The 58,007-nt window shown below is 33.9% G+C and overlaps 5 protein-coding genes and 3 non-coding genes across 12 annotated transcripts; 5 read left to right on the top strand and 3 right to left on the bottom strand.

The window, feature by feature from the left end:
* Nucleotides 1-8,862: 8,862 nt before the first annotated feature.
* LOC107852265 (xyloglucan-specific galacturonosyltransferase 1-like) lies at nt 8,863-10,800 on the bottom strand. The gene has a single exon (XM_016697329.2). It carries the CDS (start codon nt 10,783-10,785, stop codon nt 8,881-8,883), a length of 1,905 nt encoding a protein of 634 aa, XP_016552815.1. The 5' UTR covers nt 10,786-10,800; the 3' UTR covers nt 8,863-8,880.
* Nucleotides 10,801-11,596: 796 nt separating this feature from the next.
* Nucleotides 11,597-11,667, top strand: TRNAG-GCC. Its single transcript has one exon. It is a non-coding gene; the product is annotated as a tRNA-Gly (tRNA).
* Nucleotides 11,668-11,672: 5 nt separating this feature from the next.
* LOC124892534 lies at nt 11,673-11,759 on the top strand. The gene has a single exon (XR_007050306.1). It is a non-coding gene; the product is annotated as a small nucleolar RNA snoR114 (small nucleolar RNA).
* Nucleotides 11,760-12,831: 1,072 nt separating this feature from the next.
* On the top strand, nt 12,832-12,902 carry TRNAG-GCC. Its single transcript has one exon. It is a non-coding gene; the product is annotated as a tRNA-Gly (tRNA).
* A 402-nt stretch (nt 12,903-13,304) lies between these two features.
* On the bottom strand, nt 13,305-17,572 carry LOC107864830 (phosphopantothenoylcysteine decarboxylase). Of its 2 annotated transcripts, none has more exons than XM_016711251.2 (3): nt 17,420-17,572; nt 14,536-14,883; nt 13,305-13,808 (listed from the first exon to the last, which is right to left on the bottom strand). In XM_016711251.2, the coding sequence occupies exons 2-3, from the start codon at nt 14,869-14,871 to the stop codon at nt 13,515-13,517; spliced, it is 630 nt and encodes a 209-aa protein (XP_016566737.1). In that variant the 5' UTR covers nt 14,872-14,883; nt 17,420-17,572; the 3' UTR covers nt 13,305-13,514. The 2 variants fall into 2 exon arrangements, with proteins under 2 accessions (XP_016566737.1, XP_016566740.1); XM_016711254.2 differs by having other exon boundaries at nt 14,536-14,878; nt 17,420-17,539.
* A 1,491-nt stretch (nt 17,573-19,063) lies between these two features.
* On the top strand, nt 19,064-25,754 carry LOC107864817 (glutathione S-transferase T1). Of its 4 annotated transcripts, none has more exons than XM_016711241.2 (7): nt 19,064-19,302; nt 22,309-22,382; nt 22,490-22,550; nt 22,905-22,955; nt 23,975-24,054; nt 24,512-24,717; nt 25,336-25,754. In XM_016711241.2, the coding sequence occupies exons 1-7, from the start codon at nt 19,238-19,240 to the stop codon at nt 25,546-25,548; spliced, it is 750 nt and encodes a 249-aa protein (XP_016566727.1). In that variant the 5' UTR covers nt 19,064-19,237; the 3' UTR covers nt 25,549-25,754. The 4 variants fall into 4 exon arrangements, with proteins under 4 accessions (XP_016566727.1, XP_047270738.1, XP_016566731.1 ...); XM_047414782.1 differs by having other exon boundaries at nt 19,077-19,302; nt 24,882-25,754; XM_016711245.2 differs by lacking the exon at nt 19,064-19,302 and adding an exon at nt 19,321-19,467.
* A 4,182-nt stretch (nt 25,755-29,936) lies between these two features.
* On the top strand, nt 29,937-34,815 carry LOC107864808 (glutathione S-transferase T1). The gene is made up of 7 exons (XM_016711234.2): nt 29,937-30,167; nt 31,485-31,558; nt 31,676-31,736; nt 32,423-32,476; nt 33,117-33,196; nt 33,695-33,900; nt 34,287-34,815. The coding sequence occupies exons 1-7, from the start codon at nt 30,103-30,105 to the stop codon at nt 34,497-34,499; spliced, it is 753 nt and encodes a 250-aa protein (XP_016566720.2). The 5' UTR covers nt 29,937-30,102; the 3' UTR covers nt 34,500-34,815.
* Nucleotides 34,816-36,937: 2,122 nt separating this feature from the next.
* On the bottom strand, nt 36,938-39,082 carry LOC107864842 (trihelix transcription factor GTL1). Its single transcript, XM_016711258.2, has 2 exons — nt 38,080-39,082; nt 36,938-37,813 (listed from the first exon to the last, which is right to left on the bottom strand). The coding sequence occupies exons 1-2, from the start codon at nt 38,619-38,621 to the stop codon at nt 37,072-37,074; spliced, it is 1,284 nt and encodes a 427-aa protein (XP_016566744.2). The 5' UTR covers nt 38,622-39,082; the 3' UTR covers nt 36,938-37,071.
* Between the last annotated feature and the right edge of the window lie 18,925 nt (nt 39,083-58,007).

Below are 58,007 nucleotides of genomic sequence, written 5' to 3'. Positions count from 1 at the left end.
TAATGTTATATTTTTATTGTGAAACGGCTTATGTAAACCTCATAATAGTAACATACTCAGTATAATGCTATATAAAAAAAAAAATTTAAGGAAAAAAGGATTAATGCAGAATTTATCTTTATCTTTGTGGGGTATTAGAGAGGTTGTTTCGAATAGATTTTTGGCTCAAATTTTTATATTTGTAGCTTAGAGAAGTTATTTTCGATAGATCTTCAATTTGAAGAAGTGTACAAACAGGATTGAAATAAAAATAACGACAATAAACTAACAAAATAAATAAAATGATTGAAACAACAAATAATTGTAAAAAAATAAAGAATAAAGATACTATACAAATGGTGGATAGTACTAAATAAGGAGAACACGTCAACTACCGACTAACTTTCTACGCTAAAAGACTTTTAAAAAAAAAAAGAAAATTATGATGTTTAGTTTAGTGGGGAATCAAATCATTAATTTTGAGACTGGCATCCTATATACGTGTTAGTAGAATTATTTTAAAAAGAGATTTCTGCTTTTCATCATATAATTTGATTTATTTCTCATATAATATCCTGCTTTTTTATGTTATTATTATATCCAATAAAATATTTCTCCTGTTAAATCTTTGAATATATTAATGGCAAAGTGTAACTATCAAAATCTTTATATTTACTTTTTGGCATACGTATCTTTAAGTCTTGCATATATAAATGAAAGTCTATAATTTAAGTGAGTTTGAATCTAAATTTTTTATTTTATTTGACTTTGATACAAAATAACGCGTATTAAGTGTAAATGCACAATATATTTTAAAGTATAGAGTCTAAAAAACGAATATTAAGGTCAATAATATTAGGTTATTGGGTTTCTTTTCCATCTTTTTCAAGCCCACTTTATTCAATTTTTTTCTTTTACTGATACAAATTCCCTTCAATTATTTTACTTAAATAGTACCAACATTTAAGATTGTTTTATTATATATTATTTTAATACAAATTCATCGTCATTATTTCCAACATAAATTTTCTCATTTTTATCTTCAAGAAAAAATTCCTCAAATCTTTCTTTCCAAAGAGGATAGCGCATGCGAATCGAACCATATATCTATATATAACGTAAGAGACTTCTAATAATAACAACATATCCAATAACATACGAGACTTCTGACTATAATATACCACTAAATTATAAGCCATGTGAATTTTGCTTGACTTTTGATTTTATTTATGACTGTCACCAAGCTATTTGGTTTGCGGTATTAAAGTAAATAATCTCGGGATAAAACTTTTTATCACACGTTTGGTTGTAAATATTTGGAATAATTATCCACCCAATTGGTGGGATAACAATCCCAAGACTATTTCTCTTTGGTATTAAATTATACAATGACTAAAATACCCTCAAAATTTATGATTTCATTTCACACATCTATATATATACTAGAGGTGCATGGCCCGTGTCAGCACGAGTCCAACACTATAAATATTTTTTAGCACTAAAATTTGATATTGATGAGATACAAACATAAATGTACATTGATTTAATTAAATATTTTTAATTCTGATATATAAATAACTTATAATAATTAATTAGGGGTAATATAGTAAAAAATATTATTAATGCTAATGCATAAATGACTTATAATAATTAATTAGGGGTAATATAATAAATCACGGAGTAATTAGGGGTAATATAGGCAGATGTCATCTATTTTTTTAATTAAATATTATTAATTTTTTAATACATAAATGACTTATAATAATTAATTAGGGAGGATATAGTAAAATCACGGTTAAAGAAGCTGAAACAAACGTCAGAAATATCTATTTTTTAAATTAAATATTATTAATTTTAATATATAAATGACTTATAATAATTAATTAGGGGTAATATAGTAAAAAAAATATTATTAATTTTAATATATAAATGACTTATAATAATTAATTAGGGGTAATATAGTAAAAAAAAATATTATTAATTTTAATATATAAACGACTTATAATAATTAATTAGGGGTAATATAGTAAATTATGGAGCAATTAGGGGTAATATAGGCAGACATGTCATCTATTTTTTAATTAAATATTATTAAATTTTTAATAGATAAATGACTTATAATAATTAATTAGGGATGATATAGTAAAATCACGGTTAAAACAGTTGAAACAAACGTCATAAATATCTATATTTTAATTAAATATTATTTATTCTAATATATAAATGACTTATAATAATTAATTAGGGATAATATATAAATCATGGAGAAATTAAGGGTAATATACTAAATGACGAAGCAGTGGTCGAAACCAAATGACTTATAATAATTAATTAGGGATAATATAGTAAAAAAGTATTATTAATTCTAATATATAAATAAATTATAATAATTAACTAGGGGTAATATAGTAAATTACGAAGCAACTAGGGGTAATATAGGCAGACATGTCATCTATTTTTAATTAAATGTTATTAATTTTTTAATACATAAATGACTTATAATAATTAATTAGGGATGATATAGTAAAATCACGATTAAAGAAGCTGAAACAAACGTCATAAATTTCTAGTTTTTAATTAAATATATTAATTCTAATATATAAATGACTTATAATAATTAGTTAGGGGTAATATAGTAAATCACGGATCAATTAGGGATAATATAGTAAATGATGAAGCACTGGTCGAAACCAGTGCAGGTAGACATGTCATCTATTTTTTAAATTAAATATTATTAATTTTTTTAATACATAAATAACTTATAATGATTAATGAGGGATGATATAGTAAAATCACGGTTAAAGCAGCTGAAACAAACGTCATAAATATCTATTTTTTAATTAAATATTATTAATTCTAATATATAAATGATTGATAATAATTAATTAGGGATAACATAATAAACAAATATTATTAATTCTAATATATAAATGACTTATAATAATTAATTAGGGATAATATAGTAAATCACGGAGCAATTAGCGGTAATATAGTAAATGATAGGGGGTAATATAGTAATTTAATTTTTGAATAAATATTATTAATTTTTTAATACATAAATGACTTATAATAATTAATTAGGGATGATACAGTAAAATCACGATTAAAGCAGCTGAAACGAACGTTATAAATATCTATTTTTTTTAATTAAATATTATTAATTTTCTATAAATGACTTATAATAATCAATTAGGGGTAATATAATAAAAAAATATTATTAATTCTACTATATAAATGACTTGTAATAATTAATTAGGAATAATATAATAAATCACGAAATAATTAGGGTGTAATATTGTAAATAATGGGGGTAAAAAAGTAAATTCACGAAGAGGTGGTCGAAACCACCTCTTCTATATAATAGAAAAGAAATACTAGTATTTTAATTATGAATTTTAATAAAAGTTAAATACTTAATAATTTTGACATAAATTTTATATTTACATTAAAAACTTATTAATAATATATAATAATTTATCAAAAATTTAAATCTAAATTCAAAATTCTTATTCCATCATTATCTCCAATTATCCGCTTTTATTGACCCGCCTTACATAAAGTATTTCTTTTAATTCACCCATATATATATATTTTATTTATGAATATATTATAGGTTAAATTTATTTGAATAATTATTCTCTAAAAAATAATAAAAATATCAACCCCATTGTTGAATTACATATTTTAAATTAAATAGTTTTTTAATCACTTGAAAATTGATTATTATGGTATATATCAATTAAAATAAATTTTAATATATTATATGAGTGATATGTGTTTAAATGAAATAAAATAAACAATAAATCCTCTTTTACTTTAAGAAACTTAAGTTGAAAGTTTTTATTTCAAACTAAATAAGATGTAGTAAGATTTTTTTTAAACACATACGACATAATCATGGAAAGGCACACGCAAAAAAATTAAAGCTAATAAAATGAAAATTTTATTTTTAAAAATAAATATTTAAAGTTTGAAAAGAAATTATATAAAAAAGAGTTAAATAAGATGGAGGGTATTTTTGTAATCACTTAATTTATTTTTAGAAATTATACCATGCATATTATTTTGAATACAACAAACCAAAAACTCAATAAAAAATAATCTCAGCATAACTAATCCCAACCAAACCACATTATTAATCAGAGGAAATTACTTTGAGCAAGGATCTTTGATAATGTGATGTTAAAATATTATGAATGAACAGAATTTAATACCACCATACCTCTAAACTTATTTATAAATTACAAAGGTATAATACGATCTATATATTAATTCCAAACAATAGATATTTTTAGTCAATAAACTTACACCACTACCGCCATGATCAATAAGTACAGTGTAATTTCATAAGTGGAGTTTGAATCGAGTAAGATGTACACAGTCTTACCCGTACCTTTCTCGAGGTAGAAAGATTATTTTCGAAGATTAACGTTTAAGAATCCTCCTTTTTTTAGTCGAGCTTGAAATAAAAAAATGTAAACAAACTCACACAAATAACGTTTCATAAACCGATATCATAACCCGGACCCTAATAACATATTGCCCATTTAATTCCTTTTTTTTTTTTTTTTTTACATAAAATCCTTTTTTATTCTTCTTCTTCTCTGAATTAAATTGCTTTGATGTCGTAAATATTCGAATAGCGTTCATTCTTAGACTAAAAATAACTACATTTCTAGAAACCTAAGTATGTTCATTATTAATCCAAGAATTAAATTAAGTGCACGTGTTGGACCTTTTATATATGACTTTGAAAAAATTGTCTTTGGATCATCAATTATGTCATCATGAGTGAGTATTTGTATATAATATATAATATATAATATTGTGCCAACCAAAAATAAAATACAGCCACAGACGAAAAAGATGGATAGTAAAATAATGTACACTATATATGAAGAGCCGCCTAAATATTATTTTTGTTTTTCCAAAGAAGAATAAGCCATTAAAAAATTAAATACTTAAAAACCAAGCAAAGCTAGGGCATAACTTGATAAACCAAAAATAATAATATATAATCAGTGTAATCGCATAAGTAAAAATTAGAGCAATGATATGTACATAAATTTTACTCCTATTTAGAATAGTAGAGATGTTATTACGTGTTCCAAGAGCCCTTCGGCTTAAAAAATAGAATAAATCGAGTTTGAAGGAAAATACAATAATGAAGAAACCATATTGAAAATGATGTAGGAAAGAACAATATAACAACTTCACATAATAAGATAACCAATAAAATTGGTATCGATCAAATGCCCAACAAAAATGTTTGTTTCGGGAAAAATAATAAAAGTTAAATAATGATAAGATAAGTAGGATATTGAACAATTAATAAATAAATCTTTAACCTCTGTCAGTTCTTTTATTTCAAGTAGTATTAAAAATCGATCGTCGAGTTATATAATTTATTGTCGATTTGGATATTCAAATAATTCTAACACCAGTATATTTCTCTCTCTATTGAAAATGATGTAGGAAAGAACAATATAACAACTTCACATAATACGATAACCAATAAAATTGATATCGATCAAATGCCAACAAAAATGCTTGTTTTTGGGAAAACAATAAAAGTTAAATAACGATAAGTAGGATATCGAATAATTAATAAATAAATCTTTAAGCTCCGTCAATTCTTTTATTTCAAGTAGTATTAAAAATCGATCATCTAGATATATAATTTATCGTCGATTTCTGTATTCAAGCAACCCTAACACCAATACATTTCTCTCTAGTGGGAACAATTTTTTTTATTTTTATTTTTTGTATGTGCAATTATTTTGGATCAAATATCTAGACGATTCCTTAAATTTTTTTTGTTTTTTTTTTCATTTAAATACCTAAATCAAGAGTTATATCTACTAAACACCTAAATCTAAGTTAAAGTATGCTAATTAAAACATTAATATAAAGACGTTGACATGCCATAAAACATGTCATTTCTCTTTTTATTATTTCATAAAAACCATCATTTTTTTGTCATTCTCCATTTTTTTCACGAGATTAAAGGTTGAAATGTTTTTTCTTTTTTTTTTTTTCCAAATGAAAAGTCCATTAATTGGCCAAACACTAAATGAAAGGGTACATAGCTTTTTTTACTTTTTAGAGTTGGGGGTTCAATGCCTATATTAGTAAATTACCATACCCTATACACTTGAGGGGTGAAATTAAACTAGCAACTCACCACCCTATTATAATTGAAAGACATATAGTTGAAAAAGTGGAAAGTGGAGTTTGTGACTTTTTGTATACATTAGGGAAAAACGTTCGAAACATTTTAAACTTCGCTGAAATTTACTGTAATATGCCTCAATTTTGCGGGGGTCGAATGACCTTCTTCGATTATTTATTATCGTATTTTTATGATATATATTTATCCAGCTGGATCACTGCGTGAATATACGCATATTGAGTGTGTACGAATCTGAAGTGGTCCAACTGAACAAATATATGTCATAAAAATACGGTGATAAATAATCGAGGGGTTATAGAATCCCCACAAAGTTGAGACGTGTTACAACAAATTTCGCCTAACTCTTTTCCCTATACATTAGGCACTTTTTTCCCTTTCTAGTTTCTATGGCAATGGTTTTTACACATTATGTAAAAATTACTTGCAAGATTATTTGGTCAAATCAACAATGACACATTAGTCTCTACCGTTAAACATCACAATATTATTATTATCATCATAATTACGTATCACCTTAACAATTTTTCTTTACAGCGGTGTTCGATCAACTTGCGTAAATTTTAACTATTCTATTAGATATTTGCTACTTTTATCATCATAGGACCATTGAAATTTTGACTGAAAAAGAATTACTTAGTATATCTTTATCTGATAAAATTTGAGTTTGAAATGCCATGATTCTCATTCCACTTAATTGACGGGTATTATAAATTCTCCTTTTTTTGATATATTATTTTATTGCTTGCAGCAATTATTGCGAAGGGGGATTAATGTTGTAATAGTTAATTGATTAGCACAATCACTGAGTAGAAAGTACTTGAAATATTGAAACTCATAATTACATATAAAAATAAAAAATTCTTTTGAAAAAGCACTTGCAATAAAAATTGTAACTTGTGCTTTTTTCTTAATACTGTTTAAAACAAGATGCGCAGAAAAGTGCAAGTAATTGATTATGAAAATACAGTATAAACTATAAAATAGTACTACCATTTGTCATTAATATTTATGAAGATAAACAATCTGTTTTAATAAAATTAAATACTCAATTTGAGAAAAGAGGAGATCATGACATTATGGACAAACCATTTGTTGTATTGCTTTAGACATTTAAGGTTGGGATAATTATGATCATTGATTTGTTCATAAGAAATCAAGGATTTAATGGGGCCTTATAAGTACTACACAAATTATAGCTTTTTGATTTTTCTTTTCGAAGGATCAAATAAAAAAAGAGAACAATTGATATACTAGTTGAGGTTGTTCGATAAACATTTGGTAACAACTCAGATAGAAAACTTGTACATCTATAATTTAGGTAGAATGAAAAATGAAAAATGAAATAAGGTGAAAATTTTGAAACTTGAATTGAATGACTGCAAAATAAGATATAGAAATAACACGACGAGAAATATATAAATCTGTTGGTCTTTTGTTCTGTATGTATGACCTTAAGAGATGCACATAAAATGTACGTATATTGTACGAGATGCACGTGTGACACATGAAATAATAGATTACAACAAAATTAATTTTTAGCGGCAATAAATATGCACTTTAACAAAAAATGCTAAAGCTTTTACCCGCATTAGTTAATTGCTACTGTGCACGAATTTTCTTCGACAAGTCCGTTGGACTAAATGGGCTAACAGGTGGAAGACAAGTCCAAAGGGCTAAAACGTTTGGGCTAAAGCTTAAACAAGTGACTAAATGGGCCTAAAAGGGCTACAATTTAGGAGAAAGAACAAAAATAGCACCTAAAATTAAAATAATATCACAAAAATAGCACTCACAATTAAATACTAACAAAATAGCCATTAGCCGTGTATCATTTTCATTTTTGAACCTCAAAAGTTCGGTGGAATACCACCATCAAACACCTGTACAAATTTTCCCTTATTTTTTTCCCAGCAATACACCTGTACAAATTTTCCCTTGTTTTTTCCAGCAACATTAACACACTTCATATGTTTATCAACTTTCATTTCAAAGCTAATTTACATCTCGCCGAACCATCTTTTCCTGTATGCGATTTGAGCAATTTCTTCTTCAGATTAGATTCAGTATCCTTACCCTTAACACCTGCTTTACTCTGTGATCAAGTGTTTCTTCCAGTAGAGATTTGACCAACGGATTTAGAGTTTGATTGCAACTTGAAATCAGGAATAATTTGTACAACTACTCTCTTTAATGATAAATGATTACCAGTAAATTCATAAACAGATAAAGGATTCTCTTTCACCACTTTCCTGGTTGCTTTTCCATTCGATGGACTCGATTTTTTCGTCATTTTCAACAAAAACCTCAAAATCAAATAGAGGATTTTGAAGCAGAGTAAGAATTTTTAGGTAGGTTATACGGTAGAAAAGTGTAACAAAAGAAGATTTGTTGATGTCAAATTATAGAGTAAAAATATACTTTTTGTTTCTATTTTTTTTTTAAATTGTTATTTGTCTTAGCTGGTATAGAAGTTGTTTTCGATAGACCCTCAACTTAAAAAAATAAATAAATTTCAAGCCGTTTGAAAAACACAATACAAAAATGAACTTATCTACCAAAAAATGAGTGAAAAGTGGTACCATTTGAAATCAACTATAGTACAATTCCACTTTCAGAAACTTAAAATTTCTTCTCACTTTTCCTAATACAGAAGTATGATACATATGTCTAACTCAAAAATAAATAAATAAATAAATAAAAATAACAAGTCATGATTCCAATTTGTTCAATCTTTGAAACAAATTGTTTATAGTTATTGAGAATGCATCTTGAAATTTTTCCAACTTGGATTTTGGATCTCCATATACCAATCCAGGTAACAGCTCATATGTTATGTAACTTCTCATGTCCTCTCTTTCTTTTGTTGTAATTTGCATAAGCGTCTCCACAACATTGACTTTCATATTCCTCACATCTTCTTGATCTATGAACACTGAGTATTTTTTATGATCTTCTGGTAAATGCCATGAGTATTGATAGTATGCTGTAAAGGGATCAAAGATCACAGGTATGCAACCTGATATCAACGAGTCGAAAACTGATTTTCTTGTTGGACTGTCCCCTGGAGGCTGCAAACAGAATTCAGATTCCATGAAGAGTTGTATTATCGACTCGGGCTGATGACATTTGCCTGAGTTGCAATCCAGGAATGTGCATTCTTGGTCTTTGGCTGATGTGCATTGGCTGATCAAGATTGACCTTATGTTTGCTGGTGCATCAGGTCTTGCTGCACCAGCAAAGGACACGAGGCTTCTCCGATTTGACTTGATGATCCTGTCTTGCCACGCGATTATGTCATTGTCGGTTTGTGGATGGAAATAAGTAGGATGTGGTATTCCTATGTCGTTAACATGCCATGGTTGTCGTTCGATCAAGAGCTTAACCGGATTCTGCATTTCGTCTAGCTCCAAGAACCTACTCCCCCAGTTTGTGTTGCTATATCTTCTGAAGTCCCAAGAAATTTTTCCCAAGACAAAGACATGATCATTACCTGATTTTTGAAACCAATGCTGCTGTGACTCTAACCATCTTACAAGTTCTAATCCCAATGAGTCCTTGACCTCGTTCGATACATTCTTGAAATGCCATCTCAAGATATCAAGTCCACCATAAAAGGGCACATAAAACAGTTTTGCTTCATCTGCATTGTGCACTCTACAAGGATGATTCAGAACACGCGAATGAAATATCAGCTCTAGTGAATACTGATGTGTCTGGTACCACCCTTTGCCAAGATTCTGTATAGGTTCTCCCATCGCCTCGTTGCTGAAGTACTTGCAAAGGTTGATCCAAGGAATCATATCTGCACAATGAGCTACCAAGTCTTTGTTGAACTTTGATGGTAAATCATACACGTAAATTCCCTTGCCATCGCACGTTGCATTGTTTTGGCTAGTTGCAGCCCACGAACGATGCACCTGCAATTGATCCTCCACATCATTGTAAGCCATCACTAGTTCCTCATCACCACTTTTAATCATGTTGTTTCTGAAAGCAACATTTTTCTTTCCTGCGAAAGAATCAACAGATACGGTTGTACTTTCTTGTTTCTCACTAGGAATGTATGTGGAACTATCATTGACACGCGGAATTGGGATGTCAAGAGGACTAGATTCTCGTAGCGAAACATCAACAACATTTGCCATAGCATCTGTTGATGATGAACTATCATTGAAACGCGGAATTGGAATGTCAAGAGGACTAGGTTCTTGTAGTGAAACATCGATTGCATCAATTGATGAGGAACTTTCATCGACTATTGCAACTCGAGTGTCTTGAGGACTAGATACTTTTGACGCGGTATCCTTCTGATCAACTAAACTAGAAGAAGAAGTTCCATTGAGAGGAGGAACCGCGATATCAAGATTTGGTTCAGTGCCAGCAGAAATGCAATAAAGATCGTTGAGTTTACGCAATGAGATGCAAACATGAACTACTTTACCAGAAATAATGGTAGTAGAAGAAGACCATAAGAAGATAAGAATCAAAATAAGGACTATAGATGGAATTCTAAACAAAAATTTAGCTAAAAAAGAAGAAAAAAAGAAACCAACTTCTTTATGTTCAACTCTTTCGTTAACCTTAGCTTTCTTCTTTGAAATTGAAATTGCCATCTTGATTGCTAACAATAAAATTTTCTTGAACTATTTGTTGTGCCATAAATTGGCTATAACATGGTAGCAACTAAGATGAAAAAAATGCCAAATATTTGCTAGCACGTTTATATGTTCCATTGCACTTGCATGCACCAAAGGGAATTAACAAAGAAAAAAGTCAATGTTCCCTTTTTATATATTGCTTACCAAATTTTGTTTGCCAAACTCTAAACATAATATCTATGAAATCAGTGCTTTATATGCTGATTCTATATATAAAGTTTGTTATACATAAAGATGTTGACATGTCATGAGGATTAATTTATTAGTTGTTCGTGATTATTAGCTTGTTAGTAGCTAAATTCAATGCTGGAGCAAAATACACAAGAAGAAAAGGGAACATTGCAATGTCATCAACAATAGTTTGAAATGTGCCCATCTAGCAAGCTCATCAAGGTGCACTAATTCGGCTTGTGAAACATCTATGAGAAAATAATAACTCCGCTTCAATCCTAGACTCAATTAGGGTCGAAAACGTGTGTGACACATGTCTAGATGAGCACATTCTAACTGTATATTCTGTTTTGTGACGCAAAATGAATTGACTAGTTTTATGTTGGTTGTCAGCCTATTGCAATTTAAATCTCCTAATCTATCAGGCTTAGGGATGACAACCTGGATAATTTCATGCCATGGAGTTAAACATGTACAAGAAAATTGTTGGCAAAATAAGCTATGGAAATTACAACATTACACATGGGATTTTGATTTACAGCATGCCTTAGCGATAAGTATTGAGATTAAATTCTATTAGGTGCAACAACAGCAAGCACCAGTGGTCTAGTGGTAGAATAGTACCCTGCCACGGTACAGACCCGGGTTCGATTCCCGGCTGGTGCAAATGAGAGCAGTGATGTTAACCGCACTAATTGTGAACGATGGGTCGTCACTTTCACCTGATATTTCAGATGAGAACATGGTGCACTGAGCTCTCCATTTTTTACTGCACTTTTAATTTTTATCGGTATGATGATGATGACAAAAACCGAGCCTAAATCAGTAAAAAGCCGTTATTGAGAATTCATATAGCCGGCCTAAACTTGTTTGACGTATAAATTTGCAAACTCTAATTTAAGTGTTTTCTCTATTGCCACAATGATCCTCCCTATTTTCGGTTAACAACGTGAAACAGAAACACACCAAAATTCACACATATAGGGACCAAAAAACAGCTACATCAATTTCCCTCGTCACACATTTGTTTGTTCATGATCATGATTACATACATAATTAGCAGCAGCTACTATGTTGAATTGCACAATATTCTCATTCAATCGACTACCATGGAAGTTAGTTCTTGGATACACACATGACGCAAAGAATTTTGAGAAGTTGGAGATAAATAGACAAAAAGAAAAAAAAGAACAAGTAAAATGAGATCTACTTAACTCAGCCATCAACTCACAACATATTATCTGTCCTAGCAGGCGGCCGGCTGGTAGAGAAACTTGATGGGCATTGGTGGATGACTTGATCTTGATAGGTTCAACTGAACTCATTGTTTTCGGAAAAAAAAGTATGTAACGTTTAAGATGGTCGTGGCACGGAGGTTATGCCAGCTAATCAGTGAGTGAAATCGGGCATCTTGGGATGCAATGTCAACAACAATAGTTTGAAATGTGTCAAAACTCTTCATCTAGCTAGCTCATCAGGGTGTACTAACTTGGCTTGTGATAACTTTATGTGGTAGTCCGTAGTAATAATGCATGCCACACTCCTATTAGAAGCATGTATGAGAAAATAATAATTGTGCATCAGTACTCAATATGGGGTCGAAAGCTGAAGTGACACATTTTAGGTGAGCATGTCCTATTGGTATATTCAGTATTGTGATGATTGTTCATGAATGACTAGTTTTTGCAGTTCTTCCACATATCTCCAAACAATTTGCCAGCAACAAATAAGGCAAGTAACAACATTTCACATGGGATATTTATTTACAACATACCTTAGCACTTTGACAAGATCTCTGTTCTGCTTTAAACTAAATTCTGTCAACAACAAGCACCAGTGGTCTAGTGGTAGAATAGTACCCTGCCACGGTACAGACCCGGGTTCGATTCCCGGCTGGTGCATGTGAGAGCAATGATATACTTAAACTGCACTAATAGTGAACGATGGGTCGTCACATTCTTCATCTATTTCAGATGAGATCCCTAGTGCTCTGAGCTCTCCTTTTTTATCGGTTATCGGTAATGATGATGACATAAATCGAGCCTAAATAGTAAACAGCCGTTACTTAGAATTCATATAGCCAACCTAAAACTTGTGTGGTGGTATAAATTTGCAAACTCTAATTTAAGGGTGTTTTAAATCTTTGAATCTGCATTATAAACCTTCTCTAATGCCACAATGACAGTTTCCACCATATGATCTTCCCTATTTCTGTCGACGATGTGAAACACACACACACAAAAAAACATACTGTGCCCAGAAACAACTATTGTTCATAACCATGATCATGATCACAGACATCATTAGAGTTGCATAATATTCTCATTCAATCGACTACCATGAACATGAACCTTGATTGAAAGTTAGCTCTTGGATACAAACACGAGAACAGGGAGATGAATTTACGAGAAAAATAAACACAATTGGTGTATGTTAACATTGCGCCAGGTCCTGAATTTCAACAATTTCTATCAATTGTACAAACCGACAAATGAAATTTAATGATCTGTCGATCACGCCATGTTGCTGCCACCTGATTGGGACCGTGACTCATAGAAGAGTCTAACAGTTGAGAAGATAAGAGAAGGTTCAGCCATTGCTCCGTTTCCATAATCTCCACAAGCTAGTCTCTTTGAAACTGGTGGTATAAGAGAGATTCCGAGCTCATCAATTATCATAAGGTGCCGTTCTGTGAATGGATTGTTCCACATCAATGTATTCATGGCTGGTGCCACAAAAAGGGGTTTATTGTAGTCCCATGCTCGGACAATGCAGGTTAACAAGTTATCACATAGTCCACCAGCAATCTACAGTACATAAGGCATATATCAGCTTATTTGCAAACTAGAACGCTATGTAAGCTAAACAACATATACCACAAATCCATTTTTATGATGTGCGGAAGTGAATTAGTGTCTTTCTTAACGATATTCTTCCAGCGTGGACATGTTCAATTAGTATGTTTAACAGTGTTGATTCTTCCCTTTACCAAATCATGGGAGTTTACAGGAGATCCCAGAAGCTCGCTCGGAAAGGCTGCTATACCATACCTTTTGACTTTACTCTACTCCAGTAGTCACTAGACTCATTATAGTAGTCCGTCTGGCTGCTCTTGCTGAAATCATTACTGTTAATTTGCCCGTCCTCTAGCAATTACGCTCCCTAGACCACTACCATGTATTTAGGTAGGGACAATAAGCCCGTGGTGACGGGAATCTGGGAATGAATGGGGATCCCCATCAATATAAAAAGAATATCTAATTAGAGTTTTCTCCTTTCTCTCACTCAATAGATCTTCCTGGTCTGATATGGCACGGTACAATTTCCGCCACTACTGCTACCAAAATCTTTCAGGAGAAGCCAATTTTATCACATCTTCAATAAAATGATCTTTTCACTCCCTATTTTAAACTTTGAAGACTACACAATACTATTGTAATCTACTAGGATAAGGGAATAAATTGTGTTTTTGAGGCATAACGTGGGTGATCATGAAGAAAATTTCAGCAATAAAACTGTGGAATGATACATCACCTTCCCAAGAGTGTTTGCTGACAAAGGGGCAATAACCATAATATCAGCCCACCTGCGGAGCTCAATGTGTAGCACGCTATCACCAATCTTCTTCCAAGTGGACCATTCCTCCTCATCAGTATAAAGAATGACATCATCCGGAAGTGAAGCTTTGTCTATGAAATGAAGAGATGGTTTTGTTGCAACTGCTTTAACTTCTGCCCACTCAGAGAAACAACGACAGAGATTGGCAAACTTAATAGCAGCAACACTTCCACTTGCTGCAAGAAGAATGCGAGGTCTCCTAGGTGCACTGTTAATCTGAACCGGTTCCATCTCTGAAGTCATAGGCTCCATAGCCACCCTAAACTATGACACATAAAAAAGGGTTATTTACTGCACCAAGAGAAAGGTACAACTAATTGTACATGCGGGCAGCTAAGGGGAATGACAACAATAAATAAGTAAGAGATCCGCCACAGTAACTTGCTTCACAATCATAATTCTTTGAACTTATCTCGCCCTAGATGTGGTCAAATCAATGTTCATCTGAATTTCTCAAACCCATTTTAAACCTGACTCATCTTCACGGACATCAAAAACAGTTGGCCACCAGATGATCAGCTGATGTAGATTCAAGGATTTTAACTTTGACTTGCTTACTAGTCACGTTGCTCACCTGAACAGGTTAATGGTTTTAATTTGGCTAAATTGGTTTGCTGGTCTTTCACTCAGCTGAACTAGCGGTCAGCTAGAGTAAACCGATCAACTCGGCTAATCTCTTTCTGCCTAGGATCACTGGCTAATCATTTTTTACTGGATATTCCAACTGATGTGCATCCAATTCCTGTTCTTGTAGAGAACTAGTTGTTGACTGAGTCATTTACCATAACAACCTTCTTTAGATTTGATCAAAAGTTGTAGCTCTGGCTTGGCAAATACTTTGCGATGACCTATAGGTCAACAAGCTAACTCTGTAAACTCTACTTGACTTTCGGGGTCCAATGCTTTATAGTCCAAGTCCATAACAAAATTTGGCATTAACAATAGGTCAAATCAAAGTATATCATTTTATAACTGATACTTTCAAACTTTATTTAGAAAAGGACAAGTTTTCAGTATCGCACCCCCAACACATTAAGATATGAGCAGACAAAAGGACCAAACCTGTTGAAAAAACAAAGTACAGGACCCATCCATAATATGTAGAGAGTCAAATCAAACAGTCATTCAGAGGGAGAAACATCAATAAGAACTGATACACATCCAACTCTGCATATTAGCGAAGATTGAGAAGGCACGCGGGAAAACCTCCAGCAGAAATACTCAAGAATTTGATTTTTCAAAAGAAGCCGCTTGGTTCAATCAACAATACCTCAATTTCAACTTAGTTTTTGATAAAGGCAATTCCAACTTAGTTTTTGATAAAGGCGATTCCAACTTATTTTGATTCAGCCAAATTAATCATCTATCTTATAAGGTATTTTATAAGATAGATCAACACTAAGTTAGTGCATCAACAACATAGTTACAAGTTGTGCAAAATCCAAGTGATCATATCTAACATGGCATCTATATCAAGTACAAAGATCAGCTTACACCATAAAATAGCTAAGAAGAAGCTCTAGACATAAGAATAAGTATGCTTCTCAGCCTTCTCTAGTTGCCTTCAAGACGTATGTTATTCCTTTCTATCCAAATTGTCTACCTACCAGCATGTGGTATTGTTGCTTCTTTTTATTTATATCCCGTGTAGAAACACTTGAATAATTTATTAGTTTCTCATTCACTCACTCACTCTCTCACACATACACACACACCACATATATACACACACAACAGTCACACACTAACTCATTTCTTTAGTTTTAACCACATCATAATTCACTCTAAGCCCATATTGTCAGAATCTTTTACTTTCTTTTTCTTAAATTTAGAAAGGCGGTGGCGAGAAGAGAGAGCTCATAACCCCCTCCCCCTAAATACAGAAAAAGAAAAAAGAGGATCAACCAAGCAATAATCAGCTGGATCTCAATACCAAACTAGTGGGATATCCACTGTGCCGTAGTTCATCCAGTCTCATTTGACAGTAAAACAATCCGTCATTTAATAGAAACTAGTGGGATATCCTCTTTTTTTTTTTTTTAATAACCGTTGTGTCTGGGACCAGCTTGCCCACTCGTCAACTAATTTCACAGCCACAACTTACCTGATAATCCCACCAACACATATACGAAACCAAATCTCATCGTTAAATGAGATCTAATAGGGAGATACATATATGGTTTATAAATTACATCTAACACTCACTAGTCCCAAATAGGTATTAGTTAAGGGCAAAAAGTTGGGCAAACAACATAAATCCCGACAGTTTGGAGCTTAATTACAAAAAGTTACTGAAAATCTCGATTTTGAGTCTATCGAGATACATAATTAGCTCCCGATACATCCAACGAAGATAGCTCGCAATTCGTTTTTTTCAATTTTGGATCTGTCGAGTACATAATACATCCAACGAAGATACATAATTAGTTGGGATTTTTGTTATTACTTTATAAGGGTGAGAATTTGTGTAAATATGATAAGTTAAAGGTGTATGTTTATGTTATTTTTCCTAAAAAGTTTGCATTATATGAATTTCTGCAAGAGGTTATTTCCGCGGCTTGAACTCATGACTTCCTCCAACTCACATGACAACATCTTTACCGGTCACGCCAAAACTCTCCTTCTAGTTAAACAAAAATAATAATTTCCAAACAAATAACATTTTTCATAAAACAATAAATTTGTTGCCTAATTTTAGAAAATCATTTATCACAGATGCATAATTAAACATAGCAATTACGAAAAAGCTAAAAAGAAAAAAAAAAGTAAAGCGTAAGAGATTAATAAGTAGAAAATTTACCTAATTGAGCTAAACTATAAGCAAATTCAACTGTTGTACTTTGTTAATTTGCTCGCCGGCGATGATCGGAGTCCGGCGCCGATCAATTTGCGAGTATTTCAAAGGGCGGGATAAACAAAGCAAAAATAAAGTGCTTTAATAGCTCTTTTCCTAAAAAGGCTTTTTGGCCCAATAACAACTTGGGCTCAAGCCCAACAACCAACTTTTTTTGAACTCTTATTCTTTGGCCCAATAACAAATGGCAAACCATAACCATTTGGTCTTTTCAACGTGTAGGTAGTTTGTTGGGAAATTTTCGGAAATAGCGAAAGTTTGAGGCTTAGTTATCAAATAGGGAAAACAAGCATTAAATCCCGACAGTTTAGAGCTTAATTATAGAATATTTTAATATTTAATATAATTACTGAAATTTTAATTTTGAATCTGTCGAGATACATAATTAGCTCCCGATACATCTAACGAGGATACATTTTTTCTATTAGTTTTCGATATATTTGTTTTGGTTTTTGGTTTGTCAAGATGCATAATACATCCAACAAAGATATATTTTTTTCTTTGTAAAGATACATAATTAGCTCTCGATACCTTCTTTTTGAATTTGGTTCTATCGATATACATAATTAGCTTCTCATATATCCAACGAAGATACATAATTAATTGAGATTTTTATAATTACGTTGTAAGAGTGAGAATTTGTGAAAATATGATAAATTAAGGTGTATGTTTATGTGATTTTGGCTATCAAATATAGTCATAGTTTGGATAATTATCAAATGCAACGGAAGTTTTTTAAAATTTCTCCATATTAGTGATATAATAGCAACAATAACATTGCGTACACCTTGTAATTCCACAAAGTAAAATTTAAGTAGGATAGAGTATACGTATATCGTATCTATTTTCGTTAAACTCTCAGCTTGAAAATTAACAATTTAAAAATATATATACATATAGACAGAGAATGAAATGAAAAAGTCATCAAAAAATATTATAAACAACCAACAAACCAAACATTAGCCATAATCGAAGTAGAAAAAAATAATTAACAATTTACTAATACTTTTTGAAATTTCTGTATCAATGATACAACAATTTATATTGCATTTGTTATTAATACATAGTGAATTGATATGTTATTAACAAAGAGCAAATCTCAGCAATTGTTATAAGTATCATTGATACACAGTAAATTTCAAAATGTTATAAAACAAAATTCAAAAACTATTAGTATATCACTGATACAGAACGAATTAATATTAATTCTCACTATTTTGTATTGACCTCTACGAACTTGACACTCACTAAGAAAGTAATAAATAGAAATGCATTTTATATATTTATCCTTGTATAATTTTTAAAGTATAATAATCAATGCAATGATTAAACAATAAAATTTGCTACATGTTACTTCATCTCATGCATTACGTCTAGAACATTGAATATTTATAATTGAAACTAGTAATAATCATTTACTAATTTTTATTTTGAAAATTGAGATTATTTATGTACTTTGCAATAATTTTAAAAATTGTGAATGTATTTAGTATTTCAAAGGTAAAATGAGAAAATATGTATAAAATACTCTTAATTTTAAAAATTGAACAGTTAAATTGAAGGAAATATTTTTTAAAAAATAACCAACAGGAGGAAGTATTTTCTAAACTATAGATACATTTGACAATTAGTCAAACTATGGCGGCGCAATTGTTGGGTTCTATATTCGATCGTACCTAAGTCGCTGACTTTACTGTGGCGTTAAATTCATTCACAAAATTAGAAAGTGTTGGCAGAATTATAGTTTCCAGAAAGAAAAAAAAAATGACCCTGAAATTATATGTAGATCATGTATCCCATCATTGTCGTGAAGTTATTATTTTCTGCAAGTAAGTATTATTACTTTTTTCTTCAAAAATTTATCAACGTGAATTTAAGAGGTCGTCGATGGCGTAAGCCTTTATTGATTGATTTGACAAGAAATTAGTAAGTTGTGAAGGACACGGTTCTATGATCCATTGCAAAGTCACAAATTGGTTCTACAGAGCATTGATGTAGGGTATTTATAATCTTGGGTTTTTCCGCCTTAATAGCTAGGAGTGTGGTTCTCCCAAGTTGTAACAGTGGTATCAGAATTAGGTTCATTGTCATTTTGGGCTTCCGATCTACGTGTCAGTGCCAGTTGGGCCTGGACGTGAGGGGGAGTGTTAGAGTGGGTAAAGTTGGGGAATGGACTGGTAGTTTGCTTATGGTTGGGGAATGGACTGATAGTTTGCTTATATGGACTTGGTAATCTCTAGTTTCACATTAATTGGGGAATGGACTGGTAGTTAATCCTCACCTCTTGAGCTAGCTTTTCAGATTGAGACCCGAGTTCCATTCCTGACATGGTAATCTTGGGCTCTCCCACCTTAATAGCTAGCTTTTGGGGTGTCTCCTGAGGTTGTAATAGTGGTATCAGAGCCACCCATCACCCTCCGCGCCCATCGTGCCTGGATGATGACGCTGGTATGGCAGTGTTTGGCCGGGGCTAGCAATGTTTAGCGAACAGCCATCGAAGCACCTGGGCACCTGAGTCGAAAAGGGCTACCTGGGAAAGAGCTACCTACATAAGTAGAGTAAAAGCTACCCATAGTGGAGCCATCGAGGACGATGGATGCGGAGCGTGGTGGTTTGTTATGATCCATTGCAAAGTCTCACATCGGTACTACAAAGTATTGGTGTGGGGTATTTATAACCTTGGGCTCTCCCACCTTAATAGCTAGCTTTTGGGGTGTGTTTCTCCTAAGGTTGTAACATACGAGCTAAGGTAGTAGTGTGTTGTTTTGTTATCCGTGCATACTACTAGTCACAGTATTGTTCATGTTATTTCTTGTTTGTCCTTCTTTATTATATTTCAGTTATTGCAGTATTTTACTTTGTTATTACCTCTGTTTCATTTTACGTAATCTTTATTGACTTGATATGCTCCTTAAAAAAATTAAATGAAATGTGTATTTTAGTAAATTAACTTTATTAATCGTACTTTGTATTTCTGAATTTAACTATAGGTACTTTAGATAGTTATTTAATACCAAATGTTGAAAGAGAAATATATAACAAGATTCTCTTGATTTCATTAATTAGACTAATAGATTGAAACAACTATTTTAGTATAAAGGGCAAGTAAAATGAAATGGAGGGAGTGTGTTTTTTCACTTTGGATTGTTTTTTTCTTGAGCTGAGGGTCTATCGGAAACAACGTCTCTTGAGCCGAGGCGGGTTGGGTGTCTTGGAGCAATGATAAAGTTGCCTCTTACCGATACGTCATGAGTTTGAGCCGTGGAAGCTGCCCTCCTTCTAACCTCACTCTGAATGCTTTGTGTATCAACCAACCATTTTTTTTTGAGTACTCTTAATTTTGTTGTAACTACAAAGCTAAAATGGAGTTCTTAGTGACTAATTCTCCAAATGAGAAAGGGCTAAAGATTCCTCTGAACTATTGGAAATTTGGTCCAAAAATGTACCTGAACTATTAGACATTGAACAAAAATGCCCTCGCCGTTAGCCAATTAATCCGAGTAGCCCTTATCCGGTTAATGGATTTCCAGACTATGCTGCTCGGACTCTTAAAAAATGTGAGTGGGTGTGGGTCGGATTCTTCAAAAATAGTGTATTTTTGGAAAATCTGACACGGGTGCAGCATCAAAAGTGAAGATTCCGCGCAACTTAGTTTCCAGGTCTTATGTTTCCCTTATTTTTGGGCAATTAAAACATTTTCCATTACCAAAAATGGTCTGTACAAAGTTCAAAAGTCGCTTTTGTCCTTTCTGCAAAGGTTCCACAATAGTTTGCTGACAGCTGCTCTACTCCACACATTGGTATCCAGAATGTTTAATCCACCTTCAGTTCTACGCATACATACTTTATCCTAAGCTAGTACCCCACCTGTCCACAGGGAGCCTCTTATAGGTAGATTCAATAAATTGGATTACTTTGTTTGACAATACAAACATCTGTGACCAGTAGACTTGAATGAAAAAAAGTACTGCCTTAATCAAAAGCTCTCTCCCTGCATATGTATCCCCTTTTAATATGTTTCGTTGTTGAGATAGACTCTAACCTAGTAAAAAATGGTGTCCTACTTATTTCTTATATATTAGCCCCTGCACTATAGCTAACATATATAGAATAACTCCGTGAGTTTGTGAATTAATCTGTCCATCATTTCTGCGATATTCAGATATTCTAGCTAAAAATGCCGATTTGCAAAGCAACTTAGCTATATCATGAGTACTTGCTACCTTTTACTAGTACAAATAGCGCTCTCGTCCAAACACTAGATATATGTAAATCACCTTTTTCCCTTAGTTGAGAGCTGAATCGGGGTTTTTTATGAATTTTTATCCTAATTCATTAAGAGTAACAATTATGTCATACATATATGCTCTAATTTCCAATGGAGAAGAAAGCTCAAGAACAAAAAAGGTACATCCTTCCATGACGGAGGAATAAGAAATAAGTGGGATACCATTTTTTCCAAGGTGCAGTCCATCTTAGCAAAGAAACAAGTTCTAAGAAGGGATACATCGGACCTGGGAGTCCGTTAACATGATAGGCATAATTGTACCAGTAACGGCAAGGGCATTTTTGGACCAAAAACCAGGCGGAAGGCATTTCTGTTTTATGTTCAATAATCTTAGGGCATTTTGTCCCTTTTCCGTTTTCCAAATAGTTAAGTTGTGAGAAACTTTCCTTGTTTTATTTGAATTCCTAAGTTTATAATGGGGTTAATGATGCTCAACTTTATCAGAAAGTTTAATGGGAAGAAAGTTTTGTTGTTGTTCCGGATATCCTTGATTCTGTTTCTAGTTTTGAAGCTCAAAGTGGATCTGTTAATGATAATTTTCCAAAAGGTTAAATGGAATAGACTTTGAGGAGGTGCTCGTAGATCTCTCCAAACGCCAGCACTTAAACCCTGAATACAAAGGTTTGTCTTCTTATAAACTCTATATTTCCCACAAAACATTGGTTGATTTGTTATTTGTTTCTTAATTTCAAGATAATTTCAACGGTTTCTTGTGAATTCATCTTCAGAAGTCAATCCAATCATGCAAATACCAGCTATAATGGACGGAAAATTCAAGCTTTCCGAAAGGTAAATTTCAGCTTGCACCCATAATGTATTTTTCTATATTGCAATCTTGTCAATGTCTTTTTTTAGCTGTATATGTTGCATACATCCTAATCTTCATATCGTGTCATGTCTTCTCGTAGAAGTTCGTAGTTTGATGTGTTCGACTGTGCATATGTGCTAAACAAAGCAAAACTAGAAAATTCTCATGCCATTAACTACTGGATATGCCGGTGTAGACAAGACTATGTTAAATAATTTTTTTCCGGTGATGTAAGATTGGACTTCTTACTTTTGACCTTTACTGAGTTTAAGATAAAAGTAATTTATGACTTGGATACCATTTAAAGCTATCTAACCAACTTTATTTGGTTGCAGTCATGCAATTATTAGGTATCTGGCTTCTGTGTTTCCAATTGCAGATCATTGGTAAGTGCGGCAATTTCAGATTTTTTGGTATATACCTGAATTGGATGTTTTTGACTTTTTGTATCATGGAAATGAGTACTCGTTAAAACTCTTGTGCTTGACATGAACATGGCATTAGGCATTATGATTATGAATGAAACTATTTTGCAGTTGACCAGGGGTGGAGCTTAGAAGCCGATATACTGGTTTGGCCGAACCCAGTAGCTTTAGTTCACTAAATATGTACAAAAATAACACCCGACGTCGTCATCCTAGAATTTAGAATCCATTAAGTTTTTTGACTCCGACTTTGCAGTTGACATTAACCCTATATGCAGTAGCATGGTTAAGTATTGAATGGGTTTCAATTGTATCCCTTTCATCAGAACAAATATTTTTGTCTGTTTGTAAAATGTTGAATCCCTTTGATAGTGTGATGTAGAAGAGTGTCGAAAATAGTAGTAGGATACTGATTCAAATTTCAAGTGCGATTCTTTTACCTTTTTTCGGAATCCCCTTGTTAGTAACAAATTCCTGGCTCTGCCGCTACCCATTTGTACTTGTTATTTGATTGCTCAATTTCTTGCGTTTCATACTAAAGTTGAAAGAGTTTTGCTAAAGAACACCGTCTGTTAAGTAGATGCCAACTCGCCATTTGGTTTAAATGATCTCTCTCATATGACCTGTTCTATGTCTTGCTTCATCTCTCTTCTTTTTCTTTTGCTACTTCATTTCTGCTTTCAGTACCTAATCAAACCAATACTCGGAACAGTGGGCTAATAGGGCTAAAGAAGTACATTAAACAGCATCGTCATTTTGCACCTTTTTGCATCTCAACAAATAAAGTATCAGCAATAAATGGCATATAAGCCGTATTGATATTTGAGAAGAAATAACAGTGAATGGAAAGAAGTTGGTTCCTACGAACAGTATAGCTCTTGAACTGTAATGTCGTGGACTGTCTTAGGTTGTATACTTATTCTGGTTCAGGATGTTGCTTTCTGTTGTTGACTCTTCTTTTTTACACTGTTCTATTGAAGGTATCCAACTGACTTATACAAAAGAGCAAAAATCGAATCTGTGCTGGACTGGCATCGCACTAACTTCCCTCGCGGTCCAGGTGTGCTTATATCCGAGACTGATCATTTCAGCGTCCAATCTGTCTTGACCTTAGTTGGGTTAATTTAATAGTAATCTTGAGTTTTCGGAGAACTTGACAACAAAATTCTTAGGTTAAGTCATCATCTGAATTAATTTTTAATTCTAAAAATGAGATTTAAGCGACGAAATTTGCTGTATGATCACTTTTAAAGATGAGCAACAGGAATGTTATAATTCTCTTTGCAAGTCCGCTACTTACTGTGTTTAGTAGCTGTTTCTTCTAATTGGAATGATTTTTGTCGAAACTCTATTTGTAAGTCTAGTCGCTTAACGATGTGACTATTTTTCCAACAATGACGTGACTAACAATTCTATGATAATGTAGCTTTTTCCCCAGCATTCTTGATTACTCTTTTTGACATGTCTCTCTTTTAGCGGTTTCCAACAGTTTTCTTAAGCACCGCTTCTGTTTTCAGCTGGATTTGTCTCGCTCTCTCTTCTTGCTCCTGCAGTTGGGATGCCTTTGAATCCACAAGCAGCAGCAAAAGCTGAGAAAGTCCTTATAGCGTCTCTTGCACAGATCGAGTCTGTTTGGCTCCAGAAAAAAGGACGATTTTTACTTGGAAGTGGTCAACCGTCAGTTGCAGATCTTAGCTTAGCGTGTGAGATTATGCAACTTGAGGTAAAGAGATTTCCCCTTTTTGTTCTTGTTGCTTTACAATATTTTGATCCATCACAAATTATAAAGAGGAGTTTGTTGCTTAGCACATTATTTGGAACAAGCTTGTCTCAAGTGCATGTCGCTTTTCCCTACGTTCAAAACTGTGTTAAATGTTGTTTTCCCAGTTTTCCCTCCATCCACGGTCATTCTCTTTGCAATCAGGCAGGAGAGACGACTTGGGGTCTGACCTGGCCAAGCCTTCGTGGTCGCAAAGCACACCCTGGCAGTGCATCGCAACCTCATAAGAGGCACCAGAACCAGAAAAAGTTGGCTTTTAAGCCTTCCAAAACAAGATTGTGTTAAAGAACATTCCCGAGCCCTTTGGGCTTCAACCCGGACTATCTCACTAAGTCCAAAAACATGATATGGAGCTATCCAAAGCATCAAATCAACTAATAGAGTACAAATGAAGTCCTATAGATGCTTCCGTATTGTAAGGTCTACGCGCCCCTTGCTTGTACTTATTCTTGTTCTGGATTTTCTCTCAGTTCCGGTTCTATCTTGTGAAAAGTCTTATCAACTGAATGCCCTTGATTCTGAGGTCCTGCAAAAAAAAACTGTTTTTTCTGCTGAATTTAGGTTCTGGACGATAAGGTTCGTGAGCGGATATTAGGCCCATTCAAGAGAGTAACAAAGTGGCTTGATGATACAAAGCATGTCATGGCACCTCATTTCGAAGAAGTACACTCAATCCTCTATAAAGTTAAAAAGAAGAGGCAAAAGCAAACATCTCCTGTAGGAAGTAGCAGTACTCAATCGAGCAGAAAACATGACCTGCATTCGAAGATGTGACAAAGCAATGTGCATTATGCTCTGTGTATAAAAATACTCATAAGATAGTAAGTGTAAACATGTAATAAGACAAGCTAAAGAGTCCTTGAATCTTAGCAATGCATCTGTTATTTCCTTACTGTATTGAATAAACTCAGTTTTTGAATTTTATCGTATAATGTGACTTGCAAGGGGTGCATTTTCTTACTGTACCCTCTTCTGATGAATTACTCTCGTGTAAAGCGGGAGCTTTAGTGCACTGGGCTGCCATTGACTGTGACCAAACTGCGTTCCGAGTGTCTTTGTAGAGGAGAGATAAATCTTCCCCTAAGATAGTCGGGGATAAACCGCTCTACAGAACAGGAAACGAGAGTGGGGAGTGAAAAGGCCAATGCAGCAGAGAAGGACTACACGAATCAGTATCCACTTATCCGCTCTACAGAACAGGAAACGAGAGTGGGGAGTGAAAAGACCAATGCAGCAGAGAAGGACTGCACGAATCAGTATCCACTTATTAAGACAGACGACCAGAAAGAAAGGCTCCGCGATTCGAACATTTCCGAGTAATATGATTTCTCTTGCACTGCTAGTGTGCCCTCTTCTATTCTTGTGGTCTAGGCTTAACACTTTGTCTTGGTAATATGAAGAAGCAGGGGTGGCTCAACCCTTTCGAAAAAAAAACGGCCGCCTAAGGCACCCAAAATTTGGGAGCCTTATTTTTTCTAGTAATAATAAATTATAAATTTTAAAAAATATGTTAAATACTATTTATAGAAAAATAAGTTTTTATATAAAAAAAATTTAGGAGTTTGATATATCTAGTCCAGAATTCTCTGTCTCAAGAAATTAATGCATTAACTATATTATTAATTAAAAAAAATTATTAGAAGAAATCGATTATATAATTTTAAAAATAGACTTTATAGAAATAATTATTTTTTAAAAATAACGTAAGGCCTCCGTTCGATTTTGACATTAGGCCACGGTCGCTTGAGCGGCCCCTGTGAATAGAGCCGTCAATATGGGCCAAGGCCCGGTTGGGTCAGCCCGGCCTGGCCTGTAATTTGATGGGGTGAGTTTCAATTTTTGCAGCCCATTTAAGAACAGGGCTTTTTAGCCCAGCCCGAATAAGCCCATGACCCATAGGGCTTGAGGAATGTGGATTGGGCTAGTCCGTGGGCCGGCCCGTCGGTTAAATAATAAATAATTTAAAAATAAAATAAAATACTGAAAAATAATAAAAGAGTTAAAAAAACAATCAAGTCCAATGATGACCATTGACCGGTTCCATTAACAAAAAAAATGGAAATCGGAAAGTTTCCTACTTTCCCATCTAATAAATAATAAAATAATTAAATATCTACCACTAAAACATAAAGAGTACATTGTACTCTTCACTTTCCTAATTTTCTTAGTTCAGCTAGCCGTCTCCTCTTCACTATACTCCCTCAATGCGTCATCGGCTTTCAACCGTGATGTTTCCGATTGAGTAGTGCCACCTCTTCGTTTTCTTCCTACTTTGGGTGATTCAAGCTCTGGCTCCCTTTTGATTAACAAACATTAATACTATGTGTTATTGTGTGATAAATATTTATGTTTATTAACAGTATAAAATTAAATTATAAAATATTATTTTTTTTAAAAGTGGGCTGGCCCATGAGGCCCGCAACCCACAGAATAATAACGTGGGTTTGGTATTTTTTAATCCGTCATTTAAATGGATCAACCCGGTCTGACTCGTCAAACTCAAAACCCGTATAAACTAGCTCAAATCGTCAATCAATGTTAATTGAATGTGACCTTACAAGTTTAGACTCACATGGCACAAGAACTCAACCCCTCCCCCAACCCGGCTCCCCAAAAAGAAAAACAAATGAACCCACCCACCCCCACATTGCACTCCTTATTTTTGTTTACGTGTTATATTTAAAATCATAAAATTAATTTTTTTTTTAAATTTAATCGGGCTGCAGCCCATTTCATAAAAACAAAATAAAATGTCATTACAAATGATTGGGTCGGGCCCAAAAGTGAAAATTAAATTTTTTAAAAATAGATTTTATATGTTTTTAATATAATATATTCTTAAAATGGAATTTCAATTTTACTTGTCATTTTGATATATTAAGAAAAAATTAAAAATAAATTCCTCATAATATTAATTGCTTATTTTGCAAGATATGGCAAATTAAAATGTTAATATAAAAATGAACGGAGAAAGTATTACAAAACATACACTGATATAATATTCAAAGTTCTTTTTCACTTACTTTAAATTTGTATCAAATAACAACCAAACAAAAAGTATTACAAAACATACATTGCTACAAGATTCAAAGTTCTTTTTGCACTTTCTTTAAATTTGTATCAAATAACAAACAAACAAACAAATTAAGATAGATAGACCAAATATATAATTTAAAAAAAAAAAAAGAAATGGACACTTTATAACACTTTTTAAAATAAATAGTCCAAGTTTGAAAATTTTTCAAAAAGTGGTCAGTTGGATATATTATTTTCACTTTATAGCTATTTTCTAATTTGGGTCATTTTGGCCTACATAGTTCATATACAGTCCATATACAATACTGATATAGTTTATATATAATACTGATACAATATTCAACTTGGGCAATTCGGCCATTTTAAAAATATTTTAGTTTTTTTTTTGTTATAATTTTTTTAATTGATCAAATATTTTACTTTTTTTTATTGTTTAGAAATAATAATTAAATTATAGAAAAAATGATATAATTGTTAAATAAAATATGTATCTATATAAGATATGTGTGTAGAAATTGTATAGTTCTATCAAATATGTATATGTATAAAATATATATAAAAAATATATAGAAAGTGTATGAAAATTATATAATTATTGTATAAAACGTGTAAAAACAATGTACAGTTATTGTATAAATTGTGTATCAAAACTGTATAATTTTCGTATAGAATATTTATATATATCAGATATGTATAGAAATTGTATAGAAGGTGTGTAGAAAACGATATAGAACAAACTAGTAAATTGAAATGGCTAGAAAGCGGAATTTAAATTTCATGACCATTTTCATGGAAATAGTTTGATTTGAAGTGTCGTTTCTGTCCTATCCCTTTAAAAAAACAATCACTAATTCGTCAAAAGAATAATAAATCTATAAAAATAATACTTCCTTTGTCCCCTTTTATGTGATACACTTTTCTTTTTACTTCGTCTAAAAAAGAATATCAATTTTCCTTATTTGATAATTATTTAAAGACATAATTCCTCATTTACCCTTATTGATTCCATATAACTTTAAAGATACTACTTTTTTTCCACTTTTCTACAAATACAATTTGATAAACTTCAAAGAGTCTTTTACTTATTTTTTTAAATGGAAAATGATCTAAAATGCCCTTCAACTATGTGAAATAGTACAAAAATGCCTTCTTTCTATCTATTGGACCTAAAATGCCCTTCACGTCTACCTATTGGGCCTAAAATGCCCTTTCCGTCTACCTATTGGGGCTATTTTGCCCTTTTATTTAGGCAAATTACATGAAAAGACATTTTTATATACTATATCAAAATTTTATGTTTTTAATTTTTATTGCCTACTTTCACAATGCCTTTATAAAAAAATATGGTATATTTATACCATAAAAATTCGTGGTATACTTATATATTATATAAATTATATTTATATCATAAAAATATATGTTATGTTTGTACCATACAAATTATATCCATACCATATAAATTATATTTATACCATAAACATACATGGTATATTTTAGATATAAAAAGTTTATACCATGTAATACTGAAAATATATATTTATATTTAATAAATAACTTTTTAACAAAAAAAGTACTTCTGACATAATGAGATATACCATAAATATTTATCCCATAAATTATATAAAAAATATAATAATAATCTGACTTTGACATAAATTATATTTATACAACAAAAATATATGGTATATATGTACTTCAAACATAATGATTTTTATTCCATAAATATTTATCTATAAAAAATTATGGTTTAATTCACTACATTAGAATTAAAAATACACGATAATGAAATAATACTATATGATTAATATACATGAAAATAAAATGAAACATACACTAGCAAATAATGAAATACATAGTTTATTTAAAAATATTTGAATTTTGGATACAAGAGAAAAAAAATTAAAAGCAGAAATTATTTTTTTCACTTTCAATTTGAAAATTAAAAAAAATATCTCTTAAATTAAAGTGAATTGATAATTTGTTATAACATTAAATTAGGAATTATAATTATCTTTTCTCATTTTTTTTATATATGTAGAAAAAAACTTTTTTTTTTTAATAATATTGATAAAATACTTATTTTCATCTAATTTGTCTAAATAAAAAAGTAAAATAAGCCGAATAGATAGACGCAAAGAATATTTTAGGGTGAATTGATAGGTGAGAAGGCTACTATTTGATAATATTTGAAACCCCACCCCCACCCCCACCCCCACCCCCTACCAAACTAATCTCAATCTCCAGTTGACTGCAAGAGTGTACAGTGACCTCTAATTTGAAAGTGAAAGAGAAATGACGCTGAAATTATACGTAGATCGTATGTCTCAAGCATGTCGTGAAGTTATCATCTTCTGCAAGTAACTCTCTCTTTCGACCTCAGTTCTTCATTTTTTTTTTTAAAATTATTTTGGGATTTGGCACCCCAAAGTTGGAGGTCATACCAAGTTAAAAGTATTATGTCAATTAAAAATTTGGCCTTTTGACTCGAGCTGAGAGCCTTTCGAAAATAGTATATATACGTCCTTGAGGTAGGAGTAATGTCTACATAGTATACTCTATTCTTTTCGGACTGTATTGTGGGATTTCACTGAGTAGTTTTTTTGTTGGAGTGGTTTGTTTTGAGCAATGCCACTACTTGACTTTTATTTCGCTTTTGATCATCAAATGAAATGAAATGTGAATAACTTGTGCTCCTTTCTCTGAAAGAAGGAGGTGCTTTTGTAATTCAGATATTATTTAGATTTCATTAGTAACGACGAATTAATCAAAGAGAAATTAACAATGAAAGGAAGATTCTTTGGAGTCCTTTCTTTCTTTAATCGGTTAAAATCAAACTCTTCCCTCAACTTTGAACGATAGTCATTCTCTCCCCATATGGAATTTATGTTCTACGGGGAGTTTCAATCCAAGTGTTTTACTTTACTTTTTTGTCTTGTTCTAAAAAAAAAAATACATCTTCTTTCAATATTTGGTAACTGTTTAGATCTAACATTCTCTGTGACATGTTTAAGACTAGGATGTTTTGATACGTTATACACATCGATAATTTGATATCACATGATTTAAGAGTTTTTTGAACACCATGAGGCACCAAAGCTATGATACTTAAATTGAAACTGATGGAGTAGTACTTTTCCAAACGGTTTAAATGGTACAGATGTTTTTTTGGTTTCTTTCATACTCTTATTTTTTTGTCTATTTTATAAGCTAAAATGGAGTATTAAATAACTACATATCCACAATAGTTAAGTGGTGAAAAATTTTCCTTGTGTTTGAATTCCCATAATTTTGTTTCTTTTCTGCTACCATCGGTTGTTTTTGTCACTATCTATTGTTTCTTGTACTTCCGTTATGTCTTTTTCTAATTTGTTTTGTCCTGAGCCGGGGGTCTACCAGAAAGAGCCTCTCCACCTCACCTTTGAGGTAGAGGTAAGGTCTACATACACTCTACCCTCCCACCCTTGACCCCACTTTGTGGGAATACACTGGGTATATTGTTGTTGTTGATGTTGTCTCGTAATTCTGTTTCCTTATTCGGAGTTTGAAAGGGGGTTGTTAAAGTTTAATTTTATCAATGCGTTAAATTTGTATCGTCTTCTGGATATCCGTGATGCTATTTGTAGTTTTGAAGCTCAAAATAGGGTTTGTAATGATTACAATTATTTTCTCAAAAGGGTAAATGGGATAGACTTTGAGGAGGTTCGCATAGATCTCTCCAAACGCCAGCAATTGTCTCCTGAATATCGAGGTTTGTCCATCTTTTTGTTGATTAACTATACTTTTCCCACGAAAAAAGGGGTTGATTTGTTATTTGTTTCTTAATTTTCAAGATAATTTCATTAGTTTCTTCTGAATTCATCTTCAGAAATTAACCCCATCCAGCAAATACCAGCTATAGTGGATGGAAGCTTTAAGCTTTCCGAAAGGTAATGTTCAGCTTGAACTGAAATTTTTTAGCATTTTCCTGTACTGCAACTTCGTCAATTTCTTTTATAGCTGTATGTGTTGCATACATCCTAAGGCTTAATTAGAAAATAATCATAATGTCTTTTTTCGCTGTATATCTTGCAGATGTTCATAGTTTTATGCGATCACCTGTGCATATGTACTACAAAAGGCAATGTTAGAAAATTCTCGTGCTGTTAAGTTTAGAATGTTAATAAAGCTTATATGTATAGTGCTAGGCTGCTAACCCCATGGGGGCAGAAGAAACTGCCATAGAAAATGCCTGTGGCGTGTGGAGACGAGTATGTTTAATGATTTTTTTTAATTCCTGCTTTCTTTCTCTCCGCCTCTACCTCTACCGCCAATCACCATTAATAACGGGACATGTGGCATCACCGGGTGCTAAGCTTCCGCTGTTCGAGAATATGGGCAAATTTAGCCTATTTTAATGATGGCGGGGGCATATTTGACCCTTAATATTAACGTGAGGGAAAACCTGTTCCATTTCGCATAGTTCAGGGGCAAAGTGGACCCTTTTCCCGTAATTGTTATCGGGGTCATATAAGGTTGGACTTTTTTCTTTTGATCCCTTTCTAAGTTTCAGATAGAGTAATTTATGACTTAGATAACATGTAAATGTTAGCTAACCAACTTTATGTGTTTGCAGTCATGCGATTCTTAGATACCTGACTTGTGCATATCCAGGAATTGCGGATCATTGGTAAGCAGCAACTTTAGGTTTTTCAGTACATACCTGATTGAATGCTATTTTATAATGGAACAGAGAGTACTCTTAAGAGCTTCGGCATTATGAATGGATCTTTTATGCACTTGACATCTCTATGAAGTTAATCCGATATGCAGTCGAGTAGCTCAGTGTACTAATGGGGGTTCGGTTGAATTCCCTTCATTGAGAAGTTACACAGTGAAAATTGAGTAAGAACATTTTTTTTGAATATATATATATATATTTAATCTTAAATCCCCTTGATAGAATGGAAGTGTGTAAGTGTAGTGGTAAAAGTGTGTCGAAAATTGTACTAGATTGTAGGTTCAAATTTCAAAGGTGGCATTCTATCCTTTTTTGAACTATGTTGTTTCAACATTACCAATTTTCAAAAAAGTAAACAAATTACGTTGTTATAATTCCTGGCTCCGCTCCTACCAATATGTACCTGTTATTTGATTGCTCAATTTCTTGTTGTGTTTCTTACTGGGAGCTAAATACAAACTGTATAGCTCCACTGATAGTGACAGAATGTAATGTAGTAAGACTCTTCTTGGGTTGCATAATTACTTATGCTGGGTCAGACTCTTCCTTTTTGCTATTAACTCTTGTTTCATATACTGTCCTATTGAAGGTATCCAGCTGACTTATACAAAAGAGCAAAGGTTGAATCGATGTTGGATTGGCATCGTACTACTTTCCCTCGTGGTCCAGGTGCATATATCAGAGATTGAGATTATTTTAGTTTCCAGTTGGAATATGATATCTTGCTTGAGTTAATTTAATGGTATCTTGGGATTTTGGGAGAACTTGGACGATAAAATTGTTATGGTTAAGTCAGCATCTGAGTCAAATTTTTATCCTAAAATCTGATTAACCGGGAAAATTTGTTTGTATGATCACTTTGAAAGAAAGAGCAACAGGCATCATGCTCTTTATTAAGAAGATTTTGGTCGCTACCTAATCAAGACTGTTTGATGCAAGTCTACAAGTGTCTTACTGTCTTTAGTTGCTCTTTCTTGTAACTGAAACATTTGACCTTTGGCAAAACTCTATTAAGTCTAGTCGATTATGATGATGACTTTTTTTCAACAATGACGGTGACTAATAACACTAGGATAAAAGTGATTGTCTCCGTGATTACTTCTTGTTGATATGCCTCTCCTTTTAGCTATTTCCAACAGTTTTCTCAAGAACAGCTTCTGATTTCAGGTTCATATTTCTTTTATGCTGTTTTTGCTTCTGCTGTTGGGAGGCCTTTGAATGCAAAAGCAGCAGCAAGAACTGAGAAGAACCTTATAGCAGCTCTTGCAAAAATCGAGTCTGTTTGGCTCCAGAAAAAAGGACGGTTTTTGCTTGGTAGCAACCAACCGTCAATTGCAGATCTTAGCTTAGCGTGCGAGGTTATGCAACTTGAGGTAAGGAGATTTTCCCTTTTTTTTTCGCTCTTGCTTTACAATCTTTTGATTCAAAGCGTAGTTGTCTGTTGCTCCGGACATTATTTGCAACAAGCTTGACTCAATTCAGAACTGTGTTAAATGTTGCTTTTCCCTCTATCAGCTTGTATACACTTCCATTGTAGTTGAATTGTAGTACATATTTGACATTGTAAAATGACGAATGCCCTTAAAATTCCCTATTCCAAAACATGAAGAGGTAATCATCCTGTATGTTTAGTTTAAGTCAGCAGTCATTTGCTTCTGTATAGTCATCACTAGTACAGCTGATGATGAAATGATGATTCCTCTCAGTTGTGGTTCTTTCTTCGAATAGAAATTTATCTGCACTTTTCTGCTGAATTCAGGGTCTGGATGAGAAGGAACACGAGAGGATATTAGGCCCATTCAAGAGAGTTCTGAAGTGGCTTGATGACACGAAAAATGCCATGGCACCTCATTTCGAAGAAGTACAATCAACCGTCTCCAAAGCTAAAGAGAAGTTGCAAAAGCAAAGAAATGCGGCAGGAAGTAATACTACTCAGTCAGGCAGAAAACCTGTCCTGCACTCAAAGATATGACGAAGCAGTCGTTAGGAAACCAGACGCTGCATTATGCTCGCAGCACCATGGATGAACGTTCTATTTGAAGCTGACCAGGAAGAGAATTCTGGTCCGAGTTTTCCTACTATTTTTGCTTTGGATACTTTCCTTGGTATTTGTATTCATGAAATAAGTGCATTAATCTCTTCTGCACACATTATGTTAGTGTTCCTTGATCTTGGGAACAGATCTGTTAGTTCTGTACTGTATGAATCATTTGAGTTTTGAATTTCATCTACTAATGTAACTTCAGCTTTGTACTTCCTAATGCATTACTTTATACTGTTTCCTCTTCTGATTCTTGTGCTCTATGCTTAAGACACTTTGGTTAAGTTATTTAGGATTTGCTGCGGCTAGCATCTAAAAGTATGGTGTAGTGGTCAATAAAGTGAAACCATGAGGTCTTCTGTCTAAGTTTTGGTGGGCTGTACATGTGTAGGTACCCCATGAAATAAATAGAAGTGCCCATAAACTGACTCGGACACCACAATTATTAAAACAAAAGGATCATTATCTAGCACCCAAAGGTGGGGCCTATTGGTCAATGACGTTAGTTGAGCACCATGATCCACGAGGTCTCAGATTCAATTTTCATTATAGACCAATCAAATGATCAAAGTTGTAAGCAAATCGCTGTGCAATCTCATTTCCATGAGGTATATTTGATCTTGGTTGAATACATATACGACCTCTTAAAACTTGTCAAAACTTTCATTTAAACGCTTAGGGATCGTTTCTTCAAGGGATTAGATGAGTTATTCTCATAAGAGTTTTGAAATTAAGTTTATTTCGTATTTAATTGGAAGTATTAGCTAAAATCGGGATATAAAAACTTTGATTATATTTTATAGGATTATAATTCTGGTTCAAACCAAACGGCACTTTAATATTGAGGTTTAACCTATTGAACACATTTCACATATACACTCTTTGACCCCCCAATCTTGGAGTAGGATAAACTGGTAATTATTTCTTTTTTGGTTATTATAAATTAAGAAATAAGTTGGAATAACTATTTTGAGAATATTATCAACTAATATAAAACGGAGAGAACAAGAATTAAGGAATTAAGTAAATAAGTTTTCTAAATAGTTTCCCACTGTTTTTAGTTGCTCTTTTAACTGATGCAATTGACCTTTGTCAAAACTCTATTTTACGTAATCCCCACCTTCCTCTAATATATCGCTGACGTTTTTTCATGAGTGCGGTACACACCTTTTTGTTTGTTTCGAAGCCGTTTGTATGGGCGGGGCCAGAGGCGGATCCAGGATTCAGAAGCTTCGGGTGCCACCTTATTTTGAAGCCTAGTTGGTATTGTAAGTGTTTTGTAAGAAGAGGTCAAGGGCTCCGTTCTTCATAGCCTCAATATATTTTTTTTAAGAGAAAACAGACAATGTTGAGCTGGGATCGGGGATCGAACCCGCACTGCTGGAGTAAAACCCAATCATTTTGACCACTTGCACCATCAATTCTTTTGATATTGTGGGTGCTAAGCATAATATTTATACATTAACTGATACATATACACATAATTATACAGAGTTTCAACCGAGATGTGCGGGTGCCGTGGCACCCCAAACCTTCTACATAGATCCGCCCCTAGTCGGGGGAATACTTAAGCCCACTATGCGCCTGAATGCCGAGTCTTTCTTTGTCGTCAACTCAACATCATCATCACCAACAAGATAAGGCTAAAACCTTGACTGTGCTTGTACAAGCGTGAAAGACCCTTTCTATCTTATTAATCAAATGCGCTAGCTGCTATAAAAAACCAGTGCTAACCGACTTTTTTTCCAACAATGATGGTGACTAATAACACTATGATAAAAGTGATTTCTGTAATTACTTCTTGTTCATATGCCTTTTAATACAAATGCCTCCTTCCCTTCTTGACAACTCTTCAATTCCAACTTTTCACATATGTATATTTTTAGACCACACGATTTAAGGATTCAAAAGTCTACTTTCTTAAACTCCGTGTCATGTCAAAACTAGACAAACAAACTAAAACGGCTAAAGCAATACGCATGGAAAAATGTCGAATGCCCTTAAAGATCTCTATTCCAAAACATCTAAGAGGTAATCATCCTGTATGTGCAGTTTGAGTCTCCTTCTGTATAGTTAATACATACTTGATACTAGTATAGATGATGATGATGATTCTTCATAGTTGTGGTTCATTCATACGATACAAGTTTATCCGCGCTTAATTGATTCTGAGGTCTTGTAGAAAACCCCTTTGTTTTTTGGAGTGGCTTGATGACACGAAAAATGCCATGGCACCTCATCGCGATGAAGTACAATCAAATGTCTCCGAAGCTTAACAGAAGTGGCTAAAGTAAAGAAATGTTGTAGGAAGTTGAAATACTCAATCCGGCAGACAAAAGTATCTTGCACTCGAAATTGTGACAAAGCAGTTAGGAAACCAGAAGCTGCATTATACTCACAGTATCACAGATAAGACTCTAGAGAACACGGATAAAAAAATAAATTTCAAAATTTGAACTGAAAGTATCTAATTGGAATGTTTTATCATCATGTGTTGGAACGCTCAGGTAGAACAACGTACTTTTGTCTTCTTCTTGATGGGTTGAAAATTGATCTTCTGACCAGTGAGTTTTTCCAAGTAAGAAACAAGAGCAGCTTCTCTACTTGAAGCCAAGCTTCTTTCATGTGCTCTAGCAGCTGTTTCTTTCTGTAGCTTTGCCAATTCTTGCTCCCTCCAAGCTTCTTCTCTTTCTTTTCTTTCTTGATCCAATCTCTCAATCGTTTCCATGAACCTCCTTTGCAGTTCCTCTTGGTGCTTCGCGAGTTTCTTTACTAAGGACTCGAAAAATCTTGACATGGAAGAAGTAGTGCTTGTTCCTGATCTTTTCGCTTTCTTTCTTTTACGAACTTCACCCGGCCTTGTCGCTTCTTCTTCTGCTTCTGCTTCTGCTTCTACTTCTACTTCTACTTCTGTTCCTCCAACAGATGCACTTTCTGATCCAATATCAATTCCAGCACCAGGTGTGGCAGCCACGGCCGTGGTGGCCACCTCACCGGCTTTATTAGAATCGTCGAAAGGCAGTACAGGAATCGTTGGCAAATCTTCAGCAGTGACTACAGATTCAGATGCAATTCGACGAATGTTGTTACGATCAGCATTATTAGTCATGTTGTCAGCATAAATAGCTTCTAACTCTCCAAATACTGTTCTACTTTCTTCAGGTGACCGATACATTTGTTCATCGTCTTCTTGTTTGTTCTTCTCTCTTTCATTGCCGCTGTTATTCCCATTTGAAAATGGCTTCCTACAAATCCAAAAATGAGAAAGAAAAAAAAAGATATGTTAATACTAATAGAGTACATCTCTTGAGTGGTGTCAGTATCATGTAAATTTAATCGAGATGCGGGATAGATGAGTTCAGACATTGCGATTATTAAGAAAATAATAATAGAGTAGGGTCATTAATTAATAGGGTGTACGGATATTAAAAAAAGAAGCGAAGAGTAGGTGGTAGCTAGTAGAGTAGTAGCTAATTATAATTTACATGTGATTGAGTGCAAAAAAGATTACCAGAAAGGTTGTTTAATAGCAGAATCTTCTTGGTTTTGCCAACAATGAGACACAGCTAGAGAAGTTTGTCGAGCCTGCGCCTCACTACAATATCGCTCACTCCCAATACGAATCAAAGCATCTTCTTCCTGTCCACCTCGAACTACTACTACTTCTTCTTCTTCTTCTCCATAACCACTATATCCTTTACTGATACTATCACCTTCCATACCCAACTTGAAGCTTAAAGGAAAAAATGTACCAGCACCAGATACACCTTGCACTTGGTTATTTTCGACTTCTGGAGAAGGCTCGAATAACCGTATTTCTTGATGTTGTTGGTGTTCTAACATGGATCTGTAGTAATGTGGATGCTGCTGATACTGGAAAAACTGTTGGTTATAAGGTATATGTTGGATCTGTTGATGAGGGAAATGATGATAGGTTGGGTTTATTGGAAAAAATGGCGACGAAGACGAGCCGTTTTCCACCATGAATCTATGTTGTTGCTGCTGCTCTTCAACTTGTTGAAGTTGGTTTTTCTTATGATGGATCCCAGCCATAGATTTGCTCTCTTTGGATGAACAAATATATATATAGATCCCAGTAGAGAGAGAAACACACAACTTTAATAGTACTATGGTCTAAGATTTTCATACATCTATATATGCAAGCAACACGTACGGATTCACCACAACTTATGATTTCACCAATGGCTAGAACTGTAGGTTCATAGATCCTAATAGAGAGAGAAACACACACAACACACAACACACAACTTATGGTATGGTACTCTTAAGATTTTCAATGAGTAGAGTAGGTGTTTGTTTGAAGTGTATATATATGAGGTGAGTAACAAGAAACCCTAGTAAGAAGGTAAGGATGAAGAAGGAGTTTATTGGGGGGAGGAGTTTGAAAGATAATGGCACTTTGATAGAGAAAAACTGTTTTAGAGAGAGAGAGAATTTGTAGAGATAGATATTCATATGCTACTTGCTTCTACTCCCTCAGTTTTATTTTAGTTATCGATTATTTTAATTTACTTGTTCAATTTAACTAAGAGTATTTTATACTATATATATTCTTTCATTTATACCCCGATTATATGTATTAAATAATTACTCTTTCTCATTTTATTTGATCCAAAATAGTCACCTTAATTTATTTGTTCAATTTATAAAATAAAGATAATTATGTTATATTTTGTCTGTAGTATTAAATAACTATATAAAATAATCAAATTTATAGTTCTAAAATATCATTTATAAGGCTAATTTAGTAAAATATACTCCGTCCGTATAAGAAGTCAAAAGGTGATTAATTATTTTTTTTCTAACTGTACCGATATTAATTGTATAACATTCATCTAATTAAGATTAATTAAGGTTATATCAAATAATTTGCACCCCTTCTTAATTTTTAAGAATTATCCAAAAAAAACAAACATGTCAAGTAATTTGAGATGAGAGTACTCCTAATTAAAGTTTTATATATTAAGGAGTGTGTCAAACTAACAAGGTCAAGTAAAATAATGAAACGAAAGAAGTACAGAAATAATAATAGTTAAATTTAGAATTTCAAAACATCATTAACAAGAAGATTAAATTAGTAAAATATATCTCTTAATACTCCCTCCGTCCTAAATTATGTGTCATCATTTCCTTTTTAATCCGTCCCAAAATAAGTGTCGCCTTTCCTTATTTGGCAACTTTTTAAAGGCACAATTACTCTTTTACCATTATTGGTCCCACTTAATTAAGAAAAAAGATATTGACACATTTTTTGATAAAGGATAATTTGGTAAACTTTACCAAGTCTTTTCTTATTTCTTAAACTCTGTATCCGGTCAAATGACGACACATAAAATGGGACGGAGAGAGTATAATTTTCTTATGGGGTGCGTGAAGTCAAATAGATAAATATTTTAAAACAGATGGAGCATTTAAAAATAGACCCCTAAAAATAGCAGGGATAAATAATTTGAGACGGAGGGAGGATTGTATTGTTAAGAATGTTTGTGTAGAGTAATTTATATATGACAATGCTGGGTTTGCACTTGTATATGATTCCCAAGATCCAGCTCTAAATTTCTTAATTCTTATCATTTGATAATCATTCAAAATCAATAAAATAACACTCACGGAGCAAAAAGTTTTGTGATCATTTGTTTCTAAAAATAGGATTATTTTTGCCAACCACAACGTTAATGCTAAATCATATATTTTATTTTATTTTTCTATTTTAGAAATGTGCATATCAAATAAAAAGATTGTTCTTGGTACTTGTTTTAAAAAATAGTAGTTCTTAGCCAAGAGAATAATGTTCGTGTCAAATTCCAACCAAGTTTTTTTATATTTTACTTTTATATTAGTGTTTCTTTTTGGTTTAATTTATGTAGTGACATGCATATGGTCCTTTTTTTAAGCATAAAACATAAACATATATTTTAATTTTTCACCGGCTTGCATTCATATAATCTCCAACTGTTGATGTACATAATTTAGATACTTAAATTTGTATAAAGTTGAACAAATAAATGCATTCATCTTATTTGATATAATACACATAGAACGTCATGTAAAGCGTGAATGGTCACGTAAGATGCCCTTTAAGACATGTGCATCTACTTGTTCAGTTTTTTTTATACAAATTTAAGTTGGCGTTTGGCCATGAAAATAAAAAATTGAAGTTGGAGTTAAAATTGTGTTTGATCATGAATATAAGTTAAAGTTGTTTTTAAATTTTTATGAGAGAGATAGATTGGCCAAATGAGGCCTAAGTGTCTACTTGTGTATATTCAAAATAAAAGAAAATAACTGAAGTCAAAGTAAAATAACACATTTACTCGAGTATTATGTATAGAAGTAAATTATTGATAGAAAACGCTATCTTTAAATAGACTCTATCTAATATAAATTCAGATTAATTGGATCCTAATATGAATATATAACATGTAGAAGCAAATAAAGGAACATAACAATAATAATAATAATAATAAACAGAATTATTAGTGGGGTTGGAAGTAAAGAAGAGGAGATGCCATCCCAAAGCAAAGATTTGGGTTAATAAAAACAAGGAAACGATAACACTGCTGCAGAAGATATCATGAAATGCATTACACTACCACCAAAAGATTTGGTGCAGCAGATAGAACTACTTCTGCCTTAATTAGAGATTTTGGATTCAAGTTTTTGGTATAAAAAAATCTTTGATAGAGAGCGCTTCCCTCTGAATAGGGCCCTACGCGATACAAATTTAAATTAATTAAACTATAATATGGGTACCGAACATCGAATGAGAAATAAAAAAAAAAAAAAGAAAAAAGAAATGCATTATACTGCAGTACACTAGACTACCATTGGGGGATACAGAAGAGTACAAAAGGGGACACGTGTGGGAGAAAGCTGCTAATGTACTGTGCTGACTTATTAAGTGAGAGGGGTGTGTGTAATGGTAGGGACATTCTGAGTATTTGAGATTTTGGAAGGATACAATTGAAGAAGTGCACGTGAATGTATTACTGTGTGCTATTGTCCTCCTCCTTTGTCAGTTGTGTCTGTCCCCCACCCCCCACCCTCAAGCCTTCATTAATTTCTGTGTCCCGCAGGACCATCTTCATCAACTAGGTATCATTAATGTATACTTTATATTTCGTTTAATTTTAGGAAAAGAAACATCTTTATCCCCTAAATTTGTAGTCAAAATCCATTTTATCATTTAAACTTAATTTTTATTTATTTACCCCTTTAACATTTTTAAAGTGTATTATTTTTCTTCCTCAAGCTAATGTGGAATTTAAAAAAAAAATACATTTCTTAATTTAAAACTGATATGGCCTCACTTTTTAATATATATATATATAAAATCACCTTCTTCATGCCCCCACCCTCATTTCTTCATCTTCTTCATACCCCCACCCCCATTTCCTATCTTCTTCTTCTACCCCCACCCCCATCTCACCCACCATAATTTTTACTCTCCAAACATCAATCATCATCTTCCTTACACCTTTTCTTCAATCTTCTAAATCATTCCTTAATGAAAAATGAGTTTTCAAATTTGATAAAGAAGAACCCAAATCATGATCCAAGATTCTTATTTCTCTCTTTTTAGGACAGAAAATCTCACATTCTTTTCGCTTATTCCTCATTAATCAATCACAATTAGCCAAAGCTTACTTTAGTTACAGTGATTTAGCCAAGTTATTTGAAGAATTCCGTGGTGGAAGAAAGAAAATTTCAACCTTCTACAAATCTGAATATATAAGTGTGATTCGAAGGATGTGTCCGTTAATGGTGGTCGTTGGTAGAATTAATATTGTAATTTTGGGGTCCGTCAATGGTGGTCCATCAATGGTGATGTTAATGGCGGTGGCGGTGTTAATTTTTAGCATATATTCTTTTGTGGGTTTGTTTTAATCATTTTTCAATAAGTTTTGTCGGAATATGTCGGAATGAAGAATTTTGAATTAGGACGTGGTGATGTTATTGCGTTGTTGTTTCTTAAATTGGTGGTTTGATGAAGGAATGGCTATTGATAATATGCTTTAAATTTGAAGAAGATAGAAAATGGAGGAGAGAGAAGAGGTGGGGTGGTTTGAAGAAGATAAAAAGGGGGGCTGCATTTGCAGGGTAGGAGGTGGGGTGGGTGGGGGGTTGCTAAGAAGAAAGAAAATAGGGGTGGGGGGACGCCTTTTTATATTTAATATATATAAAATAGTAAATATATATTTTTTATTTTTAAAAAAATATTTAAAAATAATGTGGGGGGGTTAATTTTTTTTAGAAAAATCAAATTTCTTACGTGGCAATGACGTGGCTCCGACGTGGTGTTGATGTGTAGGCGAGTGTAACCCACTCTCCGTTGTGAGAGTAGTATTCAGTTTTGAGGGGTAAAAATAATTCACTTTAAAGATGTTAAGGGGGGTAAATAAACGGAAGTTAAGTTTAAGTGCTAAAGTGAGTTTGGAGGACAAGTTCAGGGGAGAAAAAGATGTATTTTCTCTTTATTTTACGGTGAATTCTTTGACTTGGCACGATATTTAATAAAATTAATGATATATTTCCTTCGTCTCATTTTATGCGTCGCTATTTGATGGACATGGATTTTAAGAAATAAGAGAAGACTTAGTAATGTTTACCAAATTGCCCTTTATCAAAAATGTGCTGCTATCTTTTTTTAATTAAGTAGGTGTCACGATCCGAACCGAGGCCCTGGCCGTAACGAGCATCTCGAACCATAAAGGCCCGGACGACCCTCTCTATCTGGTAATCATGCACAACGTTCACACAATAAAAGAAGATGCGGAATGAAATACGGAATCATGGTCATTCTGATTTCAATTCAAAGTTGGAAAATAGTAAAACCCATCAACAGCTAGACAATATCTGAATCCGTCTGCGAAATCTCTAATACATGATAAAATGACAATTATCTGAACTGGGACAAGGCCCCTAGTAGACCCAAAACCAAAATGAATGATATAGTCTGAAATAACCTTCTGGGATAAAAAAGACTCACCACTGCACAGTCTTTTCTCTCTCTAAAATCTCTACTGCTTAGCTGGACCTCTAGATTGAGCCTCAAGCGCTGAAAGGTAAGGGGTCAATACAATTGTACTGGTAAGCAGATCAAATCCAAAATAATATTGATATTCAACATATATGAGAGCAATTTAAAAACAGTTTATAAATGTATCACCTAGTAAGAATCACATGGGCATTTTTAAAGGACTATATAAGAACATCTGAACTCTATGACGCTCTTTGTTTTACTTCTGTGCTAGGTAGTATGCCCAACAATTCTATAATTCCACGGGCTATATAATCTGCCCTTAATTCGGCAGCCAAGCCCCCAACCCAAGTTTGCCGCAAGAGTCGGAGTCTCTGAATCTCTACTACGCCACAAGGTCGTCGTCAGTGTACAAAAGTAACATACCCGTATCGGCAAAACACGATTTTAGGCTATGAGTCGATTGACTCGTGCCCTCTTTGGGTAACCACCTAACCCTTTTTAAGCTCATTTTTAATTCTTTGTAACATGGAATCTTTAAAATCAGACTCTGAAGGCTCTAGTTCTGTTATGGCATAAATTTATATGGTATCGTCATACCATTGACTTGCAAGTCACATTCTCTGAGCCATTTATAGCAATGTATATCTCTATTCTCAAAATATGGAATTTAGGACCGCCATATCAATAATTCTTTTCAAGAAATTCATTCTTTAAAACTCATGTGAACACATACAAGAAAACTCTCATTTTCAACATTTTAAACACACAAGGTGGTCATGTCAAAAATAACGATCGTACGTAAATGATCGTACGTAATTCTTTCTCTTTAACACAAGAACGAAATCATATCAAGAAACTCTCTCTCATCATCATCAAAATCATGTTAATTACTTTAATATTGAAAAGATCACTTTCAAACCATTAACCTTGCATCTCAAATCATTCTCGACAGTTTCATAAACTATAAATCATCAGAGAGGGGGATTTTAATGATTAATGCTCTCAATCAAATCTTCTATATCATATATATACATATAGATGAAAATAAATTTAAGGGGGAAAGGCCTAAAGGCCAAAACAATCATATTATCAAAACATCCAAAATGCAAAATTTAAAGCATAAGTTCCAAAACCCCTTTAAAATTCATAAACCATGTTCTAGTGTTTACAAGCCCATGTAGTTTTTAGGATAACCCCATGATACAAATCAGTCCACCAAGATGCCAAAACAGTCCACAAAACGTGAGAAGAACAAGCAACACAAAGGGATACAAGATGACAAACACAAAAACACACGGATTTGCAAAATAATAAAAGGATAGATAGTGAGACCAAGATTATTACAAGATTAAGAACCAATTATATTTCAAAATTAACCCCTAATGAATGTAATAATCAAAATCACACTCTTACGGTGGCCGCCAAGGGAATCAACTCACCTCAAGATCCACCGTTTCCAAGCAAAGAACAATATTGGCTTTTCCAAGCCCTAAACTACAATGTCTATTCCAAGCCCTAACTTAGAACTACACTAAGGTGTTTTACTCTCAAGAGAGAGGATTTTTAATGTTTCAAAATATCATCATTCATAAACTAACTAGCAAATGAACTAATAGAACCTATTTATAGTCTAACTTATTACATAACAAAATAACCACAATACCCTTAATGAAAAGGGGTGGTCATGGAGTATTACTTGGACAGGGCTAAGTAACCAAAATGTCCTTAATGAAGGCCCAAAACTGTGAGTCCTCAATCTTCAATGCTCCAAGTCATCTTTCACACGTGGGATTGCTCTTTGGCGTACTCAAATCGTCCCCTCTATGTAGGATCCCGTTTCCTTAATGCGACCAAAGATTGATACCCCTTGTATTGACTTCGAATGATGTCATTGAAAGCTAAGGAAGCCATTTGAATCGTATTATCACGTACATCAAAATTTGATAGTTGATTCTTGAAGCCCTCAGATTGGGGATTCTAAATTTTCAATCAATTTCTAAAACTGACGGTTGAATCTTGAGTTATTTTGAAACCTAGTTTGAAACCCTAAGGTGTGTTCTTGATGGATTTTGATGACAATATGAATAAAGTGGTCATTTGAGAGTATAATACCGTGTTTAAGATGAATAAAGGGTTGGAAATACCTAAAACACCCTTAATGATTCGGGGGAAAAGCTGAAAATTAGCCCAGGGCGCTAAGCAAGGCGCCGCCCTTCCTGGACCACCGGGATAAGCAAAGCGCTACCTTGCCTATCATGTGGCCTTTCCCAGGTAAGGCTACAATCAAGGCGCCGCGGGCTAATCGCCCCGGCTTACTGTTTCGCCACCCCAAACGTGCCCTTAAGCTAGTCTAAAAATCCCGAAACTCACCCGAGATATACTCCTGACTTGCCCCATCGTATATAAATAAGAAAATAAGAAACGGAGGTCGGGAAGGTCAAAAATAAAATCCTCAAATATTGAAAGCTCAAAATAAGACTAAGTCTCTTTCTACACTTAGAAAAATTTTAAGTCTCCAACTCTATAAGTAAGCTACTACGAGATAACACATGCACGACTTTTGCGGGGTGTTACATTATCCCCCCTTGGGATTATTCATCCCCGAATGATGACGCGGAACACAGACAAGCACGATTACAAGCATACTAAGGACACGGAATGAAAAAGACAAGGATTGTACCTTTCGTTTCGTCATTCACCGGATAAAAAAGGTTTGGGTATATTTCTTGCATGTCATATTCTAATTCCCAAGTAGCCTCCTCTACTTTATGATTCCTCCACAATACCTTAACCAAAATTATCTCTTTACTCTTCAACTTTCTGACTTGGTGATCCAAGATTGCAATAGGCTCCTCTTTATATGATAAGGAGTCTGTCACTTTGATCTCCTCTACAGGCAATACTAAAGAATGGTCTCCAATACATTTCTTCAACATAGATATATGAAATACCGGATGAATAGAACCCAGATTTGCAGGCAACTCTAACTCATACGCAACCCCACCTATCCTTCTCAAAATCTGGTATGGCCCTATATAGAGAGGACTCAACTTACCTTTTCTCCTTAAATGCATAACTCCATTTATAGGGGAGACTTTGAGAAACATCCAATCACCAACCTCAAATTCTAGCTCCCTTCTTCTAACATCAACATAGGACTTTTGACAACTCTGAGTTGTTTTGAGCCGCTCCCTAATAATTTTCACCTTTTTCATTGCTTGGTAGACAAGATTAGACCCAAATAACCGTGTCTTACCCACTTCATACCACCCTATCGGTGACCTACACCTTCTCCCATATAATGCCTCAAAAAAAGCCATCTTAATACTGGCGTGATAGCTATTATTATATTCGAACTCTATTAGTGGAAAGTGATCTACCCAACTACCTTTGAAGTCAATTACACAGGCCCTCAACATATCCTCAAGGGTCTAAATAGTGTGCTTAGCTTGCCCATCCGTCTGAGGGTAAAACGCAGTACTTAGGTTCACTTGGGTACCTAAACCCCTTTGAAAAAACCTCCAAAAACGTGAAGAGAATTGCATACCTCGGTCAAATATGATGGATATAGGTGCCCCATGCAGTCGCACTATTTCCTCAATGTACAGCTTGGCATAATCATCTCCCGAATAGTTAGTCCTGACAGGCAGAAAGTGAGCTGATTTGGTCAGCCGGTCAACAATCACCCAGATAGAATCATACTGGTTTCGAGACCTCGGAAGTCCCGTAATGAAATCCATATTGATCATCTCCCACTTCCACAAAGGTAAAGCTATAACTTGGGAGGTACCACCTGGCCTCATATGTTCCACTTTAACTTGTTCACAATTCAAACACTTGGAAACAAAATCAGCCAGATCACGTTTCATATTATTCCACCAGTATATAGTTTTTAGATCATGATACATATTCGTAGAGCCTGGATGAACAACGTACCTCGAAGTATGAGCTTTGTCAAGGATTCTTTTCCGCAACCCATCTACATCTGGCACACATAATCTACCATGATATCTCAGGATTTCATCACCACTTATTTCAAAAGACATCACCTTCTATTGCCCCACCTCTTTCTAAATTTGCATCAAAATGGGATCCTCGACCTACTTCTCTTTTACTTCTGCACAAAGGGAAAATTTAGCTATCTCATGAACAATCATTTCTCCATCCTCGGAATCCAAAAGTCGCACTCCAAGATTTATAAGTTAGTGAATATCCTTCACCATCTCTCTCTTTCCTTCCTCAACATGAGAAAGACTGCCTATAGATAACCTGCTGAGGGTGTTAGCCACCACATTTGCCTGCTCGGATGATAGTGCAGATGCATGTCATAATCCTTTAATAGTTTCATCCAACGCCTTTGCCTGAGGTTCAATTCTTTCTGCTTGAAAACATACTGTAAACTCTTGTGGTCAATGAAAATATCAACATGTACCCCATAAAGGTAATGCCGCCATATCCTAAGTGCGAACACCACAACCGCTAACTCCAAATCATGGGTGGGGTAATTGCGCTCATCCATCTTCAACTGCCTAGATGCATAAGCCACCACCTTACCATGCTGCATAAGTACACACCCAAGTCCACACGGGATGCATTATAGTACACAACAAAACCCTCTGTACTTTTCGGAAGAGTCAAAACAGGAGTAATTGTCAACTTATCTTTTAACTTCTCAAAATTGTTCTCACAGGAATCAGACCACACAAACTTCACCTTTTTTTTGTGTCAACTTAGTGAGTGCGCAGCTATGGAAGAAAAACTCTCTACGAACCTTCTGTAATACCCCGCCAAACCCAAGAAGCTCTGAATGTCGGTTGGAGTCATGGGTCTGGGCCATTTTCTCACTGCCTCAACCTTTAAGGAATCAACCTTAATTCTCTCACTAGACACAATATGCCCCAAGAAAGCAATAACACTTAGCCAGAATTCACACTTGGAAAAGTTTGCATACAGCTTATGATCTTTGAGAGTTTGAAGGATAATTCAGAGGTGATTGTCATAGTCCTCCTCACTCTTTGAATAAATCAGAATATCATCAATGAAAACTATAACAAACAGATCCAAAAACTAACGGAACACCCTATTCATTAGGTTAATGAAAGATGCAGAGGCGTTAGTCAACCCGAAAGACATGACTAAGAATTCATAATGACCGTAGCGGGTTCGGAAAGCTATTTTAGAAATATCTGACTCTCGAACCTCCAATTGATGATATCCCGAACGAAGGTCTATCTTCAAAAAAATCTAGCACCCTAAAGCTGGTAAAAAAGATCGTTAATTCTAGGAAGAGAATATTTGTTTTTAACAGTGACCTTATTTAGCTGCCGATAATCTATACACATACGGAGAAAACCATCTTTCTTCCACACGAAAAGCACAGGTGCACCCCAGGGAGAAATACTAAGTCGGATAAAACCTTTGTCTAGAAGGTTTGTTAGTTGCTCTTTCAACTCTTTCAACTCTGCATGAGTCATTCTATATGGCAGAACAGAGAAGGAACGGGTGTCTGGAAATAAGTTAATACCAAAATCTATCTCCCTATCAGGTGGTATTCCTGGGAGATCATTCGGAAAGACTTCTGGAAATTCATTTACCACAGGGACTGACTGAAAAGAAGGACTCTCAATATTAAAATCTTTTACTTGGATCAGATGATATAGACAACCTCTGGAAATGAGCTTACGGGATCTAAGATGAGATATAAAGTTCCCTCTAGGTGCTAAAGAATGTCCCTCCCACTCTATCACTGGTTCATTCAAAAAAAAAAGTGACTCTTTGGGTTCTACAATCTAGTGTAGCGTAGCACGAATGGAGCCAGTCCATTCCCAAGCATCTCAAGTTCTATGAGGTTTGCCATTGTATCCTGACTATAAACAGACATAACACAATTTCTATACACCCTCCTAGCTACAACAGAATCTCTCACCGAAGTGGAAACAGAGAAAGGTTCAGCAATTACATCAGGTTCAAGCCCAAAATCAACAGCCACATAAGGGGTCACATGATACAGGGTAGACCCGGGATCAAGTAGCACATATACATCACGAGAAAAAATTTGCAACGTACCGGTGACTACATCAGGTGAGGCCTCTGCCTCCTAGCGGTTGGAAAAAGTATATAACTTGTTGCGACCGCCTCCAGTAACTGCAGTGGTGCCCTTGGGCAGTGGTGGCGAAGCGGAGGAATTAGCCTGTGACTTGGCTCCCCCAACATTACCTCTCGCTGTCGGACAATCCCTCTGGATATGGCTTGGCTAGCCGCACGGATAACATACCATAGCGCCAAACTAGCATCTTTCTTGATGATTCCTCCCATATTTTCCAAAGCGCGGGTATGACCGAGAGGTCTGAGCTACACTTCCCTAAAACTGCGCACCCTGCACTCTCAGCCCCTGACTAGATTAAAAATCATGAGATTGCTGATCGGCTGGAGGTCTAGGTACCGGAGCACTGACTGCGGACTAAAATTACCCCAATTCTTCTTCTTCTGCCATCTGTTACCCCAATTACCACTATGCGGCTGACTGTGGCTCTGGTATGCTGTTCTGGCCCTCTTGGCCTGCCTGTCCTTCTCCCTAGATTCAGCGATTCTCTTATTCTGCTCCTCTACCTATTGCATATGAACTGACATTCTCGAGAAGTCCTTATTTTTGTTTAGCATTGCCCCCTTGCAGTCGAGCACTAAGTCATCTGAAAGGCCGAATGCGAATTTTCTCATACGGGCTCTCATATTACCAGCCATCTCCGAATCATAACGGGCTAATTGGTTGAACTTCAGAGTATACTCCTTGACACTCATTTTTCCTTGCTTTAGGTTCATAAACTCTTTAGCTTTGGCCTCTCTCAACTCTAGAGAAAATAATCGATCTAGGAAAGCTTCCATGAACTCGCCCCATACTGTGGGCTCAGCATTCTCACCCTTAGAATCTTTTCACTCGCCATGCCACTGATTCATAACTTCTTTAAGATGGTAAGCTGCTAATTCCACCCCTTACACCTTGTTTACATGCATCACCCTGAAAATCTTCTCCATCTCATCCACAAACTCCTGTGGATCCTCCTCTACCTTGGTGCCAGTAAACTTGGGCGGGTTCATCCTCATGAACTGACCCACTCGGTAGCCTCAGATATATCAGATGCAGACCCAACATCCTTCGATCGTTGAGTTTGTGTGGCCACCAACTGCACAAACATATAAATTGGCTACCTGAATTCTGCATTAAATACCTCTCTCTCATGAGGTTGGGTGCGATTTATCCTCGGTGGGAGAGCTCTAGGTGCCCTGGGTGGGCTGGTCTGAGTAGGTGGGACTCTCGGAGTAACAACATCTTCTGGAGTCTGAGCTTTGTTGCTGTCCTCATCCCATGAGAGGGACGAACCTCATTAGTATGGGCATTCTGATCGTTAGAGCGTCATAGAGGCATGGCTATTTTTTTGAAATGCACGAGATCATTGATTAGAGAATAGATTAGACTCTAAGGCACGAACTAAATCACAAAGAGGGGAAACATTCCTTAACTCCTAGTAGCCTCCTGCTTATAAGTGTGGTGCACTACACACCCATAAATAAGACTCTACCCGACGCGATTTTGCTGATACCCTGGGACCATGAACCGTGCTCTGATACCAAGTTTGTCATGACCCAAACCGAGGCCCTGGCCATAACGAGCATCCCAAATTATAAAGGCCTGGACGCCCCCTCTCTATCTGGTAGTCATGCATAATGTTCACATAATAAAAAAAGATGCGGAATGAAATACAGAATCGTGGTCATTCTGATTTCAGTTTAAAGATAGAAAGTAGTAAAACCCATCAACAGCTAGAAAATATCTGAATCCGTCAGTGAAATCTCTAAGACATGATAAAATAACAATTATCTGAATCTGGGACAAGGCCCCCAGTAGACCCCAAAACAAAATGAATGACATAGTCTGAAATAACCAGACCTTCTGGAATAAAGAAGGCTCACCACTGCACAGTTTTTTCTCTCTCTGAAATCTCTACTGCTTAGCTGGACCTCTAGATTGAGCCTCAGACCCTGGAAGGTAGAGGGACAATACAATTGTACTGGTACGCAGAGCAAATCCAAAATAATATTGATATTCAACATATATAAGAGCAGTTTAAAAATAGTTCATAAATGTGTCACATAGTAAGAATCACATGGGCATTTTTAAAGGACTATATAAAAACATCTGAACTCTATGACGCTCTTTGTTTTACTTCTGCGCTAGGTGGTATGCCCTACAATTCTGTAATTCCACGGGCTATATGAAATCTTCCCTTAACACGGCATCCAAGCCCCCAACCCAAGTTTGCCGCAAGTGTCGGAGTCTCTGAATCTCTACTATGCCACAGGGCCATCGCCAGCGTACAAAAGTAACATACCTGTATCGTCAAAACACGGTTTTAGGATATGATTCGGTTGACTCGTGCCCTCTTCGGGTAACCACCTAACCCTCTTTAGCCCTTTTTAGTTTTTTATAACCTGAAATCTTTAAAATCAGACTCTGAAGGCTCTAGTTTTGTTATGGCATAAATTTATATGGTATCGTCATATCATTGAATTACAAGTTACATTCTCTGAGCCATTTATAGCAATTTATATCTATATTCTCAAAATATGGAATTCCTGACCACTATATCAACAATTCTTTTCAAGAAACGCATTCTTTAAGACTCATGTGAACACATGCAGGAAAACTCTCATTTTCAACATTTTAAACACACAAGGTGGTCATGTCAAAAATAACGATCTTATGTAATTCATTCTCTATAACACAAGAACGAAATCATATCAAGAAACTCCCTCTCATCATCATTAAAATCATGTTAATTACTTTAATATTGAAAAGATCACTTTCAAACCATTAACCTTGCATCTCAAATCATTCTCAACAGTTTCATAAACTATAAATAATCAAAGAAGGGGATTTTAATGATTAATGCTCTCAATCAGATCTTCTATATCATAAATATACATATAGATGTAAATCAATTTAAGGGGAAAAGCCTAAAGGCCAAAACAATCATATTATCAAAACATCCAAAATGCAAAATTTAAAGTATAAGTTCCAAAACCCCTTTAAAATTCATGCTTGATAATCTTTAAACCATGTTCTAGTGTTTCCAAGCCCATATAGTTTTTAGGATAACCCCACGTACCTAAAATTAGGAATTTGATGGTTGATTCTTGAATCCCTCGGATTGGGGATTCTAAATCTTCAGTCAATTTCTAAAACCGACGGTTGAATCTTGAGTTATTTGGAATCCTAGTTTGAAACCCTAAGGAGTGTTCTTGATGGATTTTGATGAAAATATGAATAAAGTGGCCATTTGGGAGTATAATCCCGTGTTTAAGATGAACAAGGGGCTGAAAATACCCAAAATACCCTTAATGATTTGGGGGAAAAACTGAAAATTGGCCCAAGGCGCTAGGCAAGGTGCCGCCCTGCCTGGACCACCGGGATAGGCAAGGCACTGCTTTGCTTATCACGTGGCCCTTCCCAAGTAAGGCTACAGGCAGGGCGTCGCGGGCTAATCGCCCCGGCTTACTATTTTGGCACCCAAAACGTGTTCTTAAGCTCGTCTAAAAATCCCAAAACTCACCTGAAACATACTCTGGACTTGCCCCATCGTTTATCAACAACAAAAAAAAAGAAATGGAGGTCGGAAAGGTTGAAAATAAAACCCTCATATATTGGAAGCTCAAAATGAGACTAAGTCTCTTTCTACACTTTAAAAAATTTTAAATCTCCAATTCTATAAGTAAGCTAATACGAGATAACACATGCACGACTTTTGCGGGGTGTTACAGTGGGATCAATAAGGGTAAAAGTGAAATTATTTATTTAAATAGTTATCAAATAAGGAAATGTGACATTCTTTTAGGGATGGACCAAAAAGGAAATGATGACTCATTAAATAGGATAGAGGGAGTACTAGTTATGATCTAAAACAATTCATAAATATGTGTGTGACTGAAAATCATTTTATTAAGACTAAAAGAAGAATTTCAAACCCAAATTATTTTTTATTTTAGTAAGATGACATTATTTTTTGAATGGATTAAAAAAGAAAAAGTGTTAGATAAAATGTGAGGGAGGGAGTATCATTAATGTATACTGCATGCGTCCCATGTTATGTGGCAGCCTATGAATTGAGAGTTGATACAGTATTTTAAAAAGGCAAAATGACCTTCTGGACCCCTATACTATGTCGTTTTTGTAAGTTGAATACTTCTACTTACATGTTTGTCTTCTGGACCCTTGAACCCATCAAAAAGCAACTTTTCGCACCCTTTGACCGTTGACCTTACCTATGTGGCATTGAAATGGTGACTAAGACAAAGAGGGTATAGCCACTCGCCTGGGGGTGCGAGTGGGGGTCAATTTTTGACAAATTTTACATTAAAATAATTAATAAAAAATAATATTAATTTTTTTTGTTTAAAAAGGGTCCTTTTTCCCTCCATCTTTTTAAATTTAAAAATATTTTTAAAAATTTAAAAATAATTTAATTTTTTTTAAATTTAAAAAAAATAAAAGGGTCCTTTTTTCCCTCATCTTTTTTAAATTAAAAATATTTTTAAAATTTTAAAAATAATTTTAAAATATTTTTAAAAAAATAAAAATAATTTAAAAATATTTTTAAAAATTTAAAAATAATTAAATTTTTTTAAAAAAAATTAAAAAATTATTTTAAAAATATTTTTAAAAATTAAAAAAAATAAATTTACCTCACCACCCCACCCCAGCCCGTCCCCACCCCCTCACCCCACCCATCCCCATCCCACCCCACCCCCAGCCCCCCACCCCACCCCAACACTCTTTCAGCCCTCCCATACGTTCACTTTTTATTTTTTATTTTAATTTTCCCTCTCAATTCAATTTTTTTAATTAAAATTAAAATTTAAAATCTTTTTATTTTTGGGGGGATTAAAATTTAAATTTAAATTGAAAGTGAGTGATAGTGAGTATTGAAAAAAATTAGTGAATTTCTCTTGAAAAAAATTAAACTTTTTGTGAATTTGTTAAAAATTTCAAATATAAAAATAAAAAATTTATCATGTTTGTATATATGAATTTATAGTTAGAAATTTAAATTAGTTGGAGAAGAATTTTAATTATTTGGAATGGATTTGATGTTTAATTTGTGAGCAAAAATAAAAACATGATTATTCAAACTTTTCTACAATTTATAAAATTTTCTTATTTAATTAAATCAATTTTAATATTTAATTTTTTATGTAGCATTTTAAAAATGACTTGAAATTTAATGTAATACTTTTTTTTTTTTAGTTTAAATGACGTTGCAGATGATGTGACAGACGTGTCAGGCATAACAGACGTGGCAGCTGAGGCGGCAACTGACGTGGGGGAGAGTGTGTTACACTCACCAAAAAAGGATTTAAAATGTTGTTTTTTAGTGGGTTCAGGGGTCAAGATGACAAACATGTAAGTAAAAGTGTCCAACTTACAAAATCGACAAAGTACAGGGGTCCAGAAGGTCATTTTTTCTTTTTTTTTAAAAAAGTAAGACTTTGGAAACTTTAATTTATTAGTAATATTTATGTGGTAATAAATCATTTCATTCAAGGTAAAGGAAAAACTTTTTAAATCTTAATTTATTCCAATTGTAATAAGGTGACATTCTTGTTTGAGATGGACTTAAAAAAAAAGTGTGTTGGATTAATATTGTTTTGAATTTTGTTTTTGTGAAAGGGATCAATTTTACTCTGCTGACCCTAAAGGTTAAGTAGTCATTTGGTAGGATGAATAAAAGATAATTAATTTCGGAACTAAATTTAGAATGAGTTTATTTCATGTTTGGTTGGGTAATAAAATGCATGGAATAACTCATTCTGAAATTAGCTATCCCGGAATCATAGTGTTATTTGTATTCCTTCTTAAAAATGAGATAACTAGTTTCGAAATAATTAATCTCTGAATAACTAGTTTCCCAATCAAACCATCTCTAATTGTTTTGACAATTCCATTTGTTTTAAACCACTTGACATCTTAAATGAATAAGAAATTAAAAAAACAATCTTATTGTTTCAATACCACATTTTTAAAAATAAACAAATTATTTTGTTAGAATTTCTGGCTCCGCTACTACCAATATGTACTTGTTATTTGATCGCTCAAATACTTATTGGGAGAGTAGTAAAGTACAAAATGTGTATAGCTCCACTGTTAATGACATGTAGCAAGACTCTTCTTAGGTTGCATAATTACATATATTATTCTGGTTCAGAATAATGTTCCTTTGGATACTTTCTTTTTCCTTGGCTTTTTTATCATTGCTTCTTCACTCTTTGTAATATTTTTCTCGTCTATCAAAAACAACTTAATCTCTACCATGCACAAAGTGGGAATAAGATATGCATGCAATCTATCCGTCCTAGACGACATCAAACTGGGTGTATTGTTGTTGTTGTATTCATAAAGTTTAACAAGTGCGCATTCTTTGGTGTATAAATTATGAGTTTTGAATATCTAATAATGTAACTAAAGGTAGCCTAGGCTTAAGATACTCTGATCAGAGGCGGATCTAGAATTTAAAGGTTGTGGATTCCTAACTTATAATTTTTACCACTAAACTAATAACACACTTTGTTTGTGGATTCCCAACTTATAATTCTTATATATTTACTAGTTTTTTCAATATAAATTCAAGAACCGTACGAAAGTTATGGATTCCCGAGAACCTGCATGTAAAGATGTGCATCCGTCCTTGACTCTGATTAAGGTACTTAGGCAGTAGAGCCTTTTGCTAGTGTTACATCATTATCTACTAGTACCTAAGGGTGTGTCGTAATAATCAATAAAGTGGAACCATGAAGTACTAGGTTTCATTTGTTCAAGTTTCAATAGATAGATTTACTCTGTACATATGTTTGGTTAGAGGTAGCAGATACGTGTAAAATTAGTTGAAGCGTGTATAAATTGATTCAGACACCATAATTAGTTTTAAAAAATCATTAGCTGCAAATAAATTAGTTGCCAATTGAACTTAGGATGAATGCATAAACAACCTCTTAAACTTGTGAAAGCATTTACACTAAACACCATCATACTACGACTCAATTAGAGATGCCAGCGTCGGAGCTGGCCGATGCCGGAACACGACAGAGGCGCGTGTTGCCTGCCACAATTGAGAAGACAACATTCAGCGAGCATATCAAAAGTCCGGGCTTTGGCTGCCCCTCTAATCCATGCTGGTCCATGCCCGAAGTTGATCGACGGATGGACTCGTCACGTTTCACATTCGATCTGGGCGTATCATTGGCCCCAATCCGCTTCCCTCTCGATAATAAGCACGCTTTGACCTTTTTTTTTTAAAACTTTCATCTTTCTCCACGGTAGTGATTCACTATCAAACATTTACACCCCTCTGCTATAAAAAAAAACTAATTAATCCCCCCTCCCCTCTATAATGGTAATCCTATATTTATAAAAATATTTAAATATTTTATATAATAAAATTATATATGAATGAAACTCTGTCTAACAAAGAGCGTTTGGACAAGATTAAAAAAAATAACTTTTTAGCTTAAGTGATTAAAAACTTAAAATAAGTGCTTATAAATTAAGCAGATAAGTGTTTGGATAGAAGTGCTGAAACTGAAAAAAATTGTTGATGTGTTTGGTAAACAAGTGATGTTAAACATTTTTTTATTGTTAAAATGACTTAAATGTCCTTAAAGTTGTTAATACCATAAATAAAGTGAATTATTTATAATTTTTAATTCTAAAATAAATTTTTTGAATAAACCTCAAATGTAATGATGGATTCGATGAAAACAAAGAAGAAAGATGAAGAGGAAATTGGAGGGAAGAGATGAAGCGAAGCGGCAAAGAGAAAAAAGAAAAAAAAATAGTATATATTTAAGGACTACAAGTTTAGGATATTGTTGGAATTGGAGGCAAATAAAAGGGATAAAAAGGTAAATGCTTTGGTCAAATCTAACAAAATTTTAATATAAAAAACAAAATGCTTTGACCAGATTTTAATCCTATCCAAACGGGCTCTAAGTATATTTAAGATAATTGAAGCTAAAGCCGAATGAACAAAAACTAAAATAAAAAAAGAAATGTTTTAATATAACAAAATAGTATAACTAAATAAATTACAAGTACAAGACGACAAGTTGAAAAAATGAAGACGATAAATTACAAGTAAAAGATAATTATTGCTAGAAAAAACTATATGGTATAAGAAACTTGAGTCATTAGTTATATAACGATAGTTTAATCTGTGTTTGTTAATGTTTGCATAAATATTGCTATCGGAGGTAATTATGAAAATATTACCATCCACTACTTAATTAAGGTCTTATCTTTGCTATTTCAGAAATTTACTCTTATTACTAATAGTTATGATCTTATTAAATAACTTGTATCCATTTCTATTATCAATTTCGGATAAATA

The sequence above is a fragment of the Capsicum annuum genome, chromosome 1, assembly GCF_002878395.1.
Source record: "Capsicum annuum cultivar UCD-10X-F1 chromosome 1, UCD10Xv1.1, whole genome shotgun sequence".
In the NCBI taxonomy this organism is placed as follows: Eukaryota; Viridiplantae; Streptophyta; class Magnoliopsida; order Solanales; family Solanaceae; genus Capsicum; species Capsicum annuum.
Note: the sequence above shows the minus strand (reverse complement) of the source record. Positions and strands in the feature narration are given on the sequence as shown.

What these genes read in the sequence shown, in the direction of transcription:
- LOC107852265 (XM_016697329.2), bottom strand. Translation starts at nt 10,785, where the DNA reads ATGGCAATTTCAATTTCAAAGAAGAAAGCTAAGGTTAACGAAAGAGTT.
- LOC107864830 (XM_016711251.2), bottom strand. Translation starts at nt 14,871, where the DNA reads ATGGAGCCTATGACTTCAGAGATGGAACCGGTTCAGATTAACAGTGCA. An exon ending in CAGCAAACACTCTTGGGAAG is followed by an intron (nt 13,809 to 14,535) that starts GTGATGTATCAT and finishes TATGTACTGTAG; the next exon opens with ATTGCTGGTGGACTATGTGA.
- LOC107864817 (XM_016711241.2), top strand. Translation starts at nt 19,238, where the DNA reads ATGACCCTGAAATTATATGTAGATCATGTATCCCATCATTGTCGTGAA. An exon ending in AAATTCAAGCTTTCCGAAAG is followed by an intron (nt 22,551 to 22,904) that starts GTAAATTTCAGC and finishes ATTTGGTTGCAG; the next exon opens with TCATGCAATTATTAGGTATC. An exon ending in TAACTTCCCTCGCGGTCCAG is followed by an intron (nt 24,055 to 24,511) that starts GTGTGCTTATAT and finishes TTCTGTTTTCAG; the next exon opens with CTGGATTTGTCTCGCTCTCT.
- LOC107864808 (XM_016711234.2), top strand. Translation starts at nt 30,103, where the DNA reads ATGACGCTGAAATTATACGTAGATCGTATGTCTCAAGCATGTCGTGAA. An exon ending in GAAGTTATCATCTTCTGCAA is followed by an intron (nt 30,168 to 31,484) that starts GTAACTCTCTCT and finishes TTTTCTCAAAAG; the next exon opens with GGTAAATGGGATAGACTTTG. An exon ending in AGCTTTAAGCTTTCCGAAAG is followed by an intron (nt 31,737 to 32,422) that starts GTAATGTTCAGC and finishes ATGTGTTTGCAG; the next exon opens with TCATGCGATTCTTAGATACC.
- LOC107864842 (XM_016711258.2), bottom strand. Translation starts at nt 38,621, where the DNA reads ATGGCTGGGATCCATCATAAGAAAAACCAACTTCAACAAGTTGAAGAG. An exon ending in GCTATTAAACAACCTTTCTG is followed by an intron (nt 37,814 to 38,079) that starts GTAATCTTTTTT and finishes TTGGATTTGTAG; the next exon opens with GAAGCCATTTTCAAATGGGA.